Below are 57,709 nucleotides of genomic sequence, written 5' to 3'. Positions count from 1 at the left end.
TAAATAACAGTCATTTACTGAGGGCCTTGCCGGCTCCAGAAGGAATATGTGACCTCAGATATATGAACACCCACCTGGGGGCAATTTGTATCCACTTTTCTAACTTTTAGCAGCTTGGTGAGGTAAAGATTATTTCCATTCTTCAAGAGGGTCGGGGAGGTGTCACGTGAACCCACAGCATCTTACAAGGATTCAAACCCAGGCCAGGAAGCCTGGGCTTTTGTTCTCAGTCAAATTGTCCCACTACCCCAGCTTCTGCCCACTCGTCCAAAACAGCTCTCTCTTCAGCTGCCTGAGGGACCTTATGGTTTCCTTATTACATCACCCGTTCAGTCACAATTGGGCTGAGAGCGGAGCGTGGCCCAGCCCGCCAGTTCCCCAGGGCATCCCTGCCAGCCCAGCCCAGGCCGGCCTGGCCTAGCCACACACGCACCATGAAGTACCCTCTGGTGCCGTTGGTGAACGAGCTGACGTTTTCTTTCCTGGTGTTCTGGCTCTGTCTGCCCGTGGCTTTGCTATTGTTCTTGCTGATCGTCTGGCTACACTTCTTACTCAGCCAAGGTGAGCTGCCCAGGCCGGGCCCTAATCCTGGAGCCTGGGCAGGGCGTGGGATAGGGTGGGAGTCCCGAAACAACTGCCGAGAGAGGGGTGTCCTTCAGGCAGAGGGGTTTCCTGCTGGCTCCGAGTTGACAAGCAGTCACCTGCAAGAGAAAGCATTGACTTGGTAGTTTAGCGTTTCTTAACCTGGAGTCCCAGAGTGAATCCTGAGTTTGGAAAACAATATGTATGTGTGCACATCTGTCCCTTCAGGGCCACTGCTAGCATATAAGGTCTTTGGTACATATGAAATTATTGTGAATGTGATTGCGAATTTAGTTAAGATATTCTAGATAGAAGATAAAACAATTTATTACTTTTGCGCTATAATATAAATATATTTGTGGTAAAATAAACTTGGAGCAGAAATGTACTTGGAATTGGTTATCGTGTATACAAAATTCATATTATTTCTGAAGAAGCAGTAGTCATTTACCACTGGTAATAGAAGCTATTATTATCAAAATGTGTATGTAAACTATATATATATACAGAATAATGGAACTATAATTTTTGTGTGAAATATGGTGTCAAATGTAAAATGTATGTTTCAGCATGGCAGTAAATGCTTTCTGTTTTTGTGACCAATCATTAATTTAGAAGGAATTGAATCTTTATAAAAAATAAACAAATAAATAAATACACACACAAAGAGGTGCCCCTTCAGGGCCACAGCTAGCACATAAGGTCTTTGGTACAAATCAGAAAGAGGTGGCCCCTCTGGGCAGATGAATTAGTAAAAGATGTCCCTTCCTGTGAATGCAGCCAGGGCACAAGGCTCGGTGAACAGAGCATGGGCTGGCTTTCAGCCCCTCTCGGCCCTCAGCCCTGTGCTTTTGCAGTCAACAACCAGCTCGATGGGTACAGCAGCCTTCAGCATTTAGCAGGTGCCCAGAGACCACTCACACAGTTTCCTGCCCAGACCACACATCAGGGAAGATCTGGGTTTCTGTGGGACGCAGCATCACGGAAGCTGACCGACATCTGTCCTGAACTCAGCATGCCACCCAGAGGAGTGGGAGGCAGGGCGAAGCAGGCCTGAGGAAGGCTGGGAGCGGTGGGCCGGTGGGGACGGGGGACAGCCTGGCCACGTGGCAGGAATGACACTCTGCTCCTCAGGTGTCCCATCTCCCCCGGCACTCCCGTCACCTAGGGGCCTCTTCCTGGGCACTGCTTGACCTCCCACCTCCTGCTCAGCAGCCCCATGACCTTTGACCACCTGGGCAGGGAGGGCACTGAGTGTGCTGCCAGCTCTGCTCGGATGGTGCTCAGACAAGCTGAGCAGTTCACCCCCAACTTGCCCCATGATCTCACACGTAGGGGCTGGCAATTGTGCAACTGTTAGGAGTTCCCGGCGAGAGCTTCCAGAAAATGTTTGTTTAAAGTGTGTTCTCCTTCTGTTCCCAGGGTGGACGACAGCCCTCCCTGAGGGCCAGTGTTGGGTAGGAGGCAGAGCCCTTGCCTGCAGTGGCTATAAAATCCCGTTTCTCCAGAGTCTAGGGGATGTGGGCCGGGTTTCAGCTTTGCCCCTTAATCATTCATAACAATAGCTTTTTTGAACACTGTGCTAGGCCTTGTGCTAAACACTTGGTGTACCTTATTTCATTTAATCCTCAGACTAACCCTGTGAAATAATCCTTATCGTACAAGTGAGGAAACTGAGGTTTGGAGAGAAGTTACCTGTCCAAGGCCGCACCCTTAAGAGTGCCGACTGTCCAGTGTCTCACCTGGGCTCTGACACCTACCAGCTGTGTGACTTGGGGCAAATCCTCTCTGAGCCCCAGTTTTCTCACCTACAAAATGGAGATAATAACGGTCCCTACCCTTTGGGGCTGTGGAGAGATGCATGTCAGGGGCAGGGTACCTGTACACACACGGCACATAGCAGGTGCTTGGAAGCTGAGAAATAATCCAGGCAGTGTCGGTTTTATCAAGGTAGGAGGAAGTGTAGGCGTGGCTTTGGATGGCTTTTCCGGAAGGTGGGACACCTTCCCTGAGGTCCAAGGCACTAATCTCCTCCAGCAATTCGTTCTCCTTGGAGGCCCATCTCTAAGCCATCCACAACCTGCCCTGTCCGACCCCCCCTCTCAGACTTTCTCCTGAGAGGCTGTTTACCCACCGACATCTCACGCGGCAGTTTGAAACAGGTCCTTTCGTTGATTTTGCATTGAAGAGAAACTTGTCCTTAAAGTGAGGCAAGCAGCCCTCCCTCAGGGTCCCCGTCTTCTTGGAAATCTCAGTATTACTGTGTTCTGTCTTTGTGCTGAGAATTGGCTCAAACCCAGGGTCTGGACCTGCCAGGGTTTGGGGGGCTGGGGCTCGGGACACCCTGGCCTGGGGTTTTCTATTCTGCCGTGGATCTCTTGATTGGAATCAGTCTGGCCTGAAATCCAGTATGAACAGCCGTCAAGAGGAGCTCTGATTCCCCTCTCCCCACCCCCACCTGGCCTGGCTCAGCAGGGCGGTTTCAGAGCCCAGAAGGCAGAAGGTTGAGCAGCAAGTGCCACGTGGCCCACGAGGATGTGAGGATGCCAATGAGGATGTGAGGATGCCAATGCGCTTTTCCAAGTGGAGGCTCGAGCAAGTGGGGAGGAGGAGGGAGCTGCCTGTTGAGATGGGTGCAGAGGCAAGAAAAGATGGTTGGCAGCTGAGCCCTGGAGAAGCCGGCCAGGGAGGGCTATGCTGGTCCCCAGCCTGACATAGGAAGGGAGGATGAAGCCTCCGAATTCCCTGCCTTTGGACAAGGGCCCCCATGGAACTGCACGGGACTGTGGAGCCGGGACCTGCTTTTGCGTCCAGCGCTGCCACCTCCCAGCGGCAGGAAAACCTACACGTGTTATTAGATGGCTACCTGAGCTTGCTAACACGGCATATCTCGGGAAGGCAAGGTGAGAAAAGAGGGGGAAGGGGGAAATTATTATTTTTCTGAGTATGCTCAAGTTGTTTCACTGGTTACAGAGAAGTAGAGGAGGTTGAAGACAGCCCCTCAGATTTCAGACCAAGAAAAGGCCAAGGGAGTTTCCTGGTGGTCTAGTGGTTAGGATTCGGTGCTTTCACCGCCAGGGCCTGGGTTTGATCTCTGGTGGGGGGGTTTGGGGTGGGGAAGGGGACGTTCTTTTTTTTAAGAAAGGGATTCTACCATATACTTCTCTGCAACTTTCTTGTAATATACCATAGACATCCAGCAAGTTAAAAGATACAGATCTAATGCGGGTGTTTTAAAAGCCTCATGACATGCCACACGTGAGTGTGCCACACTTCATCACCCAGACCTCTCATGATGGACACACACACTGTTTCCAGGGTATTTTAGTGTGTGTGCACGTGTGTGTGTTTCCCCATAAAACAGTGCTGTACGGGAAACCATTGGACACATATACTCAGACATTTGTTAATGAATGAACTGGTGGACGGATGGATGAACAGGTGGGTGGGTGGGCTTGTGTCTCCTCAGTGTCCCCTCCTGGACCATGCTCAATACAGGTAGGTCATTTGCTCACCCCTAGGGTCCTTCCTCTTCTAGAAGGTGGATGTGTCATGGGCCAACCTTCTTTCTTGGTCCCTGGTCACCATTCAAGGCCCTAAAGTCTTCCTGAGGTCTTGGGGCTGTCTCACCTGCCAGGATTCTGCCTTGGCCCCCTGGCCTCAGATAAGGCTGCAGGGGATGCCCAGGCCCGGCAGGGGGCTCCTTTAGCATCGAAAATAGGATGCTGACCACCGAAGAGGCCTTGTCTTGTCCCTCCACAGATTCAGAGGAAAATGACTCAGATGTTTGCTTTGATTGGGAGCCCTGGAGCAAAGGCCCCGCCAAGTTTTGCCAGAAGACACGCCATAGCCAAGAGGAGGAGAGGCCCTGCTAGTGAGCCTATTCTGCCAGGTGAGGCCCCTCTAAGAGGTAGGGGGCTGGAAACAGGAGCCTCAGGGCCTGCCCAAAGCCTAGGGCGGCTGCCATGTTGGAGCTCTGCTCCCTCTACCATGTTGGAAATCTTGCTGTCTCTGCCATGTCAGAGAACCTTCTGCCTTATTGTGTGGGAGACCTGTTTTTGCCACGTTAGAGGACCAGTCACCTCTGCCATGAAGAGTTTCTTTACAAAGGCCCCCGTACCCATTATCTCTATGACCTCACCTCCCATCACCCTCCTTAGGGTCTTTGCACTGGCTGTTCCCTCTGCCTGGAACCCTTCTCCCCACACATGCCTCACCTCGAAGGGTTCTGCTCAAATGTCACTTTTTCAGTGACAACCACCCTCCTTAATACTGTAATCTCTTCCCCACTCTGACTCTGCTCTACGTTTTCTTTTACCATAGCACTTATTACCCCTGACATGCTAGATAATTGATGTCTCCAAAGCATCCATAGCAATGCCTGACGCACAATGGAGGCTCCATAGATATTTGTAAAAGGAAGGAGAAAGACATGATAACAATAGTAATAGTAATAATAATGGCTGATATTCATTGAGTGTTTAATAGGTACCAGAGCCCGTGCCAAACATTCACAAGCTCATTTACGGAAGTCCTACGAAGAAGATATTATTCTTATCTTCATTTTACAAATGGGAATTCAGAGTGTCAGTGCAGTTAAATAATGTGCCCAAGTATCAGAGCTCTACCCTCACTGAACACCGAGGACACCTCATCCATCCCAACGGGATTAAATGCCATTTCTATGCCAGTGACTCCAAATGTATCTCACTCTAATCTCCCTTCTGAGCTCTATCATCTGTCCCTCGATGCCTTTTCACGGCTAGAATGGGATTCTTAATTCCCTGTGCTACCCAACAAAGCAAAACACAGCACCCGATCTTCTGCCAGCTGGTCCCCATCTCCATGAACATCACTGCCGTTGGTTGGTTTAGTTGCTTGAGCCGCAAGCCCGGGAGTCAGCCGTCATGCCTTTCTTTTCCTCCCACCCACGTCCAGTCCATCAGCAAGTCCTAAATGCCATCTCTCATGCGTCCACTTCTCTCTGTCCCCAGGGCCACCATGGCCTGCCTTACCCCCAAGGTCTGCCCGTACGTCTTACTCTTGGAGCCCTTGCCTGTCCGAGTGGAGAAAGGAGGTGCTGGCAAGAAGCAGGGACCCTTACTTAACCTCAGTCATACTGACCTTGTCAGGTCATGACCTTGACAGTTAAGAGCCCTTTCCCCAGAAAACACACACTTGGACACGCACTCAGAGTTTTGTGCTCAGGGCCAGGTTCACAGGTTGTCACCTGTGCAGTCCCACAAGGTCACATGTTCAGAAGAGCCTCGTGCTTCGTTTAATGTTCTGCTGTCGCTGTCTTGAAATTCTTAATTTTTTTTTTCTTTCTTTTGGCTGTGCCACGTGGTTTGTGGGATCTTAGTTCCAAGACCAGGGATCGAACCCTGGCCCTCGGCAGTGAAAGCCCAGAGTCCTAACCACTGAACCACAAGGGAATTCCCTTGAAATTCTTAGTTTTTGAACAAGGGGACCCACATTGTTCATTTTTTTAATGGGCCCCACAAATCACATAGCCCGTCCTGTTTGCGTACAATTAATGGGGTAAGAAAAGGAGATATTCGGACGCTGATATAGAGCCCTTCCTGCCCCATCGTGAGTCTGTCTCCCTCTTACTCTTTCATCTCATTGTCACCCTAGGTCCAATGTTCCACTGCTTTCCAGCCTGGTTTTCCCAGAGTCAGCGGGGCTGCGGCAGCGGCCGAGGTGGATGGGAGACTCGCTGGGGAGGGGAGAGGACTTTGGCGAGTGAGGTGCTCCCCAGGGACCCCCGACTCGTCTCCTCCACTGATGGACACACGAACGCCTCCAGAGACCCGGCTCTTCTCCGTTACAGACCACCTCCCAGTCCCCCCAGGGAGGAGCCTGAGCCTGTGAAGACAGTATAAAGCCGGCCCTTGGGGAGAAGTTGCCGACTGAACTCAGAGGCCTGTGAGGACAGGCCCCTGAGAAACCTGCTGGGCCTGACCAAGTCCACTCTTCTGACAAGCTGTGCAGCCCGGGCCCAGCCCTGGCACCACCTTGAGCCATCCTGACCTTTGGGAATCTCTTTCCCACCTGTTCAAAGGGCTGGGGATCTTGCTCTGAACTTCTGTTCTCTAATTTCAAACTCACTGTATGTGAAATCAAGCTCAAAATCACTCATCCTTTTTTTTTTTTTTTTTTTTTTGCATGCCACGCAACTTGCGGGATCTTAGTTCCCTGACCAGGGATCGAACCCCGGGTCCCCGGCAGTGAAAGTGCCAAGTCCTAACCACTGAACCACCAGGGAATTCCCTCAAACTCACTCCTTGATTAGTCTTCAGGTTGATTTTAATAACAAATGTTCATTTTATAACTATGTACATTGTCTACCATTTGCCTAGTTACAATAGGAAGAGCTCACCTTTGGTGGGTGCTTACTGTGTGCCAGGTGCTTCACCATGCATTTTTTATACAAATGATTTTTTTTTTTTTCTTCTTTGGCCGCGTTGGGTCTTCGTTGCTCCGCATGGGCTTTCTCTAGTTGCGGCGAGCACGGGCTATACTTCGTTGCGGTGCACGGGCTTCTCATTGCAGTGGCTTCTCTTGCTGTGGAGCACGGGCTCTAGGCATGCGGGCTTCAGTAGTTGTGGCATGTGGACTCAGTAGTTGTGGCCCGCGGGCTCTAGAGCGCAGGCTCAGTAGTTGTGGCGCACGGGCTTAGTTGCTCCGCAGCATGTGGGATCTTCCCAGACCAGGGCTCGAAGCCATGTCCCCTGCATTGGCAGGCAGATTCTTAACCACTGCGCCACCAGGGAAGTCCCACATGATGGTTTTTAACCCTCACAAGCATTCTGTGAGGTAGGGTCTTTGGTTATTCCTGGTTTACAGATGGGGAAACTGAGGCACAGAGTGGTCAAGCAACTTGCTCAGAGTCACACGGGTAGGGTTGGGATTTGAACCTGGACCCTGACTCTAGCGCCTGGTCCCCGATCCACTGTGCCAGTTCTTCTCCAGGTTGGGGTGTTGGAGGAGAATATGGAGGAGACACAATGTTCTGACCTTTCAAGAAACCCCCTGTCCCTGTACCCCCGCTGGCTACGGGGAAGCAGCAGGGTTGATGGGCTGGAGAAGGGAACAGGCCCTCTCAGGGATCACCTGGGTGTCATCTTTGTGTCCCCTCTTTCTCTCTCACCCCACATCCCACCAGCCACCATAAGATTTCTAAACAAAGACAAGAGAATGAGTCTGAATTATTAGCACCTGAATCATTAGCTGGTCTCCTGGACTTTGTTCTCTCTGGCTCTGCTTTTTTCTGCCCTATTAGAACAATCCATCCAAAACACAAATCAGAACATGTCTCTCCCCACCATCCCTATCTTTCTCCCTCTCTCTCTCTCTCTCTCTCTCTGTCTCTGTGTGTGTGTGTGTGTGTGTCTCTCTCACACACACACACGCCCCTTTCTCCACACATGCTTTGTCACGAGCTTCTGTCAGTGCTGTGCTTTCTGGAGGCTTTCCTGGCATCGAATAAACAACTTTTAATAACAAACCTCCCCTTTGGCTGAAGCTTCCCCCCCGGCTTTGTCTGACATTTTCTCCGACTGCCCTGCTCCGTGGAGTGCCACGTACCGTTTAGTGCCACTGCCCCTTTGCTGTCTGTAGGGGGCTGCTGGGGCATCGTTCGGCTTCCTGCTGACCCAGAAAAGCCACCAAGCCCCCCGTCCGCCACCCGCCCCCAGCCATTCTGGAGGAGCCTCCTGGGACGAGCCCAGGCCTTGAGGGAGGGCAGGCGCAGCCTGGCTCTGCAGGAAGAACGTCGGGTCGTGCTCCCGGGAGCGGGAGGGAGCAGGAGCGGGGGCGCCTGCAGCAGAAGGCAGGGCAGACAGCTCCCTGGGGCCCCTGGAAGGCTAGCAGCTCTGGAGGATTGTTGGCTGTGTGTGTACGGGTTGTCTGTGGAAAGATGCCCTCCCTGCTTGGGTGGGAGGCTGAGACCCCAGGCCTCTGAGGGGATGGATTGAGGCCCCCTTTCTGACATTTTGTCTGGTAAGGCAGGAGGGGTGTGTGCGTGTGTGTGTGTCCACCCTGCTGCCCAGATGGCCCTGGTGGCCCTGGCTTCACCGTGTCCCCAGATCCCACGGGCCCTCATCGCCAGGCGGCTGGGGCGCTGTGCCTGGTGCTGGGCAGACCTGGGCTGCAGGTACAGGAATCCCAGGAGAGGAGAGGGAAGGTTTGGGCCACTGGTGTCTCAGGGCCAAGCCCGAGGGGCGAGGGGACCAAGTTGAGGACCCATATGTGCTGGGGGCGTGAATCATCTCACTTCATCCTCACCACACACTTGTGAAGCAAGAATTCCCCTCTCATCCTACAGATGAGGAAACAGACGCTCTGGGAGGTCAAGTAAATGGCCCAAGGTTACCGCCAAGGGGTGGAGTGGGTTTCATTTTTTTTTTTTTTTTTTGACTGCATGTTGAATCCATGCCCCCTGCGGTGGAAGCACGGTGTCTTAACCACCGGACCACTAGGGAATTACCCAGATCAGAATTTTTAAAACGTCCTTTCTCCTCGACTGTGATTACAGCATATTACAAACAATGTGATTCTGACAGAAATTAAAACAGTACAGAAGTATATGCGCCTATTTCCCAGAACCTACTACTGCTAAGGTTTAGACATATACCTTGGGAGAATGTTGTGACATATATAAAGCTGTACCTATATAGTTCTACGCAAATACGATCATGGTAGTGGTTGTGCCTTTACGCTTCCTTTCAACCCTTAATTAATGTTATGGACATCTTTACATGTCAGTAACATAACGATCTAACTCATTCATTTTAATGGTCTCCCAGAATCCAGTTTTATGGGTATCCTTTCGTTAATTAGTTCCTGGCTAATTTAGACATATAGATTGGCTCCAATTTTTAACCATTCTAAGCAATACTGTAATGAACATCTTTGGGGATTTGTGTGGGTAAAACTCATTCTTAGAAGGGTAATTGTAGGTTTTAAAGGAACAGTTAGAATCTTGATAGTTCCTGCCCAATTGCCCTCCAAAAAATGCTGTAGCTCAGAACACGCCTGCAGCAAGGGAGCCCCGTTGCTCTCCTCATTTCCACCTGAGGACCAGATGGCTGCCCCCGACCAGAGTTTCTAATTCAATAATTCTCCGGCAAAGACTGAGAACTGGCAGTGTAGATTCGCATATCCAAGTTTTCAAGCATCCAGTTTTAAATTTAAATTAGTTAAGATTAAATAAAAATTCATTTTCTCAGTCATACCAACCACATTTCAAGGGCTCAGTAGTCACACGTGGCTAGTGGCTACTGCACTGGCCAACACAGCATAGAAAATAGCCTGATTAAGTGACTCAGGCAGGGACAGGCTAGTGTCTATGACCTTGGTCAAAGGAAGGATCAGGGCAAGCCTCAACCCCCTGGGGAACTTCCAGAGCCTCTCTGGCAAGCCCTGCAGGGAAGCCCATTGAAGGGGCAGCCACCGCTCAGCTTTAGCAAATTGTCGTCCCTCAGGGATGGGGCCCCAGGATTATCCTCTCTTTTGATTTTTTTTGGAGAGGATTGGAGCTAGAGGATTTTAAAATGAGAGACCTCCCTATGTTCAAACGATGGCAAGCTATATTAAATGTGTTAACATCCAGTGGGGGTAGTAGCCACTCTGCTACTTCGAATGGAGATTGTTCGATCCTGATCTTCTGGTTGGGAATATTTGTCATCTCAGAGGTCACAGGCAGTACCGTAATCTCCCCCAGCCATCTCAAAAATGCAGGTGGCTCCTCCCAGAAGTGCTGTGTGAGAATTTTGATGCAATCCATCCATTTCACCCCACTCTTGAAAACTTCTGTGCAATTCTCTGAACCCAAGTGGCATAATGATGCTTCCAGGAGTGCTCCCCAGCCTTGGTTGCACAATGGAATCAAATGGGGAGCTTCAAATAATACAGGTGCCCACGTCCCATTTCCAGTGGCTTTGGTGCAATTGGTCTGGAGTGTTGCCTGGGCATTGGGACTTTGAAAGCCTGCCTGGGTGATTCCAGTGCACAGTCAGGGTTGAGAACCACTGGTCTGTGGGTCTGGTCTCCACACCTAGAATGCGGCTTCTTGGCCCGGCAGGTCTCCTATTTCTCTGGCTCTCACCTGCCTTGACCAGCTGAAGGGAACACCCACACCTGTGCCTTTCTCTGTCTCCTGGCCCAGCCTCAGATCGGATTCAAGAAGCTAAATTATATTGATTCTATTTCAAGATGTTTTCATTCTTGTTTTCTATAACACAAAATAGTCATGTTTGAAAATTTTACAACCCAGACATCAGCTCTAGCAGAATTACTTCGTGGAAGAAAGGTGGAGAGCATCACTGGACAATTCAAAGAATGAGCACACTGCTTGGAATAAACCTTCTTGTCTTAAGGGGAAAGTTGTTGCCTTATAGGGGTTTTAGGGGCTCAGTTAAGATGATACTCAAAATGTTAACTGAGGATTTGCCTTTTATAAGATCTCATTCCTGTCCTGCCCCCACACGGTCCCCACAGGGATTGCTTCATAGATGGCAGTGTTGCCGTGTACTGTTGTTCAGGTTGTGTACTGCATAAAGATGTTCCATCCAAAGGGGCACCATCCACATCATAGTCATATACTAAGTTATGTGAGAGTACCTGTGTGGGCATGGAGAATCCAGACTTCCTGGAAAGTCCTAAAGCAGCAGAGGAGAGATCCTCCTTCAGAAGCTCCTATTGGCACACATGACCACATACACGTTCATGGGAGAGTATGGGCCTACACATTCCCTGGCACATGCATGTGCACTTGGCTACGCCCTGCCCTGAGACTGACTTTTCAACCTCTGCTCTCAGAGGCTTGATTCTCACCCTTCACATGACTCAGAACCTGATGTGTAATTTCATCTGGGGGTTGGGGATAGGGTGGGACATGGTGTGGGTGTGTGTCGTCTAGCATCTAGGAATGTGTGTGAGTGGGAGAGAGTGGGCCCTCTGCTCTTCTGGGCAAGCTGTTAGGGTTGTTCAATAATACACTGTATGTGTCAGCTATGACAGTGTAACAAATGATCCCAAACTCACCAGCAACCATTTATTAAAGCAACACTTATTCACGCCATGTGTCGATGGTCGGCTGAGGGTTGGCTGATCTGGCCCTAGGCTCAAGCTGTGTGTGCTCACTGGACTCTGGCCTGTGCCACATGAGTTCATTCTGGAACCCAGGCTGCAGCCATCCAGGGATAGCGCTTCCCATGGTGATGGGAGGTGCAAGAGGGCCAGCCCCACCACACAGCCTCAAGTCTGCTACCGTTCCACTGACCAAGGCACGTCATGCACCCAAAGCCCAAGTCAGTGGATGGGCCAGGGGGACAGTAGCCCCTGCCTCTGTTGGAGGAATGGCAGATGCCTTAAGTAGAGGGAGGGGTAATGAATTGATAACAATAATTTGGTTTATCCGTTATTAACTTAAATGACAGAGGGACAACACAAGCTGCACACCTAGGACTCTGTAGGGAAAACTTTTCAAACACTGTAAAATATGTTTAGTGGCATAAAACAACAAATATGTGATTCTGTTCATGGATTCCATGGGTCAGGATTGGGGCAGGGCAAGTGGGGATGGCTGGTCTCAGCTCCATGATTTCTGGGGCCTTGGCTGGGAAGATTGAACAGCTGCAGGTGACTTCACAGCTGGGGACTGGAAACATCTAGAAGCTTCTCTACTCATATGTCAGAAACCTAGACCAAAATGACTCAAAGGCATGGTTCGACCGGCTCTGTTACCCGGAGCGCTTAGGGGTGACCTCGTACCTGGCCTGGGCTTCTCAACATCGCCACCGAGAAGGAGCAAGCAGAGGGAGAGAGCCAGGTAGGGGCTTTTATGACCCGACTCAGAAGTCACAGAGCTTGACTTCTGCTGTGTTCTGTCAGTTGTAGCGGTTGCAAGTCTTCCAGGTTCACAGGGAGCGGACGTAGACCCCACCTCTCCATAGGCAGGGTGTCAAAGAACTCGGGGACCGTATACTATATACACTACACCTACTATTTGCCAGCAGTGTTCTAGGCACTGGGGAGACAGCAGTGACTAGGGAAGACAATCCATCGATATTTCCAGGAAGAATGAATGAGTGTTATCCAAAAGCAAAATAGCAGAGACCTAATCCAGGTAAGGGATCTGAGAAGGTCTTTTTGAGAAAGTGACTTTCAGGCAGGGACCTGAGGAAGAACTGACAGATGAGGGAAGGACGCTCCAGGCAGAGGGAGGAAGAAAGGACGGGGGATGAGGTTGGAAATGGAGTCAGGCCAGACCCATGCCATCTTAAGGTATCTGGATTTTATCCTCAGGGTACTCTCAAGCAGGAGACTGATAGGTCAGCTTCAAGAGCTTGGGAGATCTTTCTGAACCAGATAAGGGTACCTAGAAGCCATGTAGGAAGACTGTGATGAGGCTGTGGTCCAGGCAAGAGAGGAGGGTAGCCTGAACCAAGATGGCGGCTGTGGGAATGGGGGTAAGTGGGTGGATGCAAGAGATGTATGAAGGGCCGAATTAATTAGTGGTTAATTGAATGTGGGGAATTACAAGAAAGCATTTTCAGGAGTGGCCCTCAGCACGCTTGAAGGTAACACCTGGTGAGACCAGGAATTCAGAAGGGGAATCAGAGTTTATGGTGGGGAAAGAATGGGTTCAGATCACTTCCTTCATACCTAAGGGCTTCCTGAAACCATAGCACATACCAGTTGAGAGCACTGGAGCTGAGGCTTGCAACGTGGGTTTGAATCCTGGCTCTGCTGCTTGCCAGCTGGGTATGTATGGGTGGGCCGTCTACTCCTGGGTCTGTTTCCTCATCTGTAAACTGGGGACAATAGCACCCACCTGTGAATATTAAACTGATGGCTGCACATGTCTGGTGCTGGGCATGTAGTAAGTGCTCAGGAAACACTGGAAACAAAATGACAACAGGAGACAGTTATTCATGCTGTACACGGAGGATCTGTGCACTTTTCTGCATATACTGTACATCAGTAAAACACTGAAAATAAAACAAACAAAAAATCGGCTGTTAGTGATGTTCAGAACAAATTTTGTGGATGTGCTGAGTGCCCTTGTTCTCTGGTGAAATGGGGGACTCACTGCAGCACTGCGTCATGTGACCTTGGGACAGTGACGCCATTGGAACTGTTAGGGTTTCATTTCATTTCTGTCCCTTCCTGCATCCCATCTGACCTCCTCAAAAAGTTCACCCAAAGAAATGATCACTCCTCTCTCCCTGCTTAGCTGTCAAAACGGAGACAAAGGTAATGACTTTTGTTTTGGTTTAGTCACCGCAGTTATCAAATTGTCACGAAAACACCCAGAGGCCGGTAATTTCCATGCAAATCACAAAGCAACTAAAGAAATCGTGCTGTGCACCAGCAGGGGTTTCCAAACGGACACAGGAGGTTCCCGGACTGGCAGTTGTCTCAAAAAGCATAAATCAAACTAAACGGCCAATTTTATAATTAACTGGGAATCAGTCTCCAGTTAAGCTTCTGCTTGGTAAAATTGGCCAAGAGGTTGCCCAGGGAGAGCTGGTGCCCTGCCTCTTCCTTCGGGCACTGGCAGACCTGAGATTGCATTGCTTTACCACTTTCAAGGATGTTTCAGGATGGGAGGGTGGAGCTCAGCTTGTGGGCAGGACACTTGGGGGAAAGGCACAAGCCAGGGCCTGTGGGTAAGGTGTAGGCAGGACAGGCCACATGCAAAATGAGCATGGGGGCCCTTGTTCAAAAATTATTAAGAATTTCAAGATGGTGATAGCAGAGCACTAAACCCAGCATGGGCTCCTCCTAAGCCTGGGATCCTGTGGGACTACCCAGGTCACACACCTGTGATGCTGGTCCTAGGTACTGGATCACACCTCCAGAAGTTGGGGGGACATCCATGGGTGGGGTGTCAGGCTGAGGGCAAAATACAGCCTCAGAGACTCCAGGGCACAGGACCCCACGAGGCAGAGGCCAGGTAGACAGCAGGAGCAAAATTGGCCCCCTGTTCCAGGCTATAACAACTACGACAACAACAAACAAGAGAAAAATCCAATAGAACAATTCCGGGGGAGGGGAGGCAATTTGGCAGGAAGTGTCCAAATGTTATACAAACCCTTTGATTCAGCAATTCCACTTTCGACTCTCTTCCACTGTTACCTCTGCGCAAAGGTACAAGGTAATAAATATGAGGATGCTTTTTACTCATGATCTGGACCCAATGGAAGCAATCCAAGCATCTGTCAAAAGGGCATGGATTAAAAAACCAAGCTACCTCCCCAGGTAAGGCTATTTCAAATAAAATGCACTGTGGGTGAACTTCTTATGATTTGACTGCTCAAGATATTATCTAAGGCCCTGCTTCTAAAATTTCTTTTTATTGCTGTGCATGGTATCCACTTTGTTCTAAGCCCGGATCCCCGCTGGGTGACTGCCAACACCTGGAGGCGGCTTATTTTTCGCACATGTCTTCAGCAAGTTGTCTACATCTCAGAATTCCCAACGAAAGTCCTGAGCTTTATCTTCTTGAAACAATTCCTGTGGCTGGAGGAATGCACGCAATGGTTCTTTTCTTTTCTGTTTTTGTTTTTTTTTAAACAATAGCTTTATTGAACTATAATTCACATATCATATAGTTCACCCATTATAAAGTACACAATCCAACCGTCTTCAGTCTATTCCTAGAGTTGTGTAACCCTCATCACAATCGATCTTAGAACATTTTCCTCCCCTTAAAAAAACGCTGTGGGCTTCCCTGGTGGCGCAGTGCTTGAGAATCTGCCTGCTAATGCAGGGGACACGGGTTCGAGTCCTGGTCTGGGAGGATCCCACATGCCGCAGAGCAGCTGGGCCCGTGAGCCACAATTACTGAGCCTGGGCGTCTGGAGCCTCTGTTCCGCAGCAGGAGAGGCCGCGATAGTGAGAGGCCCGCGCACCGTGATGAAGAGTGGCCCCCGCTTGCTGCAACTAGAGAAAAGCCTCGCACAGAAATGAAGACCCAACACAGCCATAAATAAATAAATAAATTAATTAAAAAAAAAAAAACGCTGTACCTATCGGTAGGCCCTCACACAACAGTTCTTAATTCAAGCTTACCTGGACCTGCGTCTGTGACTAGGCTCGGGGGGCGGTCACAGCTGCTATAATGGGGGATGCGTGGGAAGGATGCTGGGGAGGCAGCCACAAGGCCCACCACATCTGTGCTCCGCTCACTTGTGACGTTGTGATGTCCCTTTGTCCTCGTCTGGCCCCGAGATGCTGACGGCCTCCTGCAATATGCCTTCCTTACCTCGCCAAGCTCTTGTTGTAAGACTGCCTTTAGTGCAGTAAGAGTGGGCCAGATCTCATGTAAAAGGGATACGGTGGCCAGGATTGGGGAAACCCAGCCCTGGCTGGGGGGACAAATTATGCAAAGACACGGAGGTCTAAGAGAAACTGGAGAACTTGACAACTCATAACTGGAAAGCAACGTTCACGTGGGGAAATGGCAAATGATGAGGCCCACGTGTTTCTGTCAATCTCACATTTCTAGCCGTTCTTGTTTATTTTTCTTGCTGTGCTATGAAGCTCATAAAGGTTCCTCACGGTCATAGGTTCTTTGTGGATTTACTCTTTTTCCCTCCTTAGAATGCTTCTCAATCTGAAAGCACTATTGATATCTCGTCTGTTGTGTTAACATTTACCCAACATTTGGCCCATCTTTTTTACTTTTAACTTTTGTTCTTTTACATTACGTGTGTTTTCCCCAGCTTTATTGAGATATAATAGACATATAACATTGTGTAAGTTTAAGGTATTCCATGTGATAATTTGATACACATATATTTTGTGAGATGATTACCACAAAAAGGTTATTAAGATCTTTATCACCTCACAGAGTTAGCACTTGTGTGTGGTGAGAACATTTAAGATCTACTCTGTTAGCAATGTGTAAGTATTTTAACTGTAGTCGCCATGCTAATCATTAGATCCCCAGAACTTACACGTTATACAACTAGGAGTTACCCTTTGACCAGCATCTCCCCATTCCCCCCACCAACCCCTAGCAACCACCGTTCCACTCCCTGTTTCTATGAGTTCTGTTTCTGTGAGCTGTTTTAGATTCCATCATACAGTATTTGGCTTTGTCTGAATTATTTCACTTAGCATAATACCCTCAAGGTCCACCCATGTTGTCACAAATGGCAGGATTTCCTTCTTTTTTATGGTTGAATAATATTCCTGTGTGTATGAACACAAACCAAAGTCTCCCCCGTGGAGCGAACATTCCAGTGGAATTCTCAGTCCTAGGCTCAAATTCCCAAATGTGTCTCCATCTCTTTCAGAATAATAGACAACTGTATGTTCCCATTACGTATTATGCATAACAAAGCACCCCAAATTTAGCAACTTAGCAGTGTAAAGCAACTATTATTATTATTATTATATCTCACTGTTACAGGGGTTGACAGGGCTCAGCTAGGCAGTTCTCACTCCAGGACCCTCATGCAGTTAGTCGGATGGTGGCTGAGGCTGGAGTCGCCTCAAAGGATTTCTCACTCTTGTGTCTGGTGGGGAATGTGACCATCAGCTGGGCCTCACCTGGAACCATCGCCTGGGCCTCACCTGGAACCATCGCCTGGAAAGCCTACTCTAGGCCTCTGTGTGTGGCCTGAGTTTCCTCACAGCGTGGTGACTGGGTTCTAAGAACAAGAGTTTGGGGGAGGGGGCGGGCAGGGGAGAGAGAGAGAACCAGACAGAAGCTGTCTTGCCATGTATGACCCAGCTTTGGAAGAAAGACAGCATCACTCTACCACAACCTATTTCCCTACGTCCAGCCCATATTCGATCGGAGGGGAATTAGACCCCCATCTCTTAATGGGGTGAGAGTCAAAGAATTTGGGGACATGTAAAACCACCACATCACAGCTTACCAGGCTTTGCAGAATTGGCCCTGTGCCCTGCTCTGCCTCCCCTCCTCCCACCCCCCTCCCCATCTCCCCACTTCTGCCACTCAGGCCTCCTTGCTGTTCCTGGACCATGAAGTAGTTCCTGGACCACTCCTGCCTCAGGGCCTTTGTCCTCACTGCTGCTGCTACTTGGAATGCTCTTCCCCAGGGGATCTGCCTGGCGTCTTCTCTCCAAACAGAACTGGGCTCAAACATCACCTCCTTGGAAAGCTGTCACCAACAGCACCCTTGCCCTGTCACTCACTAGCCCCTTGACCTGCTTTGTTTATTGTTAGAGCATTTATCACCACCTGACATCACATAGTGCATTTATTTGTGCATTTGTTGATGTCCTCCACTAGAATGTAAACTCATGAGGCCAGGGACATTGCCTGTCCTTCTCACTGCTGTAGCCTCAGTGCCTAGAACAGACCAAGCATACACAACTATGGGGGACCACAGGCAAATCCAGAGAACAAGGAAAGGAAAATTGCTTTTATAGGGAAAAGTTGGAAATTGGGAAAAGGTGTGATAACCAAACAGCCCATCAGAGGAAGCCGGAATACCAAAGTATGGAGGCTTCTTATTGGTTGGGCTGCTACAGTCTTTGGCTGGGCTGTCCGTGGGGTGGAGAGAAATTTTCTTCTTCCTGACGGATATTAAGTAGAGGCCCCTTCCTGCTGGAGTTGTAGGCATAGGTCTCTTCCTATTCGGAGCAATTGGTGATGCATGGCAGGGTGTGACAGCTCCCCCTACAGGCCTGTTCCGACTCCAATTCTAGCTGAGGTTTCTTTAACTGCATAGCTTGCATGCGCTACTTCCCCATTTTACATTAGGTCTTCGTCAGCTGTGTAGGCCAATATGTATATGCCCGTTGCCACTGTGTGTCCTTGGGTGGCCTGAAAGCTTAGGTTCTCTCTCTATATAGTCATTATCAGTGCAACTCTCATACTTTTTATTGTCAATTATATATCCTGCTGGCACTTGAAACCTGATAGGTTGTGGGCATCTTCTTTCTTGGAATAGATTTGACGTGGCATAACCCAGTGATTGAAATGATAGGCACTGAAAGCAGAAAGTCCTGGGTCCCAATGCCCACCCTCCCACTTAGCAGTCACGGGATCTTGGGAAGATCTCTGAGCTTCAGCCGCTCCATCTATGAAGAAAGGGTAGTGAGTGGCTCCTATTTCCCTGGGGTGTGTGAGTATCATCTGCTTCCCATGTGACTAACTGGAAGCTGTCTGTAATTTGCAAAGGAAATGTCTCCAGAGAATGGGGACTTGGGTGTGAAATGGAACCAGCTCAGTCCCGGGGCTTTTGAGTCTCCTTCACATAAGGGGCCTTCACTCTCCAGGGCCCTGGGAATCCTCCAGGCTTCATAGAGGGGCTGCTCTGTGAAGTGAGAGAACGTGCACACCTCTGAGCATTTCTGTCTGTCTGTCTTTCCAGCTTGAGGGCAGTAGGAAGGGACCCTGAGGGGAAAACTTGGGCCCTTGAGTGGACTTTTCTCATCAGACCCATGGGCTTCAGCCTGGAAAATCACTTCCTGGGCAATGAACCTTAGCTAGGAAACCACATTCTGGGGCAAGGGACTTAGCTAAGAAATTACTTCCTGGGGCAAGGACCTTAGCTAGGAAATGACTTCCTGGGGCAATGGTTCTGAGCTCTAAGCTTTTTTTTTTTTTTTTTTTAATTTATTTATTTTTATTTTTGGCTGTGTTGGGTCTTCGTTTCTGTGCGAGGGCTTTTCTCTAGTTGCGGCAAGCGGGGGCCACTCTTCATCGTGGTGCGCGGGCCTCTCACTATCGCGGCCTCTCTTGTTGCGGAGCACAGGCTCCAGACGCGCAGGCTCAGTAGTTGTGGCTCACGGGCCTAGTTGCTCCGCGGCATGTGGGATCTTCCCAGGCCAGGGCTCGAACCCGTGTCCCCTGCATTAGCAGGCAGATTCTCAACCACTGCACCACCAGGGAAGCCCAGCTCTAAGCTTTTTTATTCGATCCTGGAGCTTTGAGCTTGAGCCTGGAAATCACTTCTTGGGCCAAAAGGCCTCAGTCCTCAGCCTAAGAACTTGCTTCCCTGAGTCACGATCTCAGCCCCCGTATCCTAGGCAACTGTTACTGAGGTTCCTGGGCCTGAGCATGGGCACAAGCCTGGGAAATCACTTCCTGGGGCTCTGGGCTTGGAGGAGGTAGGGAGCCAGCAGTCCTGACAGCCTCTCTGTCCTGTTTCCCCACAGCAGCAGAGTCTGAAGGGCTGCAGGTGCAGGCTGGCCAGGGAAACCTTCATCATGGACTCCGCTTACTCCGAACAAGCTGTGCTGCTCCTGCAGAGAGGCAGGGGGCCCCCGGAGGCACCTGCACCTGTGCCGGTGATGTTGCTGCCCAGAGGGCTGGTGGCTAGGCCCTGCCTTTACGCACCAGCACATCATGTCCCTCCCACCTCACCCTTTCCATGCTGCCGGGCACCCAGCAGACAGTTGTTGAATCACGCATTCTTTTAGTTCATTCCACAAATATTTACTGGGAAGCAGGGAACTACAGTCATTTATGCTCTTCTCTATTTTCATTTATCCTTTTCTTCTTTGCTTTTATGCATTGAAAGTCCTCCCTCATCCAGCAAACTAACTATCCACCTACATGTGTTTTTCTAGTTGTGTTTTTAAAATTAATTTTGGTGTCTGGTGTGAGAGACCCAACTTCTTAGTTTTTTTCTTTTCCAAATGTTCAGTTGTCCCAGTACAGTCCCAGACTCCCAGTAAAGTGCACAGATATTTACCTTGCACATCTTGATGTGTGTACCTGGGTAACTACCGCCAGATCAAGATATGGGACACTCCCATCACCCCAAGGCTCCCCCATGTCCTTTCCCAGTTAATCCCCCCTCCCCCCAGGGTAACCAGGCTTCTGATCTCTCATCAGGAAGAGTCTTTCCCAGGTCCTCGTGCTGCTGAAGGAAGAGGTTCTTCATTGATCATATTTTGATGTGGCTGGATAATCCTAGGTAACATTTTACTGAGGGCTTCCCTGCCCCAGGAGTTGCTCCAGAGGCATCGTTCACAGGCACTGACTTGTTTCCTTACCTCACCCTACGAGATGGGTGCTGTCATTGTACTCCCACTTTATAGACAGAAAAAAGAGAAGTGAAGCTCAGAGGGAAGTGATGGAGCTAACTGAGCCCCCAGCAGCCTGACCCACAGCCTTGCAGATTGACCATTACTCCCTCTTGCTTAGGAAATTTGCCCTCCACCCCCACAAGAACCCCACTCCAATGTGAAAACACTGTCTTTCCCTCGAATGGAAGCTTCTTTTAGACCTTTTGTTTTGGAATAATCTTAGACTCACAAGAAGTTGCAAAAATAGTACAGACTTCCCATGTATTCTTCACCTACTTTCTTCCAGTGTTAATATCTTATGTAACCATAGTTCATCAAATAAAATTTTTAAATAATGACTTTCTATTCCTAAAGCATCGGAGATAATTAATGTTCAACATTATCTTATCTTCTCATCTTGGTAATTTGATTTCCCCCATTCAACTATGAATGATGATAATAATTAATGCTAAAGGGTACCACATATTGCTGACCTTTTACCATGGATCAGTTATTAGACCAAGTACTTTATATACATGATTGAATTTCATTCTGTTATGTTGACAGTAATTATCTATAAATAAATTAAGAAATAGTAATAGTTATAATGACTGAGTGCTCAGTATATGTCAGGTGCTGTGTTTTTTGGCCGCGTGGCTTTGGGGATCTTAGTTCCTCGACCAGGAATTGAACCCTGGCCCTCAGCAGCAAAAGCGCAGAGTCCCAACCACTGGACCGCGAGGGAATTCCCTCCGGAAGTGTGTTTTATATGCTTTATCTAATTTAATATCCCCAACAACCTTGTGAAGTAGATGCTATTATTAGCCCCATTTTACAGATGAGAAACTTGACACACAAAAGGGTAAAATTACCCAAACTCACAGGTAAAGTCAGAATCCGAGCCCAGAGAGTGCGACTCCATAGCCCATACAACGAGCACTAGGCTGTATTATAGCCACAGCATTATTACCGACAACCACAGCATGATTCCTTTCCTTTCTTAGCACTCTAATGGGGCACTGGGGAATATTCTGGTTAAGTCTTCTGGTAATACTAAAGAAATCTGTCCCCCCCTCTCTCGGCATTTTTCACCTCTGATAGCAGGAATGCCTGCAGATCCCTACTATTGCCTCTAGGTGGCGCAGTCTAACATCATTTATTTTTCAATTAATATTCTGTCGTTACGCAGAGTGCGGAAGAGGAGCATTGGAGCTGTGCGTGGCACGGCCAAGCGTAGGGACAGATTGGGTGAGAGAGAGAGCAACAAAGGACCTGAATAGACACAATGAGGAGAGGCCTGTGGGGTGACCCCTTTCCTCCCGCCCCTCCTGTTGGAATGCAGGTAGTAAAAGCATCTTCCATTCACTGGGGCCTCTGGCACCCGAAGCGCTTTACATCCCTTAGCCCATTTTACCATCACAAAAACCTCACAAGGTAGGCACAATTTTATGATTACAAACGTGGAATTAGAGGCTCAGAATGTGACCCCATCAGTCAGAGGTAGAGCTTGGACTTGAACCTGGGATGCAGTCCTGAGCCCCTGCTCTTCTCCACTCTGCGCTTCCTCTTCCTGGTTTCTTGGGCGGACGGGGGAGCCTCAACGCACATACTGGTGCATGGCTTGAACGAGTGTTTTTCCTTTTCTCCCTAGAAATTTAGGATCCCCAAGGGCAGACTTGGCCTGACTAGGGTAGGAGACTTGTCCTTACAGGATATCAGAAGGTCCCTGCCTTAGCCCTTATCGAGCTGACCACGCTCTGTGACGTCCTGGGCTTGGACCTGAAAAAGAGCAAGGCCGGCAAACGGAAGGCGACAGGTCAGCGGTCCCAGCGCATCGAAAACCCCGAGGCTAAAGTCCCAGCTTTCTCATCGAGGGAGCTGCCTGGGGATGTTCCACCAAAACATGCTTAGCTGCGATATTTCTTTTATATATATATATATATATGTGTGTGTGTGTGTGTGTGTGTGTGTATATATATATATATATATATATATATATATATATATATATATATATATAATTTTGCATGTGAAAACAATTCCTGCTCGTTGTAGGACATTTGGGAAATAGAGCAAAAATACAAAAACGAAAAACGCAATTCAGATATAAGCTCTATTAACTTTCAGGGTATCATCTTCCTTTTTGTTTTTCATGTATGTGTATAGCCTTTTTTCACTAAATAGTCTAGAATTATGGACACTTCCCAGTCACTGTATCATTCAGCTATTGTCACAGTAATGCTACATAATGAGAACCCCAAAAGTCATGACTTAAAACAATTATTTACTCTGTTTGGGGGTGAACTGGGGGTCAGTTGGCTGATCTAGGCTGTTGGCAGGGTCTGGGTCTGCTTCATATTTCTCTCATTCTCCTGGGACCAGCAGGCTATCTGGAGCCTGTCCTTATGGCAAGAGGGCACGAGAGGGCAAAGCCTACCACACCACGCATTTTATACCTCTGTGTGCATCACGGCATCTACTGTTCCACTGGCCAAAGCTATCACCTGACTGACCAGCAAGGAGTGGGAAAGTACTTTCTGCTTCTTTCATGGGAAGGATTGCAAATTCACATGGCAAAGGATATGGATACAAGGAGGGGTAATGAGCTTGGAACAGTATTATCATTTACCACAACTATTAAACATTCTTTGAAAACATGATTTTTAATCAGGGCACTATTTCCCTCCTTGTGGATGTGATTTATTTAACCATTTCTTATTAGTGGACATTTATTATTTCATGATTTTCTATTATAAAACACAATCACTATGGCTGCACACACAACTTTGAATGCATCTTAGATTATTTTAGGATATACTTATTCAGTTCTTGGTATATATTAGCCTTCAATAGTGTATGAGAGTGTTCATCTCACTGCATCACTGTCAACATTACACACTGTGATTTTTTTTGTTTGCTTCTTCCAAGACAAGAGGATGGGGGATAAGAAAGGCCAGGGGTAGGGGTTTTGCAGAGAAACACGTAGGTGGTTGAAGGGAGAAGGAAGGAAATTAGAGAAGATTGGGAAGGAGGAATTTGCCGAAGAAGACTGCAAGGCAGGATGGGAAATACATTTCTTCAGAACTCAGCCTGTCCTTGCAGACCTAGACCCTCTACCCCAGGCCATTGTCACATGTCATACCCAGCACTCCCTGGGGCTGCAGCACGTTTTCCTTTGAACACCTCTTTATCCAGCTGAGATTTTCTGCTCTGTGGTGCACCTAACGTTTTCATGATCACTGAGGCCAAAGGTTCTGTTGGAGAGACGTGGAGAATTTTGAGCTCAACCATCCTCCAGAGAGCTCAGTCCTCACGCAGGGAAAAGAGTCTGATTCTAGTTACGCACGAGATCTCGCACGTTGGAGCCCAGCTGTCATTCCAGGAAGTGAAATGCCCCTTCTGCTCTTTGACTTCCACAGAAACTTGCCTTTTCAGCGTGTCCCTCGACACCTTGCTGGAAGCCGACCGCAGATCCCTCCCCAGCACCCAGGTCCCGCTGGTCCTTCAAGCCGGAAGTTATCCCCAGATTGGGCTCATTTAGCCCCTGAGAGGCTGGCTCTGGAGCCATTATTGGGAGACTTCTAGCCTGGGATATAAGAGTGTGGACTATAGAATCGGGAGACTTGGGTTCAAATTCGGTCTCTGACATTTGGTAGCTGAGAAACTTGGGATGAATTTTTTTTGAATTTTTAACGTAGGAGTCTTTAATAATGTCTTAAACTTTAAAAATTTTTGCACAATCAAATAACAGAATTTAACATTCAATTGGAAGAGAGTCAAATTATTACGGTTGACCCTTGAACAGCACGGAGGTTAGTCCACGTGTAACTTATAGTCACCCTTGGGATGAATTTTTAAACCTCTATGAGGCTTTCTTTCAGTATCTACAGAGGAAGGTTAGAATAACAGCATGCTCCTTTTATTATGGATGAAATGAGATCAATGCACATAAAGCTCACAGAACAATCCCTGGCTCATGGCAGCGGCCAAGATAGCTGTTCTTCTCATTTTGAAGGAAACCTCCTCCAAACTCTTTCTTCTTTCTGGTTTTCATGGGAGACAAACACACATGTTTGAATCCTGCTTTCCAATGGTTGCTGGTTTAAACATTGGTTTCTTTCTCCCATAGCTGCTGTCCTGTTTGGAAGAGAGAGGGCTGGATACATCGGGCATTCTCAGGGTGCCAGGGTCAAAGTTATGGTTTGGCTTCCCCACTTCTTTGAGGCTGCATCTCCCAGCACCCTCCTCTGTGCGTTAAGCCAGGAGAGAATCCATTTCATGGTTTATCAGTGTTCTGTCTTTGGTATCTGTTTGGGTCATGGAATTCCAGGAGGGTTTGAAAGGGCGAAGGTGGCACAATACAGCAGAGGGGTTGAGAGTGCGGGCCCTGGAGTCAGACCACTCACATTTATTGAGCAAAACCCTGTGCTGAGTGACTTACACACATTAGGCCATTTAATCCTCTCATCGCTACTTTGCAGATGAGGAAACTGAGGCCCAGAGGAGTGGCAGAGTGACTTTTACTGGAGCCTTGAGCCAACTTCTCATCAGCGCCCCTCCTTCCTTCAGGGGCTGGAACACAAGCTGAATCACAACGACACATCTGATTTGCTCCAAATGCCCATCCAGGCACTGCCGGCGCCTCTGCTCACTGCGGAGTACCTCCAGGCCTTCCCTGTGGTGCCCAGTGAGCACGCCCAGCCCTTTGTGTTTGGGGGGAAGAGTGTCTGATGGCACTGGCCTTGGCTGGAGAGGGGAAGTGGTGGGAAGACAGGACTGTCCCTGTGACCTCGAGCTGTGAGTGCGTGCACATTTGACTATGTGTGTGCATGCACGCAAGTGTGTGCATGTGTATGGTGTGGATGTGTGTCCATGCATGTGCTGTGTGTGTATGCACGTGTGTGTGTGTGTGTGTGCAGTGTGACAGGGGAGGAGAAGAGGGTAAGGGTTTGCCCACCACCATCCCTATCAGTCCCCACTGGACCAGTTTTCTTCCCTTCACGATATCCATGGGGTCGAGCCTATTGGGTTTGTCTAGTTGTGTATCTGTGGGCACATGTGTGCACATCCGTCCATCTGTGTGCCCGTCTGCAGACCGGCATGAATCACATGGATCCCTCTCTGTTTATATCCCACATGTATAAGTTCCTGCCTGGACTTCCTCCCAATCCATAGAGAGTAAACACAGTCACTTCTGGTTTTTGCGGAAGAATAAAGCTTTTGACCTTGAGGGAAACCCAAGGATACGCTCTCTTTCTCCCTCTCTGTGATTCTCCAAAAAGCTTCAGAGCTCAGGCAGTCTGATCTCCACTCCCAAGCAGAGGGCAGGGACCCTGAGAAATCCTCTCCAACATTTGCTTCTCATATAGATGGAATCAGAGCCGATCACTCGACAGCTTCAAACCCTCTGAAACCCACTGGGAATAAGCTCTGACTCAGTACCCATCTCATGCCCCTCTCTGTCGCCACCACCCGGCCAGGCTCCCCTGCTTCGACGTGCCCGTTTCTCTTTCCTTCTGAGTGCCTGCACTTACTGCTCTTTCTGCCTGGAAATTCACCCCTTTATTAGGCTGACTGCATCTTGGCATTCATGTGTCAGCTCAATGTCAGGGCTGGAAAGAGACCCTCCTGTCCTGGTAAGCCTGCCCACCCAGGCACCACTTGTTATAATACTCTGCTTATTTTCTTCTTAGTACAAATCAGTGTCTGAAGCTACTTAGTTATTTCTTTGCTTGATATTGTCTGTCTTCTCCCCCTGAAACATACACTCCACAAACCTGCCTCTTTGTTTCCTTCACCACAATGTCCTGGGTCCTCGGACTGGAGCCTGGCACCTAAAAGATGCTTAACGGTATTTGCTGAGTGAGTGAATGAATGAATGAAGGCCACACAGGATCTGAGGGACGAAACCCCAGCCACTCAGCCTCTGTGTCCCCCGCACAGCTGTTCCCCGGGCTCCAGCTGGCTCACCGCTGAGGGGTTTGGTCTGGCTCTGGTGAACTGTTCCTCTGAATTCTACAGCTGCACCTCCCCTGCTCCCCAGAGACCCTGACCTCAGGTGTGGGACAGCTTTTCCTTTCCAACCCTCAAAACACGAAGGTTTTCATTAAACCTTGTCTCCAGGAGCTATTCACTTCCTAGAGGTGATGGCTGGTTCCTTGCCTTTCTGACCCTGGGCCATAGGTCTGAGGCTGCACATCTGGGCATGTGTGTGTGTGTGTGTGTGCACATGTCTGTGAGTGCATGTGAATGTGTGTGTGCATGCACACATGTGTGTTACTTTTTATTCACACAGTACAGAGAGTGAACCTCGAGACCAGCACTGGCCGGGCCTCTGTCTGAGCTACACTAGCCCGGGAAACAGTTCCAGGCCTAAGGAGGAAAGGTTTCCTGGCCATTCCTGTTCTTTCCAGCTCTAGAATCTCCCCTCCTCGAGAAGGGGCCTCCAAGCCCAGGGAGGGGTGGTTCCTGAACCTCCCACGGGGACGGGAGACCAAGCCCTCCCTCTTCCCGCAGACATCCCGGACCTGACCCAGCGCCTGCAGGCCCTCACCTGCTCGTCCTGATCCTCCCGGAACCCAGCAGAAACATCCTGAAGGAAAAGTTACCTCCAGCTGCCTTCACTCTACCACGTCGGCCTACACCCAAAATAACGGCTCCAAATGTGCTCATTCATTCATTCCACAACTATGCCAGGTGCTGGGGTGCAATGGTCACCAACCATGATGGCCAAGACATTTTTTTTAAATAAATGTATGTATTTATTTATTTTTGGCTGCGTTGGGTCTTCGTTGCTGCGCACAGGCTTTCTCTAGTTGCGGCGAGTGGGGGCTACTCTTCATTGCGGTGGCTTCTCTTGGCGAGGAGCACAGGCTCTAGGTGCGCAGGCTTCCGTAGTTGTGGCACGTGGGCTCTAGAGTGCGGGCTGAGTAGTTGTGGCACACGGGATTAGTTGCTCCGCGGCATGTGGGATCTTCCTGGACCAGGGCTCGAACCCGTGTCCCCTGCACTGGCAGGCGGGTTCCTAACCACTGCGCCACCAGGGAAGTCCCTCTAAGTCTTCTTGAGACTTTTTCCCTAAAGAAAGCAGATGGGTCTTGGAAGGAAATGGTGCTTCCCGGAGTGGGCACTGCGAACATTAGTGTTACGTGGAAAACTAACGGGCTAACGGGACTACTAAAACACTTTTTATTGTACGCAGTTTTTTAAATTCAAGAAATACCTTAATGACTTCTTATAAAACTTTCAGGCAACACAGATGTAGATAAAGTAAAATAGAAGAATCCTCTTCCTCTCCCTCTCACGTGTGTCACCTTGTTTGGGTGTCACACAGCCAGTAAACAGAGGAGCCCAGAATGGAACCCAGTTCTGTCAGAGCCCAGGGCACATGCCCTTTATTATCAGGGTCCATGGAGTCTGGATTCTCCTGACTGTCTGCTGGGTTCTGATTCGACAGAGGGGTATGGGTCGATCTGGGGGTCTTTGGGGATCCGCCAGTGAGGGCTGGCTGGGGTTCTCAAAGCCTTAGCCCACTGCAGGTGTGTTCTTGGGGACACCCCTGCTTGGGTAAGACAATGAGCACCTGTCCCACAGCAGGTGCAGTACCCTCCAGCCTCTGTCTTGGGAGATCCCTGTCAGGAAGCCCAAGGGTGGGCTCTGCTCTCAGAGTCCCCTACTCCATGGCCCCCTTTAGGGACTAAATGGCCCCACTCCTCCCATCAAACTAGTGCTTCAGCCCCAAGTTCAACAAATACATATTGCCAAGCTCTGTTTGGGACCTGGGACAGGGAAGAGGCCCCAGTGACCCTGGCGGCTCTGCTTCTCACCCCAGCAGCCCGACGTCCCTGCTAAGACTTGATTCTTTCTGGCCAGGTTGCCTTTCTTGGTGGCGCAGGTGTGAAAACTGAACGACAGCATTCGCCGGTGCCCCCAGCTCTGCGATGGGGGACTCAAGACCTGGCTGCGAAGGATGCACGCAGACAGGAACGAGGCGACGGACGGCCCCGAGTTGGTTAGTGAGCCCTGCACCACCGCCCCGCCCCCACAGGTGGAAGAAGAAAGGGGCAAGGGGTGGCGGGAGGACACCTGGTGGCCGTGCCTTCGCATCCTCTGCATCAGCCGGGACTCACGACTAGGCTGCCAGGCACGGCGCTGCCGACTGTGGCCACCAGGGGGCGTCCCGGGCCCGTCGCAGCGAGAGAGGAGGCGGGGTCTCAGAAACGAGGGAGGTGACGCGGCTGAGCAAGGAGGAAACGGTGGGGCGGTGCGGGGTCTTCTGGAAGCTATCACCCCTGCCTCATTTTTAGGCAGCACTTGTGTGCTTTGCCAAGGGTTGGGAAAGTGGGGTTTGCTTTGTGGGGTGTCGAGTGATTGGGGTGGGGAGGGGGGCAGTAGAAGAGAAGGGACTTCTAAGAATACTGAGTGTTTCCAGGAGGAGTCCAGAATGGGGAAGTTGGCAGTGTCGCCTTGTGCATCATGTGTATTTATGTAAACCTAGATGCATGCGTCTGGAGGTGCCCTGCACGCGCTCCTGTTGTGTGTGAGGGTGAACGCATGTGCACACATGTTTCTATAGCCTGTGTTTATGTATGCACGCTTTAGGGGACATTGTGTATGTGGACATATGATCCGTGCACAAGCAGCTGGTGTGGGTGTGTTGTGTGTGTGCATCCTGTATTCTGAGTGCGGGCCACCTCCCCTTACCCCTTACAGGAGCCTCTCCCCTGCAGGAAACAGGGTGCTGGTGCAGGGAGAGGTCAGCCCCTCGGAGCTGAAGGCCACTGAGGGGAGTTGTGCCTGCTGTTGACCTTTCCCTTTCTGGGGTGGTCAGAGCTGGGTTCTCCAGCCTTCTCAGAGAACTTCTTGGCTCCAAATCGTAATGGTGATAGCCATGATTCATTCATTTATTCATTCATTCATTTCACAGGTATTTAATGAATGCCTACTCTAGACCAGGTACCATGTGGAATGCTAGAATCACAAGGAAAAGAACAGACAGGGGCCCTGGACCTACAAGCTCACAGCCCCGTGGAAGACATAGACATGAGTCAAATAGCCACAAAGTAAATATCAAGTTACAAGCTGTATTAGGTTGTATAAGAAATACAGGGAATAATGTGAATGTAAAACAAGGCAACTGGTATAGTGTGGGAAATGAGGTAAGGCATCTAGGCACCAAAAACTGCATGTGCAAAGGTCCTGAGTCAGTGTGGCCAAAGAGCTGGAAGAGGATCCATGGGGATGATCTGCAGCTGTCACTCCAGGATGTAAGAAACAGCTTGAACTCTCAGGAGCCTCCTTGATGGAATTGGCACAAAGGACTCTTGGACTGTTGGTCCTTAGCAAGTGTCTAGTCCAGTTCCTCCTTGTACAGATGGGAACACTGAGGCTCAGAGAGGGAAAGGGCCTTGCCCAGAGCCGCACAGCAAATTGGGGACAGACTTTGGAATTGAACTCAAGATATCCATAATTATCATATGATAATTATATTATACTTATATACTAATTATAATTAACATACATACTCATACAACATTCATAATCCACCTTGACTCGGAATTTGCCCCTCACTGCAGGCTCTTGTCCTCATCTGTCACTCCTCATCCCACCACTCCCATAGCTTCCATTCTGATGCCCAGCAGGAAGGAGCCTTGTGGCAGGGGACCCATGGCTGGTCCTCCCTTACTGCCGTCCAGCTGCCTCTTCCCAGCCTCTGGGTGCTGGGCTCCTTCCTGAGCTCCGGCTCTCTCAGGAGGGTCCATATGTCTCATCTCCCACCTGTGACCAAAAACCAGTGAGGCCGCCCCTTCCAGTCCTGGGCTCCATACGCAGTGGTTGGTCTTGCTGCCTCTAGAAGAGCCAGTGGCTTGCTTCTCTCTGTCTTACAGCAACAGGTCCACGAAGTCAGCCGACATCCTCCTCCACGAAGTCAGAGGGAATATCAGTAAGTTTCCCTGTGGGGAATGAGTCTGAGCCCAGGTCACTGGGAGCTCTTTGACCTTGAGGGCTCACTGGACCCCTCTGGGGGAGGCCAGAGTCCACCCTGGGATGAATCTCCCCCTCAGGCCTCTGTCTTCCGTGAAACCAAGTGGAACCCTGCTGTGAGGTCAAGGGTCAGCTTGTGCACGCCTTAGGATTCCATCCTGGAGTTTGGAGTTTTGCCTGGAGCTGGCATCAGACATGGAGCGGGCAGAATTTTTTGTTTAGTGTGACAGTTGTCAGTACCTCCAGTGAAATTGATGCTTCTGGGCCAGCTTAGCTGAAGTGGACCTCCTCCCGGGCCAGTGACTATGGATTCCTTAAGGAATTCTGTAAACATGTGTCCAGCTCTGAGAGTCCCCAGCTTTGTGGGGACCGAGGATGGGCAGCTGTCCTCAGTTGCATTCTCTGGAGCAGTGATTCTCAAACTTGAGTGATGCATCAGAATCACTCAGAGGGCTATTAAGACACAGGTGGCTGGGCCCTGAGAATCTGCATTTCTAACAAGTTTCCATGTCCTGCTAACACAAGGACCACACTTTGAGAGCCACCAGCTAAGGAGCAGAGGCTAAGACAAGGCTTTGGGTGTAGTGATGCTTTGAGGGAGTGTCCTCAGGCAAAGCCTTACAAGGGAGGGAGGGAGGGAAGGAGGAGAAGGGGTGATGTCCAGCCGTGGCCACAAGGGGGCTCTGGAGTGCAAATTTCATCAGAGCGGTTCCCTTTGGCTGCGGGGAAGGAGGCTGGTCTTTCCTACCTCAACCTCCTTCACCCCTGCTTCCCACAGGTGAGCATCGCCTGGACCCAGATGCCCACCTTTTAGATCTGTATCACACCAACCCCCATGGCGAGTGGGGGTCATCAAACAGAACCCCACCTAAGCCCCTGGACTCAAAGGAGCAGCCTGGATGCCACATCCCTGCTGCTGCGGGCTGGGTGTACTCGGCCTGGGAGCACAGCTACTTAGGGAGAAGGTCTAGATTGTCCTCCAAGGTGACCTTCATCTCTGAAATGCCTCTCAGAACCCACAAAGGACCCCGTAGAACCACACACATTGAGCCCTCACTCCAAGGTGGGCTTCTACACCACGCTTGCTGTATGCCAACACCTCTTGGGGACTTAGACCTGCATGGATTTTTGTCTGTGATTCCCAGCCCTGAGGAGAATAAAAAATATAGCACCCCTATCAAGGGGCAGGTTTTTCTTTTTTTCCAGGAAAAAATTGCTTTGAGAGTGGCCCTATGATGTATAGTGGACAGAACTGGAGAAGAAGCCAGGAGAGCTCTGTGGCCTTGGGCAAGCCTCTTGCCCTTTCTGAGCCCTTGTGAAAGATGAGAGGATTGGGCCTCAGTGAAGGGGAGCAGGCACTGTGGCCAGGAACAGCCCCAGAGGGGACTGGAAAGAGGAAAAACCTCTCCCTTCACAGTGCCCATATTTTAAATATTGCTTTGGACAATCATGTCATTTTGTAAAATGGTATTTAAGTTCTGTTTGAACATTAAGGGCATAAGTTAAATGTCACTTTTACTTCATTCAAGTTTTTTTCTCCCCAGTCTAGCTCTCAGTGGGTGTTGTCCTTCCAGTGAGCTAACATGGGAGCTTGGTGATGAGGATGTCTTGCTGTGTTTCTCAACGTGGTCTGTCCACACCTTGAACCTGCAGCCACCCAGAGGGGCCAGGAAGAGAATCAGAGGGGGAGGGTTGGAGTCATGACGACAATTGTTGAAGGGCGGGGGGCTTCAGGGGCAGCTTCCCTGGGATCCTGTCCCACCCCTCTCCTATGGTCCCAGGTCTCTTCCTCCTCTTTCCCCTACCCTGGGTCTGTCTCCTTGGGACAGGTGAAGCCTCATTCATTCAACAATGAACTTATTAAGCCCTTAATATATGCCAAGAGCTTTATAAGTTTAATCTTCACAGTAATCCAGGTCTTCATTTGTGTTCACCCAGAAGCAGACCCTGAAACAATGATTCAAGTGCACGGAGTGATCCCAGGAAACACAAGGGAGTGGGAAGTTAAGAAGGGGAGGCAGCCCATAAAAGGATGCATCATCAAGCAAGTTACCACTGTGGGCACCAGAGCTTAATTCTCCTGGAGAACTCTGAGAAACAATGGAGAAGATACTCATCAGTTATCCACACCCAGAGGGCAAGGGAGCTGGGTATTTCTTCATCAGCTCCTGTGAGTGATTGGCTGAGGGCTCCTCCTGACAAGGGTGGGCATTTCGTTCCCTGGCACTTCCAGCCAGCATGAGCACAGGCATAGTTTGCTCTGGTAGCCAGAGATAGCCCTCAGGTAAAGGGATGTAGATGCTGGCAATTAGAAGTTAACCACTGGACACTGAAATGGTAGGTGATGAAAGGATATTGCTGGTGCATTGATAGTACCTGCTTGACCCTGTAAGGTGATGATGGTGATGGTGATGAGAATGAGTGTGATGGTGATGTTGGTGATCATCATGGCGATGGTGATGGTGATGCTGATGATAGTGACGATACCGAGAGTTTTATAAACTTAATCTTCACCATAATCCAGTGTTTTAGTTTGAGTGAGGATGTGATGACGGCAGCTAATGGTCACTAAGCACTAAGTATGTACCAGGTGCTTTACATATGTTAGCTCCTTTAATCCTCACAACAACCTTCTGAAACACAATATTATTATGGCCAATAAATGACAGGATTCAATACCAATGCAGGTTAGTCTTGTGTCAAGATGCAAGCTCTTAACTATTTTAGACTACAAATCCAAACTATTTTGGACTACAAATCCACACTATTTTGCCTTAAATATCTATATTTTAAAATATTTTCATGATAATCACTTTGTCAGTCTCCCCTTCTCTCTCCCCACCTCCCACAATGCAAACACCCTCAGAAGCAGAAAGAGGGAACCAAGAAAACTTAGTGAGAAGGGATCGACATTAATCCTAGAACTGCCTGGCGGGGCATGTGGAGATTGTAGCAGGTTACAAGCCTTTAAGTGGTCTCAGTTTCCCCAGCAGCCCCATCCGAAGAGCATAGACTGGATGAAGCGTGAGTTTAGCTCAGCAGTAGCCCCAAAGTCCTATGAAATAGGTATTACCATGGTCCCATTTTACATATGAAGGAACTGAAGTTCAGAGAGGCTAAACCGTGTGTCTAAAGTCACACTGAGAGTGAGAATCTTGGATGCCCGATTCCAAATCCAGTGCTCCTTCAGCCACACCACGATTGCCTGAAGCAGGAAAAGGACCTGGTAGGTGCTAGTGAGAGAGGACAGTCGAGAGCAGAAGTAGGGAGATTGGGCAGATTTTCCATATTGGGTTCAGCTAGAGTTGCTGCTTCTGTTCCCCAATTCCTCCCTGCCCCCTGCAAACCACCTCCAAGCCCTGCTGGACCTCCCACCAAAATATACCCCAATCCCCCCACTTCACTCCTTTGCTCCTACTGTCATCCTAGTCCAAGCCTCTGTCATCTAGATGCCTTTGACGATGATGATGATGATGATGATGGTGATGATGATGGTGGTGATGGTGATTATGATGATGATGGTGGTGGTGATGGTGATGATGATGATGATTGTGGTGGCGATGGTGATGATGATGATGGTGGTGATGATGATGATGATGGTGGCGATGACGATGGTGGTGGTGATGGTGTTGATGATGGTGGTGGTGATGGTGATGATGATGATGATGGTGGTGATGATGGTGGTGGTGATGGTGATGGTGGTGATGATGGTGGTGGTGATGGTGGTGATGATGATGGTGGTGGTGAAGGTGATGGTGGTGGTGGTGGTGATGATGGTGGTGGTGATGGTGATGGTGGTGATGATGATGGTGGTGGTGATGTTGATGGCAGTGGTGGTGGTGGTGGTGGTGATGGTACAAAGTCTCAGTGGCTTCCATGCCTTTTAACTACTCTCTCTCCTTGCCCTCCTATCTATCCTCTGTACGGCAGCCATAGTGACCCTTGTAAAACAAAAATTCAATTCTATTAAAAGCCCTCTTACTGAAAACCTTCCAGAGGGATCCCACACCACTTAAAGTAGTATCCCAACTCCTTACCCTGGCCTATGAGGTCCATCCACTGTCTCTGATGACACTTCACCCACCCTGCCTGTCACTTTGCAGAGCCAGCCACATGAGCCTCCTTTCCATTCCTCAGACATACCAGGTTCATTCCTGCTTTGGGGCATTTGCACGTGCTGTTCTCTCTGCCCAGAACATTCTCCCCTCAGCTACTCTCACAGCCAGCTTCTTTCGCCTCCTGGTCTCAGCTCTCATGTCCCTTCCTTCCAGAGGCCTTCTCTGACCATCCCCTTTGAACTGTTTGAAGTTGCTTTCTCTCTTCCTCTCTCTCTCTCTCATCACCTTAATTACTTTTCTTCCTAGAATTTATCATTACCTGAAATTATCATATCTAATTAGTTTTTCCCCATCTGTGACCCTGACTAATATGTAGCCCCATGAAAGCAGAGACCATGTGGGACTTTGCTCACCTTTGTGGATATAATGGTGCATAGTAGGTGCTCAGTAAAAATCCACTGGATGAATGAACAGATACATGAATCCCTCTCTGCTCCTCTATTTCCTCCAGAAACTGTTGTCCTCACTACCTGACTTTACCTCCCTGGTTTGATGTGTGAAAATGAGGAAATGACCTATAGCAAGTGCTCATTCAGGGCTGTCATTATTATTATTAATTATCAACAAGAGCCAGGTGGCCTGAAATGGTGAGTAATGATATTATCTCCCCCATGGTTCTCAGCACCTTCTCTGGTCCCATGGCATGCCTCACCCCCTCATTAACAGGGCTGGGATCCCAGGGAGCTGTGTGGTTGGAGGGACAATCCTTTAACCTTAGCAGGAGGAGGGGCATGTGCCTCGGTGGGTGAGTACCCAGGCCTGGCTGTGCTAACTTTGTACTCAGAGAGGGCCATCAGCCATCAGCGGAGGAGCCCAGTTTAATCGCATATTGGTTTCCCCATTCATCTTCAGCGCTATACGAGGGCTCACCTTTTCCCACCCTGTGGCGTCATGGTGACTGATGATCTCACACCAGCCCTGCTGCTGGGTTAGCACAGCTCACAGTGGGTGCCCAGCTTCTGCAGGCTCTTTGCCATCTGGACTTGGGCCGAGATCATGTTTCTTTTAAGGAGCCTTGTTATGGTGATAGGTGCGAAGGGGCGTGCGTGGAGCCAATGTGCACGGAGTGTCTGATACTGAACACCTCTCTGAGGAGGTGACAATGGAACTGACACCGAAATGAGGAGAAGGGGCCAGCCAGCAGAAGAGCTGGGAGAAGAGCTTTGCAGATAGAGGGAACAGAAAGGACTCAGCCATGGCGTAGTTGCTGGAGCATCACGTGCCAGGGCAGAGAGGTTGTCTGGGGCAGCTGGGCTAAGGGATGGATCAGGCTCCCTCCCTGAGATTCCCCAACCCCCCCCTTCATCCAGGCTCCTCCCACCCTTTGTCCCCACCTACAGCAGAGTCATTCCACACCTGTCCCCTTGCTCCTCCTCTGCTCCCCATGTTGGCACCACATTTTCTGAACTTACTCTGTCTTCTCTGGCCTCAGAGCCTTAGCTTGTGCTTTTCCCTCTTCTGAGAATGCACTTCCACCCCATTTCTGCCTGCTGAAAATTTCCAACATGCAATCAGCAAAAATTTCTACTGAGAGCCAGGCACTGGGGATGGAGCGTTGAATCAACACAGACCTTCCTTTCAGAGTTTACCATCTAGGGAAGGAAGAATGATGTTAAAATAACTCATCCCACATATTGCTATTTGCTACTTACCATTGTATTGCTAATTACAGTTGTGGGGAGTGAAACGAAAGAGAGGGGAAGTGGACTAGGTCTGAAGTTTCCCAGGAGGCTGAACTTGAAAGATGAACAGGTGAGAGGTGGAAGGGCCCTCTGGGCAGGAGGAACAGAGCGTGTTAGCCTCAGAGCGGAGGAACAGAGCGTGGAGGAGACACTGAAAGGCTGGCGTGGCTGGAGTTGAGAGAGGGCAAGGGGGCAGTGGGCAGACTGGGCAGGGACTGGAAATGGATCCAAAGAAGTTTGGGAAGACTGGAAGGGTTTAAATCTACCAAACCACCGGCCTGGGAATTCTGAGACTGCCCCCAGGTTTGCTCTTAGCAAAACTAAATATGGCCCCAAACGCCCTCGCATGGGACTGTCTGTTGGTCTGCTCTGGGCTCTGGTTGGTGCCCGTCACTGCCCCAGGCCCTCCCAAGGGGTCTCGTATATTCTTCGAGGCCTTCATTCAAGTCCCTCCTCGCAGAGAAGCCTTCTAACCCTGAAATCAGAAGAGATCTCGCCTCCCACGTCCTCCCCGCACTTGGCCCTTGGCTCTTAGGGGCACTGGTGTGAAGGTGAACATTCCTCGCTGCCGCTGGGGGAAGGGCAGCCCAGGCTCTGCGGGGGGTGAGGGCGGGAGGGTGCTGCCTGGTACCTGGCTGTGGGCAGGTAACTCTCCTCCTGCACATCCCGGGATCCACACCCTTGCCTGCTCCTCACACCTGGATTCTGTAGGACACGTGCAATTGCGATCTATAAGGGACTTCGTCCATAGACTGCGGGTGGCGGAAGGGGTGGTCTCCTGTCCTGATTTTCAAGTCTAGATGGGGAACAAGCCAAGGTCCACTGCTGTGCTTTGCAAGTCCCTGGAACCACGGCTAGGGTGGTAGAAACGAAAAACGATTCCTGGCAAACCCATCCTGCTGCCCCCTGCCCCCTCCTCGGGCTGTTCAGAGGGTGGGAGATGCCGTCTATTGAGAACCCCTCTTTCCACACCAGCCACTTTGCGTTCTGGGAGAGGGGAAGGGGAGCCACTTTCATTGTCCCTGAACGTTGGCTGGCAGGAGGCCCAGGGAGGGGGCGTCTCAATAGGGAATCTGCAGCTGCCTGTCTTTAAGGTAAAATTACCGTAATTACTCCAATTACCAAATCCATCAAGAGCTTTGGACTGAGGAGGCCGGTGAACAATCACTTCTGAGGAGTGTGAGTCATGGGGTTGGGGGCACAAAGTGTAGGAGGGGGCAGCGGTTGATGTTAGACCAGGCTCTTGATTGGGGTGGGGGTGGGGAAATGCAGAGAAATCATGATTAGCCAAGACCCTGCTTTGCTGCCTCAGTGAGATTTTTCTCCTATATTGGAAAGAAATTTTTAAAAAAACCCTCTCTTACAAACGTATGGACACCAAGGGGGGAAAACTGCGGTGGGGTGGGGATGGTGGTGTGCTGAATTGGGCGATTGGGATTGACATGTATACAGTGATGTGTATAAAATTGATGACTGATTAATATAAAAAAAAAAAACCCTCTCTCTGGCTTCTCCTTTCACAGAACCCTGCACCCCATGGCCAATTGACTTTGTTTGTCTTTACCTCCTATGAGAGTTAAAAGAAACAAAACAACAACAACAAAAAAAGCAGCTGGCATCTCATATGCTCTTGTTGTGGGCCAAGCCCTGTGCAAAGAGCTTTTCAACTTTCATCCCTTCCAACCTCATGGAGCAGGTTTGCTCCAGTTTTACAGATGTGGGCGTTGTGCCTTTCCTCTTGGCTTAGATGCTCCAGACGCCAGACCCTGGGCGTGGTTTGCTTCTGTGCCCCTCAGCCCTGTCGCACCTGGTAAATCTGCTCTTGGCACATAAGAGATATTTGGTGAAGGAAATGAAGTAAGGCTGGCAGGTTTGGTGGATTACTGGGCAAATCACCTTACTGGTCAGGCCCCCTTAAATCACCCCATCTCCTCCCTCCCTTCTCCATCCATTCTTACAGCCTGGACTTTGGGGAGCTCCTGGTGGGGCTCACTCAGCGTGGAAGATGACCATGACCCCTGGGCCCACCCACTTAGACAGAAGGGTGACCCTGATCACCCATGAAGATGATTTCAATGCTGTGGAGTTGTGTATATTTTACCACTACTCAAAATGTATATATAACATAAAATTTACCATTTTAACCATTTTTAGGTGTGCAGTTCAGTGGCATTAAGTACATTCACATTGTTGTACAACCATAGCCACCATCCATCTTCAGAATGTTTTCATCTTCCCAAACAGAAATTCCGTACCCATTAAATAGTAACTCCCCATTCCCCTCTCCCTCCAGCCTCTACCAGTAACCACCGTTCTATTTTCGTCTCTATGAATTTGACTACTCTAGGTACCTCATGTAAGTGGAATCATACAACATTTGTTCTTTTGTGTCTGGCTTATTTCACTTAGCAGGATGTCTTCAAGGTTCATCCATGTTGTAGCATGTGTCAGAATTTCATTCCTTTTAAAGGCTGAATAATGTTCCCTGGTATGTATAGACCACATTTTGTTTATTTGTTCGTCCATTGATGGACATTTGGTTGTTTCCGCCTTTCGGTTATTGTGAATAATGCTGCAATGAACAGGGGTGTAAAGTATCTGTTTGAGTCCCTGCTTTCAATTCTTTTGGGTATAGACCCAGAAGTGGAATTGCTGAATCATACAGTTATTCTATGTTTAATTTTTTAAGAAACCATCATACTGGTATATATATATTTTACCACAATTTTAAAATACCCCCCAAAATGATGTTAACTGTTACATGATTATTTCCCCCAGATGCTGAATAAAATGGACATTCCAAGAAGGGGCATCCTCTGGTACTCTGCCAGACTACTCATATACCCCTTTGAAAAGCATGGCTATCGTTCATTCATTTATTTACTAATTCTGCAAATATTGGCTGGGTACCCTGTGTCAGGAATCCTACTAGATTCTGGGGATATAATGATGAGGAAACTGGACACAATCCCAGACTCCAGGGCTTACAGCCTGGAGGGGAGGCGGGCCTCGGAGGCATTAAGGGCCCAGAGCCATTCTCAGAGCCCAGACCTAGAGGCAGTGTCTCAGCCCGCAGCAGGGATGCTTCTTGGTGGGCTGGCTCAGACCCTGGTGTTCCTTCTCTTCCCTAGGTCTCAGGTTTCTCATTTGTGAAATGGGGATGATCGGTCCCTCCTCCCCACTTCATTGGCATGGCAAGATGGGACTCTCTTCCTCTCATTTTCCTTCCCCATGTGTGAGATCGGTAAGAGAATTATCATGCCCGTTTTACTGACAAGCAGACTGAGGTTTAGTGAGGCAGAGCCAGTCCCGTGCCAGCCCTACTGAGTTCTCAGCAGGGTCTTTCACTGGACAGTCTCCCTCTGTGGATCTTCTCTCCAGTCCCCAGTTTTCCTCAGCCTGTGTGGCACTGACCACTCCTCCAGCTGGGCTCCTGCTGAAGGTCAGTGCATCCTGGTGTCTGAGGGCAAAGACACTGGGGCTTCGCAGGAACCTCCCAAGGCACCTCCCCCTGACTTGCTTCCTTCCACCTGGCATGGACCACTGGGCTCCAGCTGAGGCATCAGTTCCCACAGTTCTGGAAGTTGGAAGTCCAAGATCAAGATGAGGCAGGTTTGGTTCCTCCTGAGGTCTCTCTCCTTGCCTTGCAGATGGCTGCCTTTTTGCTGCGTCCTCACATGGCCTTTCCTCTGTGCGTGTGCATCCCCGGTGTCTCTTCCTCTTCTTATAAGGACCTCAGACCTTAATGATCTAATTTAACCTTAGTTACCCCCTTAGAGACTCTATCTCCAAATCCAATCACATTGGGGGTTAGGGCTTCAACCTCTGAAATTTGGGGGCGACTCTTGTGGACACAATTTAATCCATAACAACTACTCAGAAATTAAAAGGAAGAAATTAATGATACATAAGAGAAGCCAGACACAAAATGTATACACTGTGTGATTCCCATGATACGAAATGCTAGAAAGGTCAAAACAAGTCTATAGTCATGGAAAGCGCATCTGTGGCAGCTGGGGCTGGAGGGATGGGTGGGAGAGTCAGTGAGGGGTTTGACTGCAAAGGGGCAAGAGGGAACTTTCTGGGTTTTGAAAATGTTGCCTCTTGATTGGGGTGGTGGCTGTATGGATGTATACATTTGCCAAAACTCACTGAACTTGTACACTGAAAATGGGTGCGTTTTATTCTATGTACAATTATGCCTCAATAAAACAACAAATTAAAAACCCTACCTCAAAGGGTTAAAAATAAGGTTCAAGTTAGGTGGTTGTTCAGAGTAGATGAGCTAATGCCTGCAAAATGCTTAGACTGGAGTCTGGCACAGAGTAAGTAAATGGTAACCATGGTAACCGGAAAAAAAACTTTTGCTCAATAAGTGGGGCAAAAGAGAGAAATAAACACAGAGGGCACACATGGGAGGGCAGGGGGAGGGGGATGAGGGGAGAGGAAGAGCAGACAAGCAGGGGCTGTGAACTTGGTTCCCTGGGATCATCGCTCCCTGCTGACCCAGGGGAGGAACCCACATCACCTGTCAGCATCTTCTGCGCCCCGGGGACCAGCCACCCACAACTCAGCCGCTGCTCTGTCCCCAGCCTGCTTTTCTTCATTCATTCATTCTTTCATTCATTCCTCCACTGAACATACACACTGGACCACTACCCAGTACATCAAAAGGCATCAATAGCTGCTTGTATTTACTGAGTGCGTTTTGGGTGCGGGACACTGCTCAGCGCTGGACATTTTAGGTTGAACCAAACGAAAGAGCAGATGTTTGACAGGTTTTCACTCCCAAAAACAGCAGCTTACTGTGGTTCAACCAAATACATGATCACGTTCCATCCTCTGTAGAGGAGATATTGTTATTCTCCTTTTTGTGGCTGAGAAGAGTGATGTTTGGGAAGGTGAAGTGGCTGGCCCAAGGCCCCACAGCTATAAGTGACTGGATTTGAATGCAGGTCTGACTCTGAAACCCTTATATTACATGTTCCTTGCCCTTAAAGAGCCATTCTAGGGGCTTCCCTGGTGGCGCAGTGGTTGAGAATCTGCCTGCCAATGCAGGGAACACGGGTTCAAGCCCTGGTTTGGGAAGATCCCACATGCCGCGGAGCAACTGGGCAACTGGGCCCGTGAGCCACAATGACTGAGCCTGCGCGTCTGGAGCCTGTGCTCCGCAACAAGAGAGGCTGCGATAGTGAGAGGCCCGCGCACCGCGATGAAGAGTGGCCCCCGCTCGCTGCAACTAGAGAAAGCCCTCGCACAGAAACGAAGACCCAACACAGCCAAAAATAAATAAATAAATAAAATTAAAAAAAAAAGAGCCAGTCTCGTGGGGAGATGAACACATTAAGTATGCCTCCCTGGGTCTCCCCCTGAGGATCTCCCCTGAGTCCCCAGACAGGCTGCCCTCTGCTCTTTAGACTCTGGATATGAGAGTCCTTGGTCTTCTGAGGATGCCGAGGCCCTACCACGCCTGACCCCGGCTCCCTTGCCCACCAGGACATCCTACCCCTGCCTGGCCTGCCTCCTTAGGCCTTGGGGGGCTTGTTGTGCGGGCAGAGCTGGCTGGGCCCCCGGCTGCGGCAGTATCCGTGCTCCTCTTCTGCCCCAGGATTTGGCCTCATTCTGCCCATCTTATCCTCACTCTGGGCCAACCCCTCACCAGCCTTGCCCTCTTTCCAGCCTCCCTCTGAGTTTCTGTTTGTCTTTAATTCACAGCTCATTAGCAGATGAAAGAAGTAGAGATACCCTGTGTCCAAGAGTCCCTCAGGCAGCCCCCTCCTCATACTCTGTGAGGTGCCGCCCTTGGCACAAAGCAAGGGACTCTCCCTTGGGTGCTCTTTGTGAAGCAAGAGAGAGGCCGGGACCTGGCTCCGGAATCCCCCATCCATAGCTGGGCCAGACACTGAGCTGGCGGGGGCTGAGGCCGAGGCACTGGGAAGCAGTATCAGCCCCCTCCTCCAGAGCCTGAGCAGGACAAGGACAGTTAATTCCTCTGGTGTTATCAGCTGGGCACAGGCGCTGGTTGCATAGCAACCCAGATTGCTCTCTGTCTCCAGTGCTCAAAAAGAAAAAAAAAAATCAGCATTTTCTCCAATTCCACATCAGTGAGATGGAAACGGACCCGGGGCAGCTCTGACTCCCTGCCCCCAAGTGTGACTGATTTCCAGGGAGCTTCTACCCATACCCCTTGGTGGGGTTCCCACTCTTAAGGCCTGCACCTCCCTCTTGCCTCCCACATACCAGGCTGGGTGTAGGAATCCACCAATACAGTAGTATGCAGCTGGGCCAGGAGCTGAGTCTGGGTTTGTGCAGGGGAATGCTGGGCACGCCGGAGATCTGGGTGATAGGGTGTGAACTGTGGGAGCCCCGGCCAGTGCTGGCAATGGCATTGATTTCTTCATTCATGAAGAAATATTTATTGAGCACATACCGGATGCCATAACCCTAAACTCCCCAGATTTGGTGGCTTAAAGGTGGCTGCAAATTCTTTGCCACCCCTCTCATGGACAAGTATAGTCTATTTCCCTTCCTCTTAAATCAGGGCTGGTTCTGTGGCCTGTTTGACCAGTAGAATGGGACAGTAGTGACACTGTGTAACTCTGAAACTGGGTCCTAAGAGATCAGCAGCTTCTGCCTTTGTCACTTGAAATACTCCTTCCTGGAACCCAGCCACCATGATGTGAGGAAGCTCAAGCAGCCATGTGGAAAGGCTCTCCTGAAATCTGTATCATTTGCCATATGAAAAAGTCACATGATGGCATGTGAAGCAGAAAAATCATCCAGTTGAACCCTACCAAATCCTTGACCCACAGACTCACAAGCAAATAAAATTATTCTCGCTTTAAGCTAGTAAGTTTTTTAAAATTAATTTTTATTTTATATTGGGGTGTAGTTGATTTACAATGTTGGGTTAATTTCAGGTGTACAGAAAAGTGATTCAGTTATACATATACACATATCCATTCTTTTTCAGATTCTTTTCCCATATAGGTTATTACAGAATATTGAGTAGAGTTCCCTGTGCTATACATAGGTCCTATCTACTGTTGATTATTATCTTATATATAGTAGTGTGTATCTGTTAATCCCAAACTCGTAATTTATCCCTCCCCCCTACTTTTCCCCTTTGGTAACCATAAGTTTGTTTTTGAAGTCTGTGAGTCTGTTTCTGTTCTGTAAAGAAGTTCATTTGTATCATCTTTTTAGATTCCGCATATTAGTGATATCATCTGATATTTGTCTTTGTCTGATTTACTTCACTTGGTATGATTATCTCTAGGTCCATCCACGTTGCTGCAAATGGCACTATTTCATTCTTTTTTATGGCTGAGTAATATTCCATTGTATATATGTACCACTTCTTCTGTCGATAGACATCTAGGTTGCTTCCATGTCTTGGCTATTGTAAATAGTGCTGCAGTGAACATTGGGGAGCACATATCTTTTCAAAGTATGGGTTTCTCCAAAAGCTAGTAAGTTTTGGAGCAGCTTGTTAGGCAATAATAAGCGAGACACCAGGAAAACTTACTTTTTTCATTCATAGATTCCCAGATATCAACAACATGGCTTAGGTACCTGATGTTGCTGGGCCCTGTGCTAAGCTCCAAAGCAAAATGCCACCCAAGAGAGCTGAAGTCCAAAATGCTGGAGGGCTGAGGGGTATCAAGAGATGGCAGAGACACAAGAGAATAGAACCAGGAGCTGAGACAGAAGCAGATAATGACTAGAAGTCATTTGTAATTAGAGGGGTCAAAAAAGGAGGTGAGGAAGGCAATCTCGGTTCCTGACCAGACCACATAGTTTTTTTTTTGTTTTTTTGTTTTTTAAATATTTATTTATTTATTTATTTTATTTATGGCTGTGTTGGGTCTTCGTTTCTGTGCGAGGGCTTTCTCTAGTTGTGGCAAGCAGGGGCCACTCTTCATCGCGGTGCGCGGGCCTCTCATTATCGCGGCCTCTCTTGTTGCGGAGCACAGGCTCCAGACGCGCAGGCTCAGTCATTGTGGCTCACGGGCCCAGTTGCCCAGTTGCTCCGCGGCATGTGGGATCTTCCCAGACCAGGGCTCGAACCCGTGTCCCCTGCATTGGCAGGCAGATTCTCAACCACTGCGCCACCAGGGAAGCCCCCCACATAGTTTTAAATTTGGGTACCGGCTCTGCTTATTTGGAAATGGGTGTCTGGACCATATTGGGAAACATTCTGAAGCTAAGTCAGTTCCAGAGAGCTGTGATTGATTAGTGATGTCTGCAGTGGGTAGGCAAGGAGAGTATAGACTTATGTGTCATACATGTGCCTCTTGAGCCCATACTGTCTGCTGGCCTCAGTGACTAACTCTTCTTGGCCTGCTTGGGTGTGGAGAGAGGCTGGAAAACAGGGTGTTCAGGCAGGTTTCAGGAGGGCTGGAGCAGAGAGGACCCCACGTGTGCACTCATACTTTGAGACCCGGAGTTGCAGAGCTCCACATAAACTAGCAGGGCAACTTCAGAGAGTTCATTTTAGCTTAGTTTTTGTTTTGTTTTGTTCATGTCTTGTATTCAATTCATTTCAAAATTCCATTGTCTCATTCTGTGAGGTTGGGTCAGAATTTCTTGACCCCTACCATACATCAAAACCACTGATCGGGACTTCCCTGGCAGTCCAGTGGTTAAGACTCCACGCTTGCAACGCAGGGGCCATGGGTTTGATCCCTGGTCAGGGAATTAAGATCCCACGTGCCACGCAGCCAAAAGATTAAAAAACAAAACAAAACAAAAAGCCACTGATCATGGCCAACAGGCATGGGGTGGGGCAAAGCTGTGGTGTGTAGAGGGTGTGAGATGGAATGGGAGGAGATGTGGCTGGAGACCTGGGTTCTCAAAGTGTGATCCACTGACCAGCAGCATCGGCAGCCTGGGAACTTGGAAATGCAAATTCTTAGGTCTTTCCCCAAACCTACTAAATCAGAAACTCTGGGGCTGGGGCCAGAGGCTGTTTTAACAAGCCCTTCAGGTGGTTCTGGTGCACGCTTACATTTGAGAAGCCCTGGGTTAGGAAGAGCAGAGGGGAGAGCCATGGAGGGTCTTCTGTGTTACATGGAGGGATTCCGGGTGGTTTGCAGGTCTAGGACTTCCCCCTTGCTGCCTCCAGAGTTTTCCTCCTTCTTGGAGACCCCTTGACAAGAGCTCAGTGGAAGAAGCAATTTCCTCACTCTCTTTTGGCAGCCCCTGTCTTTGTCTCTCTCTCCCACTCGAGGGACACTTTTGCCATGTATTCCAGCATCAGTCACAATGACGTCATCACGGGTAACTGTGGGTAATTCCCTTATCTGATATGTCCATGATGTGTGCAAGTATCATATCAACCACTCCTACAGTTCAGTCCTCGAGCCCTGACTTCCAAGTGAAATGTGACTTCTGAGCCAACTTCATGTGTGTGAGGCCTGGCGAGGTCTCTGCCAAGCACTGATGGATTTGCTGATGGGATAGTGATGGAGAAGGAATCCCCTGGAAGCATCCTCCACTCCTTCACCCCAGTCTTTGACCTACTAACTGATTCCCACACCTGGCCTTCCTGGGATGCCCTCTCTTCTATGAAGCCCTCCCTTCCTGCCACTCCCCACCCCCATCTGGATTATGCCCCTCCATCACTATGAGCTTACAGCCCCCTCGACCTTCCCCACTGTAGCACCTTTCATGCTGTTCTGTGATCACTTGTTTAACTGTCTCTTTCTCCACCACAAGGCTGGGATCTTGTGCATCTTACTCAGCATGACATTCCCAGGACCCTGCCCACAGTCACCTCCATTCCAGTTCCAGTATCACGCCAAGGGCTTTATGGGCATTGTGTCATTTAAACTTGATACCTGCCCTATGAGATGGGCATTTTTTTCATCCCCATTTTACAGATGAGGAAACCGAGGAACAGGAATAAAATACATTGCCCAAAGTCACACAGCTAGTGAGTCACAGGCAGCCTGCCTCCAATAGATAACGACATCTTGTTTTGTGAGTATTATTGTTCTTTTTGTTTTCGTTCCAGGGAGGGGGAAGATGAAAAAATTTCTTGAGCATCTTCATGGCCCCTGGAGTCTGCAGCCCCCTCCTGACTGCTGGCCTGAAGTCCAAGCAGCACTGCTTTCATTCTGAGGGACACTGAGGAAGGACCTGGCAGAGCTGAGTCTTGTCTGGGACCAGGAGCCACTACATTTTGGGGACAAGGAGCCAGTGTCTCTGCCTAGACTCGGCCATGGTCCAGGGATCTCAAGGGAACTGTCCCTGCAGGGCGCTGGCTGGCAGCTCTGGCAGATAGTACCTCCCAGCTCCCCCTCACTGGGGGCCGTAGCCATTAGCTCTGCAAATTAGCATCGTAATTGCCTTTTAACTATTCATAGATGTGAAAGAGACCAGGCTGGCCCCGCCCTCCCCCTCCCTACCCAGAGAATGCCTGGGCCTCCGTCTCTGGCCAGGAACACCCCCTTCCCACCCTCCCAAGAAGGGAGCTTCAGTTGCTCCAGCCCCTGAGTGAAGGTGATGATCCAAACCTCAGAGGCCCATTGTGAGGCATGGAAAATGCCTGGCACAGTTCCTGACACTTGGGAGCGCTTGTTGTCGCTGTTGTTGTTGTGTTTGGAGACCCAGGGAGGGCAAACATTTGCAAGTCGGTAGCACTCAGGTTTTCTCTGCAACGAGCTCAGGGCTCCTCCTGCGCCGCTGTATCAGTCTTCATCTTTCCCTGCCAACCACGACTAGAGGACTTGCAATCACATGAGCGGAGAGTCAACAAGACTTGCCTAAAGATATTCCCCTTTCTCAGCATAATTAGAAGATTTTTTTTTACTATAAACCAATCAGGGCTTAATTAAGACAGGGGATTTACCCCAACTGTGTTGACTACTGGATCATCTAGTTTGTCTACTGTAAATGTGAAGATGCAGCAGAGTCGTGGTTAAGGGGATTGATCCTGAAGCCCAGCTGCCTGGGTTCAAATCCAGTTCTGCCACTTCCCACAGGGTGACCTTGGGCCAGTTGCTTAACCTCTCTGTGCTTCAGTTTCCCACTCTACAAAACGAGGATGAAAATAACAAACACCTCCCCTGTAGGACTGTTGTGAGGTAGCAATCGGTCAATATGTGTGCAGTACCTAGAATAGTGCTAAGATACAGTAAGTACTGGGTGTTTGCCCTTATTACTTATTAGGCGTCTTTTTTTTTTACTCGCTTGTATGGCTTCTATATTGCATTTTTGGGGAGGGAGTTTCTGCAGTGATCTTCAGCAAGATGTTCTTAGGCCAGTCACCAACACATGGACCACAGAAAAAGGGCTTTCTTGCCTTTAGTTTCCACTTGAATCTGAGTCAGGCCAGGAGGGGAGAGCCTCAAGCTGGCCCCATTAACAGATAGGAAAACTGAGGCTCAGGGAGGTTAAATGACTTACCCGAGGTCACACAACTTGTAAATGGGAAGCCTGGTCTTGAATGCAGTCAAGCCACCGGTGCTGGGAGCCAAGTGGCCATGGCCCACAGCAGGCCCTGCATCTTCTCAGCCCTCCCGGCAGCCCCTGTCACCAGCATCTCCATGTTGGATGCAAATGCTAGATCCTTCTTCAATGTGAGAGGCAAGATACCACGCAGTGGTTAAAAGCACTGATAAACTGAGGTTGATGCGAGGATTAAACAAACTAATATTTATAGTGACCAGCACGGTGTAAGGCACATAAGTGCACAGTGAGTAACCTCTATTATTGTGACTAGTCCTGTTATTATTTAGCTCAGAAGATCAGCCCTTAATGAACTCACCCGATACGCCACTTCCAGGCCTGGATTTTAAACCACCTGCACAGTTTAGTGCTATGTCCTGGCTTCAAATAGGTAAATCCTGTTGTGAGAAGGACATGCCCTCATTAGTCATATTTCAATTTTGCTTGGGCAGAGAAGAAAGTAGCAGCTTAGTGCTAGTGTGTCTTTAACACAAGCCTAGCACTTCCAATCTCCTTTTTTTAAGGGGAAAGCAAGCAACCTTGTCTGACTTGAGATTTGTAGCATTGGGGTGCTTCATTGTGTTTATAGGTATTTTACATTTATGGCCAGAGATACTGGTTTTCCATTTATGGCAGTAATATGAATTCCCTATTAAATAAATGTAAAAATAGCAAACAGCAATAGTTGAAATTTAGTAAAATAGTACCAGTTGAGTCAATTTAAAGAAAAATATTAAGTAAATAATTAATAGTACAGATGGCATACAGATAAAGCATAACTTTTGGTGGTGATTTGTAGATGATTAAAACAGGGAACTCTGGGACTTCCCTGGTGGTCCAGTGGGTAAGGATCTGGCTTCCAACGTAGGGGACGCGGGTTCAATCCCTGGTCAGGGAACTAAGATCCCACATGCCTCAGGGCAACTAAGCCTGTGCGCAGCAACTACTGAGCCCACACGCCGCAATGAAGAGCCCTCATGCCACAACTAAGACCCGACACAGCCAAAAATAAATATATAAAATATTTAAAAATAAATAAATAAAGCAGGGAACTCTGCCTCAATCCGGAGGGTAAGAAGCCTGAGCATTCAGAAAGAGGCCTGGAGGAGACTGGGGGCTGTGGGTAGCCCTTGGAGCCATGGAACCCAGAACTGGGATCAGCCAGGCCACTGCATACTTCCCCTAGTGTCATCTGTCAAAGATAAACAAAGCTGGACGCTGGCTGAACGTGGTAAGGATGGTTTTTAATCAAGTAACGTACTACTGCAATAAGGAAAAGAGTCCAGTGTGAACTGAACTCAACCCTGATTTGTACAGAGGTGACTGGTCGTGTCAAAGGGAGAATGAGGGGATGGGGGTGGTGAACGGGGGCTCAGTGGAGTCAGTGAAAACTTACAAGAAGTGGGAATTGGGGGTTGGTCCATGTGAAACCCATCTGGGTTTGCTCCCACCCTCCCGCAGAGGCAGGGAGACAGCGGCCCATTTTCAGGTGTTGGTTGGAAGAAACGGTCAATTCATTAGGCAGCCTTGAGTTTTCTCAGGCAGGCACTTTAAGGGGGGGGCTTAAGGTATCCTAGGGAAGTGGCCTTGAGCTGTTAGAAACTATGTTAGTGTTTGTTCAAGTCTTTATAGGCCAAGGTTGCGGCCTGGCTGAGAAGAGGACTCAGGAAAGCAGCTGGAGTTTGGTCAAGGAGAGAATCTTTGTCGCTTCTGAGAGGGTCTCAGGCTAGCCAAGACACCACCTGTGCTCTGCTTGGGGTTTGTGGGTGCAGGCGTTGTCCCCAGCTCCCATTTGTCCTCATTCAGTTTCCATTGTGTTTGTTGAAGTTCCGCTGGGAGCCCAGAGATTGAGGGGTGGGGGGCTGAGGTCATCTCCCGAGATGATCTTCAGAGTGTTTTAAATAATATAATGATGCCAACAGCTATCTATGAGGGCTCACTGTGTCAAGAGCCATCCACACGTCATTTAATCCTCCAAAAAACTGTGAGACAAATAATATTACCCATGTTTCACAGATGGGGAAACTGAGGTTCAGAGAGGTGAAGTGACTTGTCCAGGGGCACCGAGTAGATGCATGGTGGAGCCAACTGGACCCAGATCTTCCTGATCCCAGAGTGTTTTTACTTGGCTAGTAGAGAGCCAAAGGATACTGGGTGGCTTTAAAACTTGCCCCCAAACTCTTGCACACTCCCTGTCAGGAGGTAGAGTTTATTCCCCTCCCCTTGAATATTGCTGGCTAGGGGCCGGGGCGCAGACCTACGGAGTAAATCAGACACTCTGTTCAGCACTGTCCAAAGGAAATATACTGCAAGCCATCAATGTAAGCCACATATATCATTTTACATGTTTTAGTAGCCATATTTTTAAAAAATAACAAGACAGGTGAAGTTAATTTTAGGAATATATTTTATTCAACTTAATGGATCCAAAATAGTATCATTTCAACATAGAATCAATATAAAAAGGTATTAATGAGCTATTTTACATACTTTCCTTCACACTAAGGCTTCAAAGTTCCGTCTGCATTTTATGTTTGCTCCACATCGCAAGTGGGACTCACCACCTTTCATGTGGCCAATAGCCATGTGGCTCGCGGCTCCTGTACGGGGCAGTGCAGCCCTTCAGCGCCAGGTTCTCAGAGTCTGAGGCTGGATTGGCCATGGGGGCCTCCGGAGTCAGGTCAGAGAAGGCCCCGCCCACCATGAGCACCCGCCTTTCCTGACCTGACCTGCCAAGGAGATGCGCTCTTTGATCTGTCCACCCTGCCACCTTCTCTTCCATCATAGCTCCCTTGAGCCTTCACTTCTCAGGAAGAAGGTGGGGGAGGGGGAGGAGAAAGGCGAGAAGAGGAGGAGAAGGAAAAAGAGAAGAACCTAAGACAGGCCAGGCACTCAGCTGGGTACTTGAGAAAGGGGTAGTGAGGGAGAAAGAGGCTGTCCCGCTTTGATGAAGCTTTAAATCAATCAGTGTCTAATTACAAAATTTGCCATGCCTTGAAAGAGATGAAAATCAACAGGGTGGTATAGGGACTAACAGAAGTGTGGGATTCTACTTCCTAAAGGATGTTCAGGGAGGGCTTCTGGAGGAGGTGACAGTTAGCCGAGAGGGAAGGAGCCAGTCAACAAGCAGAGTGGGTCAACAGCTTTCCAGGCAGAGGGAAGAACACGTGCAAAGACCGGAGGACACGAAAGCGATTGGCTTGTCCAGGAAACAGAAAGGACACTGATGTGTGGGGCACATTAAAGGGCACCGTGGTGGGCATGGGCTGCAGCGGGGGCGGGGGGGGGGGGGGAGGCGATCCCACACGGTCTCGTCACCATGGTGAGGAGTCAGGATTTACTCAACCCTGGGAGTCAGAAAGGATGGTCCACCCCAGTGCCCTGATAGGACGCTGTATGTCCGGAAACACTCGAGGTTGGGCCCAGTCTGGCAGGCCCCGCAGCCGCTGGGAGCCCCAGGCGTAGCTCCTCTCTCTCTCCGCCCCCAATTCTCCCAGGGCGGGGAGGGAGGGGACGCTAAAGGCCCCCCCGACCGGAGTCCTCGCCCCTCCTGCCGTTGTTTAATCACAGGGCTCTCATTTTCCCGGCAACAAACAATTTTCCGCTCGGCTCCAAGCGGAACAGCAAAAGCAAAGCAGGGCTTTTTACTCGTCCACGGATGGCGGCGGAGCGAGCGAGCGAGCGAGCACTTCCTTATCTCGCGTCCAGGCCCGCCCCCGGTCCTCCCCCAGATCCCACTTCTGGACCGGAGAACCAGGGCCGGACCCGACCTCCGACCTCCGTAGCCCGTCCTGTGGCGAGCGCCCGCCCCGCGCGGGCGCAGAGCGCGCCAGCCTCGGGGTTGGGGGCCGGGGTGGAGGCGCTCGGGCTCCGGCAAGTGCGCGGGCGTCCGCCTCTTTGTTCTCCGGCTCCCGGGCGCCCCGGGCGAGCGTTGCACTGGGGGCGGCACGTGGTCGCCGACTGAGAGCGCCACCGCCCCCCCCCCCCCGCCCAGCCCGTTATTCAGACTGGGGTGGCGGGTGGGAAGGGAGTTTGGGGGTGAGTTCTGATCAGTCCTACGCCAAGTCGCGGGACCCGGGTCTCCGCACTCCTAGCCCAGAGCTCTCCTGCTTCTTCATTCAGCGCGGATATCCCTATTTAAGATCTGGGAGGTGTTCTCAGGCACTCTGGGAGCGCCAGAGCAGGGACCCCAAACTCACCCTGTGAGATCTGGGAAGGCCTCCTGGAGGAGGCGAGTCCACATACCCGGAGCCGGGGTGGATGGGGTTTGGTCTTGGAGGGCCTTGAATTCCAGGCAAAGGACCTGGGGCTGTAACTGAGGGCAACAGGATCTGCAGGGAAACGAGGTTGGGGTGGATAGTGGGTCTTGATCACATTTGTGTTCTAGAAAGATCCCTCTGGCTTTGGGGGCTGGAGGGATGGGGCGGGGAGACTGGAGTCCAGGGCACCAGGAACCAGGACACTGCTGTTGTTCTGGCAGGAGAGGGTGTAGTGAAACCTGGGAGAGGTGGGTCAGGGGGACAGAGAGAAGACATGAAGAGCTATTTAGGAAGTAAAATCTCCCGAGCTAGTGACTGGTTATATTTAGGGAGAGGGGGAGGAGGAGCTGAGGACACCTCCGGATTGTGACTTCAGTGACCATGTGGAAGGTGGCACCACTCCTGAGAAGCAGGGAAGGAGGGAATGTTGCTGGATTCAGCAGAACCTTCCGCATGGCTCCCCATGCCCTGCCCCTGCCCACTCTTTCTCCACAGTAATGACCACCTGAAGTTGTATTTGGATTTGTCTGTTGGTTTCTTGTCTGTCTCCCCCACTAGACTGTGAACTCCTTAAGGACAGGGGTTTCCTTCTGTTCTCTGCGGCATCCCCAGGTCTTGGAGCAGCACTGGCTGGTATTTGTTGAATGAATGAAAGAGGCAGTGCAGGGACCAGGCCTTGCTGGTTTATCACTGAATCCCAGGCCCAGCCCTCAATAGCAGTTTCTTCTAGAAATCCATGAATGAATAAATGGTCACTTCAACACCTAGCAGATAAACTCTAGAGGCAGAATGTGAGAAGTGGTGCCATGAGATACCACCGCAATAATAGATGAGTAATAGCTATGTTTATTGAGTGCCTCCTTCACCCCAGGGCAATGAGTTACCTCATTTAGTCCTTGCATCAACCCCATGAACCAAGGATTGTTGGTGCCCCCATTATGCAGATGAGGAAACTGAGGCTCAGAGAGGTGGAATAGCATGTCCAAATTCACATAGCTAGTAAGTGGCAGGACCAGGATCTGAACCCAAGAAGTTGGCTCCAGAAGCTGCACTATTACCACGTCACAGCACAGTAGGTAAATGCTCTGGCTTGTTGGAAAGGGTGAAAGCATCCTCCCAGCCACATGCAAGGCTCTTCCCAGCTAAGATGATCCCCTTCCCAAGGGATCAGAGGCTCCATGTTGCCCCCAGCCAGGCCCAGGGCCGCATAGATCTGAGTGAGTGAAAACACCAGCACTGAGTCAGCTGGCCCTGGCCTCCACTGGGACTGTCACTCTACTTTAGGTGTGTTACAACATTTAATCTTCACAGCAAACTCAATGAAGCCCCCATTGTTATCATTATCCCCATTTTCCAGAAGGAGAAAGGGGGGCATAGTGGGGTTAGCCAGCTTACCTAAGGCTGCACAGCTATCACGTGGGAGAGCTGGCATCCAAACCCTGTCAGTCTGACCCCAGGTACCACAATCTTGCTTCCTCTGTGCTGACAGCAGTGGGAAGCCGGGTGCGGCCGGGCCAGCCCAGACAACCAGTCGGTATGCCAGGTGATGGCTGCCAGGTATGTCTGGAGCAGCATTTACCCTGTGGCCATCCTGTCTCTGCTCAGGGATGGGGCAGCCCCTGGGAGCATCATAAGCCCAGCTGAGGCTGAACCGAGATAACAATCCTCATCCTCCATCCCCTGTCACTGGACATCCTGTATTCAATCACCCACATATTCATTTCGTTTAATCATTCTCTTCTTGACTGTGATAAAGTTATTTTTATAGCGCTGAGAACGTGCATTTCATTTGAATTAAGCGTGGTGGAGTCGATCAATTTTGTTGGAGAATCGGGCTGATAAAGGAAGACATATTTCAGTGGTTCCCTTCCTTTTAACTGATTGTTCTCCAGGACAGTATTGTGAGTCTCATTCAGGGAGTGTTTGTATGTGACAATTTGCATACCGACTTCTAGAGCTCTAGAATGCTAAGGAAGGCCACCTGGGAGCCTGTCTCTAGGAAGGGCATCAGGGTTTTCAGACCCAGCAAGGGTCCCTGTGTACATGGTTGACATTCAGACCTCAGAACCACATGTCTTCAAGGACTACAGTCAGCCCTCGGTATCCGCAGGTTGTTTGAGTCCGCGGATGCAGAACCCGCGGATACAGAACCAGTGGATACAGAAGGCCGACTGTACTACACCATTTTATACAAGGCAGTTGAGCATCTGCAGATTTTATTATCCTGGGATGGACCAGGGTGGTGGTGGTCCTGGAACCAGTCCCCCACAGATACAGAGAGATGACTGTATATGAGTTTGAACAATGAGCATTTCAATAGCGACCAGTGGGAATGGAGAACGAGAGGATTCTCCCCAAGTGACCTGCTCTGAGTAAACCCTTATGACCTCAATTCAACTGGCAGAGGCGGAGGTGAGGTGGAGGAAGCTCAATATGACTAGTTGAATTTTCTTCTTGGCCAGCTGGATGGGGATTTGAAACGGATCACATTTAATTTTAGGAAATAAGTGATGTGACAATTCTGACTCCCAAAATGATGGAGTTAATTCAACTTATTTCAGGGTTGTTAAATGGGGTTGCACAAGTACCCCTGATCCTGGGAACCTCTTTTAAGTTCTTCCCCTTGTCAAGGTGATTGCTTTGTTATAAGAGCTGGCAGCTCCAAGAGGCCAGGTGTGCTGAGGCCTCACAACCAGTGGGCAACCTGTGGCTGAAAGGAGAGACTTTTGAAAGCAGCCAGCCTGGGCCAGAGCTGCCATGTCTAGGGACAGCATGTCACCTACTCCCATGGGCCCACTCTGCCTTGGTTCCCTGCCTCATCTCATCCTCCGTCACCTCCTCCTTCCAGGGAGGGACTTCAGCGTGGAGTCCCCCAGAGTGAGAGATGGCTATTAGGTACGTGACTGTGCATGCATGTGCAGACCCCAGTGTGTGCGTCTATGCGGGTGTGCTCTTTGTGTGCATGCATTTTTGTGCCCTGTTATGGGTGTGCATGTGCATGCGCCTATGTGCCTTAGTCTTTATGCACATGTTTGTGCCTGTCTCTGCATATGTGTGCACAGTCATATATGTGTGTGCCTGTGTGACCACAGGAGGTGGGACCCTTTGGTGATGGGAGGAACTTCCTCATACCTCACCTGCTCCCACAGCAAGATGTGTGTTGGCTAAGGAATGGGCTTCTGCAGCAAGGATTCACCTACTGGGTGGCCCAGGAGGTCCTAGTCACGATCTGGGGTCAGCTGCTTCTCTGCCTCAGAATTCTCCTTCATGGTCCAACCACTGAGAAGCAGGTTCTTCCCACATCAGGAAAAAACAGTGACAACCTCAGTTCACCTGTTTGAAGAAACAGTGCAGCCCTGGCCCCAGACTTTCCGGGATTCTAGTGTGTAGATGGAGTGGTATCGTCCAAGCCATCCACTGCTTCTCTCCTCCACCAGTGAGTAGGAGAGGGATGTCCATCATACAAGGGCCAGCCATTTTCACCTGGCTGTGCTAAGACCTTAGGAAAGTCATTTCACCTCTCTGAGCCTCAGGTCTCTTAATTAGTTAGAAAACTGCACAAGATTGTTGCAAATTCCATAAAATTAAATCCTATGTAAAATGAGAAAATGCCCTCTGACCCTCTTCCTGAGGGCATGAGACATGTCTTCTTATCTTTGTCCCCTAGTACTTTCTAGGGGACTTGATGAGTGGCAAGCTCTTAGTTTGTGTTTCCTGGAGGCATGGATGAAAAAAGGAAAGTGTCTGAAACACAGTGGGTACACAATAAAAATTAGATTTAATTTTCATGTACTCTCAGGCTAAATTTCTCAATTGTGTTCTAAAAGCATTATTGTTCCTTGAGGACTCAATAGGAAAAAAAAGTCATGGTAAAGGACTATTCTACAGTTAAATAATTTTGGAATATGGAAGCCCTTGAAGAGTCCCAATATTAATTAATTCAGTGCACACTTATTGAGCGTCTACTATGTCTGGCACCATTCTGGGTGTTGGGGATCGAAAGAGCTGTCAATAAGAGAGGAAAAAATCCCTGCACTCATGGAGCTTACTTTCTAGCACATGTTTGTATCTCACGTATTTGTACTCTCATGTTTGTATTCTCTGAGGCCAGCAGTAAAGAAGCTTGATAAATTTTGTTTGATCCAGTGTTCTCCATATTTATTTATTTATTTTTATTTTACTATTTTTTGGCTGTGTTGGGTGTTTGTTGCTGCGCGCGGGCTTTCTCTAATTGTGGCGAGGGGGGCTACTCTTCGTTGGGGTGCGTGGGCTTCTCATTGCGGTGGCTTCTCTTGTTGCGGAGCACAGGCTCTAGGCACGCGGGCTTCAATAGTTGTGGCACAGGGGCTCAGTAGCTGTGGCTTGCGGGCTTTAGCGTACAGACTCAGTAGTTGTGGAGCACGGGCTTTGTTGCTCCGCGGCATGTGAGATCTTCCCGGACCAGGGCTCGAACCCATGTCCCCTGAGTTGGCAGGTGGATTCTTAATCACTGTGCCACCAGGGAAGCCCTCCATATTTATTTAATTATGGAATCTTCCCCCTTTTTTCTGAAATGAAAATTTAATTTTGCCTCATTTCTCATTACCTTTCACACTCCAAACTCCAAGGTCCCTCAGAAGAACTATGGAATATAGCGATGAAAAGAACCAGTTCTAAAGCCAGGTTCTTGGTTCTGAATCACATCCCCACCACTTATTAGCTATGCGACTCTGGATAAGACTCACTTTGTTCATGTGTAAAATGACGATAAAAGCAAGGATTAAATGCTGTATTTCCAATGCTCAGTAATGTGCCTGGTATTTGGTAATTATTCTTTTAAATAATATTTGTCACTCCAGGTCTCCTCAAAATCTACAAGATAATGGCCAAGTTCCTTACATGGTATCCAGTGCCCTACTCACCTCCCCAGAGTCATCTGAAATCATTCTCCCTTTTATGACCTGGTCATTCAGAACCACTTCCCAATCTCCATGGCTCCCAAACAGCCCCCAGCCAGTTCAGACCTTTGCTTACATGCCGATTCTTCTCCCTAAAATATTCTTCTCAGTGCTGGCCACCTGGAAGACACATTTCCAGACTCATTCCTGGAATCACCTTCATTAAATCTGTACTCACTGTCTTATCCCCCAGCCCCAAAGGATCTACTTGCTCGTTACAGTTGTGTAAGTTACCCAGGCAAGGCCAGTAGAAGAATCACCCAATCAGCAGAATCACAATAAATAATTGTTGTGTTATGCCTCTAAGTTTTGGGAGTGGTTCATTATCCAGAAATAGACAATTAATTCAAGCTCCTTGAAGTCAGCAACAACTGGCTTTAATTCATCTTCATCACCGCTGTCATGCAGACGAGTACATAGGAATCCCTAGAACCGCTGGTGATGCCAGGAGATAGTGAATACCCTGGATTATCTTCACTCCAGACTATAGCTGGGATAAATGAGGGACACCCATAAATCATCGATGGAAGGACCCTAGTAGGAAAGAACTGTCTGAGAGTGTGCCAATAGATCAATGGCAGACACCTTGAGCTGTCCAGGGTGCTGACTCTCTGTTCTCCATACCTGGCCTCTCCTGCCCCAGGATCACCCCACTCAACCCCTACCCTAAGTTTGACAGCATCTGT

General features: G+C 49.4%; 2 protein-coding genes across 2 annotated transcripts; both read left to right on the top strand.

The window, feature by feature from the left end:
* The first annotated feature begins 434 nt into the window (after positions 1-434).
* ADIG (adipogenin) lies at positions 435-4,457 on the top strand. The gene is made up of 2 exons (XM_061209683.1): positions 435-561; positions 4,345-4,457. The coding sequence occupies exons 1-2, from the start codon at positions 435-437 to the stop codon at positions 4,455-4,457; spliced, it is 240 nt and encodes a 79-aa protein (XP_061065666.1).
* A 4,179-nt stretch (positions 4,458-8,636) lies between these two features.
* ARHGAP40 (Rho GTPase activating protein 40) lies at positions 8,637-31,445 on the top strand. Its single transcript, XM_061209813.1, is given in 15 exon segments — positions 8,637-8,740; positions 19,691-19,771; positions 19,773-19,866; positions 22,241-22,301; positions 22,304-22,405; positions 24,009-24,099; positions 24,718-24,838; positions 25,159-25,276; positions 27,106-27,135; positions 27,138-27,285; positions 28,462-28,852; positions 30,165-30,382; positions 30,477-30,532; positions 31,352-31,419; positions 31,422-31,445. Coding segments are annotated over 15 exon segments (1,707 nt in total).
* Positions 31,446-57,709: the final 26,264 nt, after the last annotated feature.

Source organism: Eubalaena glacialis, chromosome 13, assembly GCF_028564815.1.
Source record: "Eubalaena glacialis isolate mEubGla1 chromosome 13, mEubGla1.1.hap2.+ XY, whole genome shotgun sequence".
Classification (NCBI taxonomy): Eukaryota; Metazoa; Chordata; class Mammalia; order Artiodactyla; family Balaenidae; genus Eubalaena; species Eubalaena glacialis.
The sequence above is the reverse complement of the archived record's forward strand: the minus strand, read 5'-3'. Positions and strand labels throughout refer to the sequence as shown.

What these genes read in the sequence shown, in the direction of transcription:
- ADIG (XM_061209683.1), top strand. Translation starts at nt 435, where the DNA reads ATGAAGTACCCTCTGGTGCCGTTGGTGAACGAGCTGACGTTTTCTTTC. An exon ending in ACACTTCTTACTCAGCCAAG is followed by an intron (nt 562 to 4,344) that starts GTGAGCTGCCCA and finishes GTCCCTCCACAG; the next exon opens with ATTCAGAGGAAAATGACTCA.